The 72,089-nt window shown below is 37.6% G+C and overlaps 1 protein-coding gene and 1 pseudogene across 2 annotated transcripts; both read right to left on the bottom strand.

The window, feature by feature from the left end:
• LOC143645668 (E3 ubiquitin-protein ligase RNF130 pseudogene) overlaps positions 1–13,122 on the bottom strand; it is a 16,120-nt pseudogene extending 2,998 nt beyond the window's left edge.
• A 22,257-nt stretch (positions 13,123–35,379) lies between these two features.
• Positions 35,380–52,917, bottom strand: LOC143647069 (zinc finger protein 705D-like). 2 transcript variants are annotated; one of them, XM_077116699.1, is made up of 6 exons: positions 52,878–52,917; positions 49,011–49,094; positions 46,757–46,883; positions 45,923–46,021; positions 45,331–45,413; positions 35,380–44,897 (listed from the first exon to the last, which is right to left on the bottom strand). In XM_077116699.1, the coding sequence occupies exons 2-6, from the start codon at positions 49,020–49,022 to the stop codon at positions 44,316–44,318; spliced, it is 903 nt and encodes a 300-aa protein (XP_076972814.1). In that variant the 5' UTR covers positions 49,023–49,094; positions 52,878–52,917; the 3' UTR covers positions 35,380–44,315. The 2 variants fall into 2 exon arrangements, with proteins under 2 accessions (XP_076972814.1, XP_076972815.1); XM_077116700.1 differs by having other exon boundaries at positions 45,923–46,018.
• Between the last annotated feature and the right edge of the window lie 19,172 nt (positions 52,918–72,089).

The following is a 72,089-nucleotide window of genomic DNA, read 5'->3' as shown; positions in this document are numbered from 1 at the left end:
ATTAAAAAAAAATGGATTGAAATTTTATTTTTGAGTTTTAGGATGGAAGTCCTTATTGAATATATATTTTGCAAATATTTTCCCCCTCTAATGGCTTATTAACTTATTTTCGTAATAGGGTCTTTGATTGGAAATTTTTAATATTTTCAAGTCTTTATTCTATGGATATGCTTTCTGGGTCTTGTAAAAAAAAAATCTGCCTATCCCCAAAGGAATTCAAGTTTGTTTCCTTCTAAATACTTTGCATTTTAAAATTTTAAACTTGTCTTTGAGCTGAACTATTTTAAATAAATGTTAGCTTATTGAGTAAGATAGGATATGAAATTTCATTTCATTGTTATATATAGATGTCCTGCTGTTTAAATAGAAGTTTTGGAAAAGACTTTCATCAGTAAATTGATTTTGTGCATTTTTATAAAATTATTTTACTATATGAATATGTCTCTGTGTTCAAGTTCTCTAGAGAAACAGAAACGACTGGACATATTATAAGGACTTGGCTTATGTAACTGGGAGGCTGGCAAGTTCCAACTCCATAGGGTAGGTCACAAGTTGAAAAGTCCAGTAAAGATGATGTTGAAGTTTATAGAAGAATTTGTCTGGCTGGGAATTTTAGCACGAGCCAATGTAAAGTTGAGGTTGAAATTCAACTGCCCCTGAAATTCTCAGCTCTTTTAAGACTTTCAACTGATTGTGAGGTGATTATACTTTCCATATTGCTGGGACAGCAGACCCACCCATGTGCATGGAAAGTGTGAAAGGCCGGCTTTCTGCATCATTGTTCAAGAAGAATGCTGCCTCCTCAGACCAGAGGGTGGAGCATATGTCCCAGGAATTGCAGAGGATCTGGCTGCCACCCCAGTATTCGGAAAGGGTTGAACCTGTGCCACAGGAATTGGAGACAGTTTGGCTGTCACCCCAAATTTTTGACAAAGGTAGAGACTGTGTCCCAGGAATTGCATCCTAATGCTTGAGAGGGTGGAGCCTTCACCCCAGTGTTTAAAAAGAGCGTGGCCACTCAAGATGAAGCATAGTCATATTTTCAGGATACAGACAGGTGACAGAAACTCCTATTAAGATGGATGAGAGAAAATTCTATTAGGGTGGGAGAAAAGGCCTAGACTGCTATAAAGAAATTATTCTTTAAAATATGAACACTGAAGGTACTTCTTATGAAGCTGTAGAAGAGGATGACTGCATTATTGGAAACTGGATGAAAGGCGATCTTTGTTTTAAAGTGGCAAAGAACTTGGCAAAATTGAGTTCTGATGTCACATAGAAGGCAGTATTTGATAATGATCAACCTGGATATATGGCTGAGGAAATTTCCAACTAAATGTGGAAAATGCAGACTGGTTTCTTCCTGTGGCTTATAGCAAAATACCTGAGGAAAGGGTTAAGTTGAGAACTGAACTCTTGAACTCTAAGAAATAAAAAAATGGATGGCTTGGAAAATTCTAAGCTTCTGGAGAGCAAGTCCCTAGAAAATTGTGTTCCAGGTGTGGATTTAAGTGAACATGGATCTAATTAGCCATTCAATGCAAGTCAGGATTGGAGGTATGGTTATCCAGAAAAGATCTGTGGAAGGTTCAACTGTCAGATGGTTTGGACCTCTATATGCTACATGCAAAATCAAGTTTTCTGTGAATTCTGTTTAAACCAAAGTACTGCCATCCTGGACCAAAAGGGACAGAAAAGGGATGGATGGAAAATTCACTTCAAGGGCAGGAACATAGAAGCTGAGGGCTGAATTGAAAGTATCATCTCGGACCAAAAAAGCAGGGTAAGCTGTTTGTGTGGAAGAAGTAAGCCTGCCCTGGCAGTGGGAGTGGGCAGGCTTTTCACTCCATTATTCAAGAAGAGTTCTGCTACCCCGGTCTTCTTAGAGGATGGAGCATATGCCCTAGGATTTGTGGAGGATCTGGCTACCACTCAATTCTTGACAAGGGTAGAACCTATGTCCCAGGGACTTTGGAGAGCCTGGCTGCCACTGATGTTTGAGGAGGGTGGAGACTACAACCTAGTGTTTGTGGAGAGCATGGCCACTGCATAAGCATTTGGAAGGATTGAGTCTCCCACTCCATCAGGTGTGGAGGACAAAACATTGTTTTATAGATGTCTATCAGACCTTGAAAGTTAATGGAATATTCCCTGCAGGGTTGCAGAATTGTTTAAGATCTGTGATAGCACTTGTCTTTCCAATTTCTCCCTATGGAATGGAAATGTTTATCTATATCTGTCCCTTCTATGTATATTGAAGACAGACAACTTTAAGTTTCACAAGTCCACAGACAGAATTGCTCCTATGATTGATTTTGATGAGAGTTTGTACCAAGCATTGTTTCTTGTATGACTTCAGGCTTTGGGGATATTGTGATGGAATGAATGTCTTTTGCATATAGAAACAGCAATCCTCTGGGGGACCAAAGGGTGGAGTGTGGTGGTTTGAAACTGTCTGTACCCAGGAAAACATGTTCTTAAATGCAATTCATCCCTGTGGGCATAAGCCCATTCTAACTAGGACCTTTTCTTAAGGCTACTACAGTTAAGGTGGTGACCCACCTCATTCAGGATAGGTCTTAATCTTATTACTGGAGTCCTTTATAAGAGAGCAAAATTCAGACAGAGAGAGAAAGCCATGGAAGCAAAAAATTGAAAACAATGAAACCCATGAGAGACGAGGGGAACCAGCAGTGCTGCCATCTGCCTTGACATGAGACAGAAGATCCAAAGATCACCAGCAGCCAATCTTTTGGGAAAAAACATCACTTTGGTGATGCTTTAATTTGGACATTTTCCAAGTCTCAAAACTGTAAGCTAATAAATTCCCATTGTTTAAGCCAACTCAAGTCATGGTATTTGCTTCAGAAGCCTAGGAAACTAAAACAAGATGAGAGAACCAGAGCTATGAATAATCTCAGCAGTGAACTTTATATCTGTGTCATTTGGTATATGTGTGCAAATTTTTACCGAGGCCTAGGTTAATAGGTTCAGCTTTCTGCATAGATTCATCTGCAAACATGTTGTAATTTTCCATGGTTTCTGTCCTAGAGTTGGCATACATCATGTTAGGAAAAGCTTCTCCCTGACTCACTGCTTCGATTAGCCACAGCGTATACCCTGACATCTCCTTTTGCTCATTTTTTGTTAGAAGTTTTAATGAGGTGCTATCTACTATAAAATCATTAATCCTATATTTTAACTGTACATGTCCACAAAATTTACTAAACTTTCACTATAACCAAGCTCTAGAACACTTCATTACCCCCAGAATTCCCTCCTGTCAGCTGAAAGCAAAAATTAGTTTGATATCTGCCTCTAGAGTTTTCTAGAAATTTCTTGTCAATAAAATCATACAATATGTGGTCTGTTGTCCTTTCATGTAATGAGCTTTGTTTTTTTATATTCACACATATTTTTACATTTATCACTAGACCATTACTTTTTATTATAGGGTCATACACCGTAACATGGATATGTACAGTTGGGTTGTTTCCAGGTTTGTTTGAGGTTTTCTTTTTTAATACTATTCGTGTTTTAAATGTTGTAACATTTACAAAGTAGTAAAGAAATGCCAAACCTATATTTGTAGGCTGATATGACACTTCCTATCACCTCCCCAAATTATGTGGGTTTTGTAGTACTGTGATTTTTATATCTTCCAATCTTTTCCCAAGAATAATAAAAATTCTCAAGAGATTAAATAGTGAATTACTATACTCATTCAGTTTTGTGGCTGAAATTTCTTGAGTTGTAAACAGTATCCTTTCTTCTCAGATAGAAATTTTATAACATATTTCTATGTCTGTTTTAATATTTCATTATTTAATCCACTTGGAATTTGAGAGTAGAGGAAGTTTACTAAGTTCCTTTTTCTTTGACAGTTCTTACTTCAGTTTTCCTCCAAACTTTATGAACACAATTCTTTACATCTCATTTTTCTATAATGACATTAAGATTATACGTCACAGCCTGTTTTAAGTTTCTAGTAACAGTTAAGTAACATTACATTCAATTAATTAATTCCAATCACTGAGAAATTATGAATTGACAGGTCTAGCTTACACTACTGATCATTAACAAAGTAGTATCACATACCTTCTTTTCTACATCAGGTAATGGTGTGCTGACAAGATGTCCATCAAAGTGATATTGCTGCAACTCTAGAAAACCTCCTTATCTGATTTTGCACTTTGGAAGAACAACTCTGGAAAGCCTTTTATCTAATTTTCATATTCTTCAACCTTAAGAATGAAAACCATTAATAATTGTACAGCATTGCCTCAGATGGAGACCGCCATAAAGAACACATGTCAAACTGTCACTTGATGTGGAAACTCAAACCAAAAAAAAATCACACCATGCATGATTTAAGTGGCATAAAAATAGAAGAAAAAGTAGAGTCTGGATTTTTCATATAGAAATTGAAGGTCCATTTTTCCATATTTTGCAACTCTATCCATGCTTTGATTTAGAAATAATCTCAGTGATAACATATTTCAGTAACAATAAAACTTACAATCTATATCCATCTTTAATATCTCTGTCATTTATTGGGATATGAGAAGCTTTATACAACTATAACAATTCATTCCGTGCATCAGCTATGTGTCAGAATAAAAATATTGTACATTTTTATTTTTATTTTTATTTTTTATTAATTAACAGAAAAAAAGAAATTAACCCCACATTTAGAAATCATACCATTCTACATATGCAATCAGTAATTCTTAACATCATCACATAGATGCATGATCATCGTTTCTTAGTACATTTGCATCGGTTTAGAAGAACTAGCAACACAACCGAAAAAGATGTAGAATGTTAATATAGAGAAAAAAATAAAAGTAATAATAGTAAAAACAAAACAAAACAAAACAAAAACCTATAGCTCAGATGCAGCTTCATTCAGTGTTTTATCATGATTACTTTACAATTAGGTATTATTGTGCTGTCCATTTTTGAGTTTTTGTATCTAGTCCTGTTGCACAGTCTGTATCCCTTCAGCTCCAATTACCCATTATCTCACCCTGTTTCTAACTCCTGCTGAACTCTGTTATCAATGACATATTCCAAGTTTATTCTCAAATGTCGATTCACATCATTGGGACCGTACAGTATTTGTCTTTTAGTTTTTGGCCAGACTCACTCAGCATAATGTTCTCTAAGTACATCCATGTTATTACATGCTTCATAAGTTTTTCCTGTCTTAAAGCTGCATAATATTCCATCATATGTATATACCACAGTTTGTTTAGCCATTCGTCTGTTGATGGACATTTTGGCTGTTTCCATCTCTTTGCAATTGTAAATAACGCTGCTATAAACATTGGTGTGCAAATGTCCATTTGAGTTTTTGCCCTTAAATCCTTTGAGTAGATTCCCAGCAATGGTATTGCTGGGTCGTATGGCAATTCTATATTCAGCTTTTTGAGGAACCGCCAAACTGCCTTCCACAGTGGTTGCACCATTTGACATTCCCACCAACAGTGGATAAGTGTGCCTCTTTCTCCGCATCCTCTCCAGCACTTGTCATTTTCTGTTTTGTTGATAATGGCCATTCTGGTGGGTGTGAGATGATATCTCATTGTGGTTTTGATTTGCATTTCTCTAATGGCCAGGGACATTGAGCATCTCTTCATGTGCCTTTTGGCCATTTGTATTTCCTCTTCTGGTAGGTGTCTGTTCAAGTCTTTTTCCCATTTTGTAATTGGGTTGGCTGTCTTTTTGTTGTTGAGCTGAACAATCTCTTTATAAATTCTGGATACTAGACCTTTATCTGATATGTCATTTCCAAATATTGTCTCCCATTGTGTAGGCTGTCTTTCTACTTTCTTGATGAAGTTCTTTGATGAACAAAAGTGTTTAATTTTGAGGAGTTCCCATTTATTTATTTCCTTCTTCAGTGCTCTTGCTTTAGGTGTAAGGTCCATAAAACCGCCTCCAATTGTAAGATTCATAAGATATCTCCCTACATTTTCCTCTAACTGTTTTATGGTCTTAGACCTAATGTTTAGATCTTTGATCCATTTTGAGTTAACTTTTGTATAGGGTGTGAGAGATGGGTCTTCTTTCATTCTTTTGCATATGGATATCCAGTTCTCTAGGCACCATTTATTGAAGAGACTGTTCTGTCCCAGGGTGACTTGGCTTGACGGCCTTATCAAAGATCAGATGTCCATAGATGAGAGGGTCTATATCTGAGCACTCTATTTGATTCCATTGGTCGATATATCTATCTTTATGCCAATACCATGCTGTTTTAACCACTATGGTTTCATAATATGCCTTAAAGTCAGGCAGTGCAAGACCTCCAGCTTCGTTTTTTTCCCTCAAGATGTTTTTAGCAATTCGGGGCACCCTGCCCTTCCAGATAAATTTGCTTATTGGTTTTTCTATTTCTGAAAAATATGTTGTTGGGATTTTGATTGGTATTGCATTGAATCTGTAAATCAATTTAGGTAGGATTGACATCTTAACTATATTTAGTCTTCCAATCCATGAACACGGTATGTGTACATATTTTGCAAAGAAAACATATCTTGCCCTTATGACATATGCAAAATTTTCTCTAGTAGCAGGATACTATTAGAAAAAATGGGAAATTTTAGTAAGGCCCTTAATGTATATGCTTTATTTTTCTTCATCTGTCCATTGATGGTTATAGGGTTGACAATAATGTCTTCTTTTTCAGGTTCTTAAAAAATATGGTCAGTACAGTTTCTTACAAATTATATGTCTTTGTACAGTTTTATCTTAAAAAATTAAAACACTCTGTAATACAATATTTGCATTGCATGGCAGAATCATATTGAAACAAAGCAAAAATATAATTTCCTTTCAGTTACTTATAGAACCATACTACCTTCTCAAACTTTTTCCTTCTTTAAGTGTAATCCCAAACACTTCAGATCACATACACCATCCAGAGAATGTTGTTCCATTCTACCTATCTTTAACAGTTACTCTGCTGTGGCAAATACTTTTTAATGAATTTTCTATTTCAAGTATTTATTAGATCATTAAATAAAATTTAAAATTAAATGGAAACATATCAGTCATACCACTTAGATATAAGCAAGAATGGATAATGGTTTTAAAGTGTGGTTTGTTACTTTTCCTTACACTGGGAGATAACTGATGAGTTTTGGAATATAAGAGGAATACATATTCTGGCAACAGGTAGAATTTAATTTGTGAAAAAGTCCTTTCCACCATTTTACTTTACCCCATATAGGCAGCTATACAGATCACTATACCCATATTACCTCTTATTTTCCAATTAACTGTGGAAGATAATAAAGAATGGCTTAGTCATAGCTTTTCCAATAACCTTGCAGTTTTCCGCTCTACAGATTAGAAGCTAGAAAAGTAAAACCACCTTTCATATGTTCCCTTAAATCTCAAGTTCCCCATGTGATCTAGCTTCTACCCAAAATATGGTCAACTGAGATTGTGCACAGGTCAAAATCATTGAGAGTTGTCCCATGACCTGGTTCCTAAAACTTGCCCAGGACTGCACATATTCTTCCAACTTATATCTGTTGGCTCACATCTATTTTATAAAGCCTAATCTGAACTACCTGTATTGAGTTTAATTGACTGTTCCTAAGAGGGATAGCAAATATTTGAGAGCAATGATATAGTACTTAAGGAACGACAGCACAATCTTATTTATGTCAAGGAATGGGTTGTAAGAAGACAAGAATGGAAGAGCAAAGCTAGTTAGGGAAATTATTTCCTATGTCCACCCAAGATATGCTCATGGCTCCTACAGAGTATTTGGAAGTGGGGAGAATGTGTTATGTTTTAGTGGTAGAGTCAATATGGCCTGCTGGTGGGGATGTGTAGGATTAAGGAAAGGGATCATTCGAAGATGACTCCTAGATTATTAATTTTACTAATGATGATCAGCATGAACCCAGGAAAAGATAGAATCCATGAAAAGTGTTTCATCATGAAAAAGAATGAAATCATTCTTTCCACAACTATCACATCAAAGGTGCCAGGAGAAATGAATCTACATGTCTTTCCAAGCATCAATGAATATATAATACCTACATTGTGTAAATTGATGAGGGCCTCAAAATATAATTTGCAAGTATATTGTAACACTGATACTAAAACTTAATGGAGAAGGCATTAAAAAGGGGAAGTTTAGCCTATCTATAATTTCAATGTAGATTTTTGTGAAAAATCTAAATTCATGCTAAGCAAATTTAATTCCAAAGAACCTGAAAATAATAAAGCACAATGACCAAATAGTGTCTGACCCAAAAACACAAGTTTGGTGTAAAATTTCGGAAGTCACTAATATAATACTTGCAGAAATAGGTCAAAAGAGCACGTCAATCATCACATCTTACCCCTCTCTCTCTAATAAGAAATTACAAGATTTTGTACTTGGAATTTCTTTCCCAGAAGCTTTGTCCAAGAGGGTAGTTAGGATAGAACAATGGGATTCAATTGCTTTCCACTCAATTTTTCCCAGTCTCAGTCTTTAGTGAGTAATTTATAACTCACTGATCTCCAATCTAAGTGACTTTCAGTTAATGGGCCCCAAACTTTTCTATGCAGGATTAAATTGCCTTAGAGAACTTCCACAGTTGAGGCAATGAGTGTTTTTGGATTGTTTCATTTAATGTGTCTTGCTTCTTTATTCCCTAGCAATTATAAATGGGAAAGGTGGAGTAAACACATATTGTGAACATTGAAGACAAAAACAACTACTTACAACTAATTGGGTTTATTTACTTATTCCTTCATTTATTCACTCAGTCAATGCATATTTACAGTGCTTCTAACATGTTCCAAACACTGCACTAGCTAGAGAGAGAGTTCCTGATGAATCTTATTATTTTAAAAGTCTTTACATCTTAAATATAAGGAAGATTTATTTAAGAAAAAAGAAAAATAATAATAAGGCCCAAGTTAGCTGAAACAAAAATTCACGAGACAGCTTAGACTGACAGAAGTTTGGAATGTGATAAAATAGCCAAGTGTTTGGTCAATAATCTTGTATGCAGATCATATAAGTACAACATGGATAGCAAGTACGAAGAGTAGAAAATGGAGAACAGAGAACTTGTCCAATTTTTCAGTGTACAATTTGGGGTTTCAGCAGAAAACAGATGACTCATACTTAAATTATGATCATTCAGGGAGGATTTGATATAGCATCGAATTGCAAAGATGTAAATAAGGGGTGGAGAAAGCACAATATAAGCTACAGCACCTGCAGGGAGTAGGAACAATGTGGTTATCCCACTCCCAGGTAAGGGGCTCTTCCAATAATCCTAGAGAAAGGGCTATAGAGGTGGCAGCCAGCCTGAGACAACACAACAAAGTGGCACTCTGGGGAAAAAATATACAGACCTTCATCTTTTTTCTCAATCTCCTGTTTGGCACATGTTAATGAAGTTACTACAGATCGCTCTCCCAAGATAGAGAACTAGAACTATTCACTAGAGTAAACAGACCTGGAGGGGAAAAAAATGGAAGCCACCCACCCAAATCCTCTCAAAAACAAGTAATTTTAAAATTCAATTTATAACTAAGTATTAGGATTATGAAAACACATAGAGCATTTATATTAATAAAGCACTAACCAGAATTTATACGGCACTATAATGTAACTTGAGCATCCTATCCCCTCCAACACACATCCCCCTCTATAAATCCCCATATCTACAACAGCAAACAAAACCTTTTTAATGCTTGAATTCCAGAGAGACTACATTTTCATGATATTATCAGAAACCTTGTCAGACACGTCATTTCCAAATATTTTCACTCATGGTGTAGGTTGCTGTTATACTTTCATGATATAATTCATTACTTACAAAAGTTTTTAATTTCAATGTAATCCCACTTTTTCTGTTGCTTGTGTTATGGATGTAAAGTCCAAGAAACCATTGCCTAGCATAAGACCAGGAAGTCTCCTCCTTACATTTCTTCTAGGAGTTTTCAATTCTGTCTCATAGTTAGTTCTATGATCAATTTTAAGTGGGTTTTGGTATAAAATGAGAGAGAGAGGTCCTGTTTTCTTTGTTTGTTTTTGCAAATTGTTAACAGTTTCCCTAGGACCATTTGTTGTGGAGACCATTCTTTCCCAATTGAGTGGTCTTAGACCCATGGTCAAGAATCAGATGGCTAAGGAACTATGGTGTATACATACAATGGACTACTGGGTGGCCACAAGAAATAATGACATTGTGAGGAATGCAATTAGGTATAAGAAACTTAATGTCTCTTATGTTGAATTAAATGTCAGGATCAAAAACCAAATATTATCATGCCTCAATCATATGGATGAAGTATAATATAAAATCTAAGTGAACTGGGGGTGTAAGGGTAATTCAGGGTAGAATTCTCACCTGCCATGTGAAAGACCCAGATTAAATTCCCAGCCCATGCGCTTCACACCCCCCACCAAAATTTTTTAAACAAATGGTGCTGCAATAACAGGATAGTCACATGGAAAAAGAATGAAGTGTGACCCCCACCATACGGCATGCCAAAAAAAGAAAAAAAAGAAAAGAAAACTCAGTGCACTGAGGTCAAAAGCTTGGGTTATCAGATTGGGGCCTATTGTAAAGGGTCCTAGAATGTAAGCTCTTACAGCAGTCACATATATTCAGGAGTTGTAACTGTTATTTATAAATTCTGAAATACTGAGCTGAATGTATATAACCTGGTTGTTCCCAGACACTTTGGGAATGTATGTGACAACTGAGACTCAGAGTTAGAGCTCTGAAGCTATGAAAATCAGCAGTACCCTATAAAGGAACTGTTTAAAAAGTTGAAAAAGTGATCAGACTTTAAGTAGAGATATGAATGAAGCTGATCTGTACAGGACTAAGGTAAATCAGAATACAGGGTAAGGAATGATATCATTCATTTTTTAAAACTTCAACATTTTTTACAGTTAAAAAAAAACTTCATCTTTTGTCTGAAACCAAAGGGAAAAATGTTCAGTTGATGCAAAATTTATATCTTGGATAGTGCGTTACCTAATTTAATGTGTATGGTTAGTTTAGTTGAACACCATAAGTACATGGAATCTTGAATAGTGGATGAGATTTTGTTGGTTTCTCCAGATTAGTGTGATGCCCTGATTTTTCCCAGAGTCATCTGGGCAGTGAATAAAGAAATATTTGCAAAGTCCCCTTGAGGGGTCAGGGAAAAAGGAGGAAATATTCAGCTTCCCCATCTGGGGAATTCCTGGTATTCTTGCAAGTAGTGGGGACAACCAAATCAGTAAGCTGAGCCCTCAGTCTTGGAGTACACCCCTATGAAACTCATTCCTGCAAAGGAAAGTGTAAGCCTACTTAAAATTTGGCTTGAGAGTCAGACCCAGAGAACTGCTTTCATTACTCATATGTGGCCTCTCTCTCTAAACCAACTTCAGTAGGTGAACTCACTGCCCTCCCCCCTGCATGGAACATGACCCCCAAGGGTATAAATCTCCCTTGCAATTTGGAGCAGAAATCCTGGGATGAACTGGGGCCCAGTGTCAAGGGATTGAGAAAGTCTTCTTGACCAGAAGGGAGAAGAGAGATGTGCTTGTTTGAAAGGATGTATGTACCCTAGAAAAGCCATGTTTTAATCCTAATCCCATTTTGTAAAGGCAACCATTTCTTCTAATCCCTATTCAGTATTGTATATTTGAAACTGTAATTAGATCATCTCCTTGGAGATGTGATTTAGTCAAGAGTGGTTGTTAAATTGGATTAGCTGGAGGCATTTCCCTACCCATTTGAGTGAGTCTTGATTAGTTTCTGAAGTCCTTTAAATGAGAAGACATTTCTGAAATTCTATAAAAAAAGAAAAGAGAATGAGAGAGATTTATGAGAGAGCAGAAAATGACAAGGCCATGAGGAGCAGAGAGTTTACCAGCCAGTGACCTTTGGAGATGAAGGAAGAAAATGCCTCCCAGGAAGCTTCATGAAACAGGAAGCCAGGAGAGGAAGTTAGCAGATGATGCCATGTTTGCCATGTGCCATTCCAGATGAGAGAGAAGCCCTGACTGTATTCACCATGGGCCTCCTCATGTGAGAGAGAAACCCTGAACTTCATTGGCCTTCTTGAACCAAGGTGTCTTTCACTGGATGCCTTTGATTGGACATTTCTATAAACTTGTTTTAATTTGGAATTTTCTCAGCCTTAGAACTGTAAACTGACACTCACTAAATTACCCTTTTAAAAGCCATTCCATTTCTGGTATATTGCATTCCAGCAGCTAGCAAACTAGAAGAAGAGAAATGAAACAAAATAAAGTTTCAGTGCCTGAGAGATTTCAAAGAGTCAAGAGGTTATCCTGGAGATATGGAATGTATGTGTGCAAAGATTTATCAATATTTTATAAATATTTATATTTATAAAGATTTATCAAATATTTTATAATATAAAAATATTATATTAATCAGGTGGCCAAAGATAGGAATGTTGGGTTATAAGCTCTCAATTCATTTCCATTGGCCTATATGAGAGTCCTTGTGCCAGTGCCATACTGGTTTGATTACTGTGGATTTGTAATATGTTTTAGGATCAAGAACTTTGAGTCCTCCAATTGTATTCTTTTTCAAAATGGTTTTAGTTATTTGGTGCCCCTTTAACCTTTCAAATAACATTAATGATTGGCTTTTCTGATTCTGCAAAGAAGACTGCTGATATTTCAATTGAGATTGAATCTTTAAATTGCTTCAGATCATGCTTGCCCTGCCCTCTATGCCCCATGCACACATGCCCTGTCCCACTCCCACATGTCACTGTGCTGCACCCTTGACCAATGCTCCTGTGTCATGCCCCATACCTCTGTACCACAACTCTGTGCCCTGCACCCCATCCTAAACCTGACTGATGTCCTCATGCCTTCCCTGCACTGTGATTGCACTATGCTGCATGGACAAAACGTTCCCATGGTTTGACCTGTTCCCCATGCTCTACACATGTGCTCCCACAAAGCACATCCTGCCCACAATCTCCTAAACTACACCCTGCACACTTCACCTACACAACATGCCACACATTACCTCATCTCATACTTCCATGACAAGCCCTTGCCCCACATACCTTTGCCACAACACATGCCCCTGCACCATGTCCCACAACCTGTGCCATGCCCCATGCCCCTGTGCCAAAACCACATCCCCCTGCACCTTACCACATGTCCACATGACCCCCTGCCCTTTTCACTCCAACACTGTGCCTCTGTCCCACACCCCAGCATCAAGCCCCATGCCATTGCATGGCACCCTATACCCCACACCCTGCCCAACAGAGGACTCTGCATCATTGTGCTATGCCTTGTGTCCCTGCCCCATGTGCTGTGCAGCCATGTTTCTGTGCCCCATCCCATACCCAATGTCCTGGCCCACCCCACGATGCCATGTGCCCCATATCATAGCCAACAGGCATTTCTGGGTTGGCTGTGGACAGGGGCAGCTGAAATACCAAGTCCTACAGCCCAAGCTCATGCAAAGCAGGAGGCTGTGGGCCACTAGACACATTGAAGGTGCAAGCAGAATCTCCACTGTGATGCATACTGCCTAATTCAGAGTCCTAGAGTTAGCAAATTTCAGCACATAGTGGGACATGTCCCCAGATTTAGCAAATCTCAGCACATAGTGGACATGGCTGGAATTGCACCTGGGCTCCATTCAGCTTACCTGGCTGCCACAATGTGGGAGAAGTAATTGTGAGATTGTGAGGGGAAGAGGAAGTTCAGGCTTGCTGTCTGCTGGGAAGAAACAATGTGTTTTCTTGCAAACTGCCTATCAGTCTAGCTTCAAAAATTCCTCAAGTAGACTTTCATTCCCTACATGAGGTCTGGACTTTGTTTGACAGGGAATTACTGACAAACCAAGTGCAAAAGGAGAACTTCAAAACAAACACAAGCAAATACAAACACAAGCAAATACAAAACATTACATGACTGAGGGAAATCAACTTTCAAAATAGCCCTATGAAGAAAATCAAATGTCTCAAAGCCAACAAAAATGACAAAGCATATGAAAATGCAGATAGATATGGCACAGCCAAAGGAACAAACTAAACCACTAAAGGAGACAAAGACTTAGGAATAAAAAATCAAAAATGTTTAAGAAATATGGTCTATCTATATGCTGCTTTCAAAAGACTCATGCTAGGCCAGAAGATACAAGTAGATTGAAAGTTAAAGGATGGAAAAATATGTTCCATGTAAACACTAACAAAAAGAAAGTAGGCATAGCTATACAAATATCAGACCAAATAGACTTCAGGAGATAAGGGAGAACACTACCTATTAATAAAATGAGTAATTCACTAAGAGGGAAGAATAATCACAAATGATTATGCTCCCAATCAAGCGGTTCCAAAGTACATGAGGTAGATATTGGCAAAACTAAAGGGAGCAATAGATGTTTCAACAATAATAGTGGGAGATTTCAACACACTGCTATCCTTTGTGGACAGAACAGCCAGACTGAGAATCAACAAGAATATAGAGAACTTAATAATTTGGTAAGTGAAAAAAAAATCTAACAGACATATATAGATCATTACAACTCTAAAACACTTAGATGTGTATTCTCTAATTCTCAGGACAGATCATATACTGGGGCACAAAAAGTGTCTTTATAAATTTTAAAATACTGAAATTATTCAAAGCACTTTCTCTGATTACAGTACAATGGAGCTGGAGATCAATAATCAACACAGAACCAGAACTTTCACAACTATATGGAGATTAAATAACACTCTTTAAACTGTCAATGGGTCAAATAAGAAATTTCTAGAGAAATAGGTAAATATCTGGAGACAAGTGAAAATGAGAATACACCATATTAGAACTTATGGAGTGTAGCAAAGGCAGTGCTGAGAGAGAAATTTATTGCTCTAAATGTGTGTACATTAAAAAAAAAGATAAAAAATTAAGGGCATAACTTCTCACCTGGAGGAACTAAAGAAATTAGAGCAAACAAACCTCAAAGCCAATAAAAGAAGAGAAAAAAACAAAGATTAAAGCAAAAATAAAGGAATTGGAGAACAGAAAAACAATAGAAAGAATCAATAAAACCAAAAGTTGTTTTTCTGAAAAAATCAATAAAATCGATGGACCCCCTAGCTAGGCTGAAAAGGAACAGGAGAGAGAGTATGCAAAAATATAAAATCAGAAATGAGAGGAGTGTCATTATCACGGACCTTGATGAAACTAAAAAATTATAAAAGGATGTTATGAACAACTGTAGGTCAACAAACTAGACAACTAAGATGAAATGGAAAAATTCCTAGATATACGTGAACAAGTTACTCTGACTAAGATGAAATGGAAAAATTCCTAAAAACACATGAAAATGTTACACTAATTGGAGAAGAAATAGAAGATCTGAAAAAGCCTGTCAGAAGTAAAGATATCAATCGGTCATCAAACATCTTCCTACAAAGAAAAGCCCATGGTGAGATGGTTTCACTGAGGATTTTCCCCAACATTTCAAAAAGAAGTAATAGGGGTGCGAGGGTAGTTCAGTGGTAGAATTCTCACCTGCCATGCAAGAGACCCAGGTTTTATTTCCAGCCCATGCACTTCCATAAAACAAACAAACAAAAGAAACCAACTAAAACAAAACAAAACAAAATTCAACAAATGGTGCTGCAATAATGCGATACTCACATGGAAAAAGAATGAAATGTGACCCCGCCACACAGCATACAAAAAAAAAGTAATACCATTTCTACTCCATTTATTTCAAAATATTGAAGAAAAAGAATACTACCTAACTCATTTTATAAATCTAACATCACTCAAATACCAAAACCATATAATGACGGACAAGAAAAGAAATCTGCAGGGCAATCTGCTTAATGAACATAGATGCAAAAATTCTCAAGAAAATACTAGTAAGGTGGGCCACAGTGGTTCAGCAGGCAGAGATACTGCTTGCCATGCCAGAGACCTAGGTTCAATTCCCAGTGCCTTCCCATGCAAAAAATAAATAAATAAATAAAAATGAATGAAAATACTAGTAAATAAAATCCATCAACACATTAAAAGAATTATACACCATGGCCAAGTGGGGTTTATGCCAGGAATGCAAGGGTGGTCAACACAAAGAAATCAATCAATGTAATAAAGCACATTAATGAATCAAAGTGAAAAGACCACATGTTCTGGTTTGCTAGCTGCCAGAATGCAACACACCAGAGATGGATTGGCTTTTAATAAAAGGGGATTTATTTTGTTGGTTCTTCAGAGGAAAGGCAGCTAATTTTCCACTGAGGTTCTTTCTTATGTGGAAGGCACAGGATGGTCTCTGCTGGTCTTCTCTCCAGGCCCCTGGGTTCCAACAACTTTCCCCAGGGTGACTTCTTTCTGCATCTCCAAGGGCCTGGGCTGAGCTGTGAGTGCTGAGATGAGAAATGCCGAGCTGCTTAGGCTGTGCTATGTTGTGTTCTCCCATTTAAGCACAAGTCAATTAAGGCAAACGTCACTCATTGCAGCAGACACGCCTCCTAGCCGACTGCAGATGTAATTAGCAACAGATGAGCTTCGCCTACCATTGGCTCATGTCCACAGCAACAGAACTAGGTACCTTCACCTGGCCAAGTTGACAACTGAATCTAACTACCACACTACATGATCATTTTGATAGATGCTGGAAAACATTCAAGAAAATTCAGCATCTTTTTCTGATAAAAACACTTCAATATGTAGGAATCAAAGGAAAATTCCTTAATGTGATAAAGGGCATATATGAAAAATCCACAGCCAGAATCTGTATAAGATCAGAAATGAGACAAGGATGCCATCTGTCACCACTATTATTCAATAGTGTACTCGAGTTCTAGCTAGAGCAATCAGGCAGGAAAATGAAATAAAAGGCATCCAAATCAGAAAGAAGTAAATCTTTCATTATTTGCAGATGTCATGACACAATACTTGGAAAATCCTGAGAAATCTGTGACAAAACTTGAGTTAAAGGAATTGAGCTAAGTGGTGGTGGGGGGTGGATACAAAATTAATTTGCAAGTCAGAAATGTTTGTATCATAACAAGTTCCCTAAATAAGGAGACAATTAATGAAAAAATTCAATTCACAATAGCAAATACAATCATTGTTCTAGTTTGCTAGCTGCCAGAATGCAATATACCAGAAATGGAATGGCTTTTTAAAGGGGGAATTTAATAAGTTGCTAGTTTACAGTTCTAAGGCCAAGAAAATGTCCCAATTAAAACAGGTCTATAAAAATGTCCAACCAAAGGCATCTAGAGAAAGATGCCTTGGTTTGAGAAGGCTGATGAAGTTCATGGGTTCTCTCTCAAGTAGAAGAGCATATAGTAAACATGGACAGAGTTTCTCTTTCATCTGGAAAGGCAGATGGTGAACACTGTCAGGGTTCCTCTCTCATCTGGAAGGGCACATTGTGAACACAGCATCTTCTGCTAGCTGCTTCTTCTGGCTTCCTATTTCATGAAGCTCCCCAGGAAGCATGTTCCTTCTTCATCTCCAAAGGTCGCTGACTGGTGGACTCTGCTTCTCATGACTATGTTGTTCTGCTCTGCTCTCTCTGAATCTCTTTCTTTCTCCAAAATGTTTCTTGTTTTATAGGACTCCAGAAACTTATCAAGACCCAATCAAAAAGTGTGGAGACATGTCACCACCTAATCCAGCTTAACAACCACTCATGATTAAATCACATCTCCAGGTAGATGATCTGATTACAGTTTCAAACATACAGTATTGAATAGGGATTGTTTTGCCTTTATGAAATGAGATGTAGATTGAAACATGACTTTTCTAGGGGACATACATCCTTTCAAATCAGCACAATCATATTACTTGAGGCTGAAAAAGCATTCAGCAAAGTCCAGTATCCTTTCCTGATAAAAGGAAGCTTTCTCAATATCATAAAGGGCATATATGAAAAAACCCATGGTCAGCATCATACTTAATTAATGGTGAGAAACAGTTTTTCTGAAATCATTTTCCTCTAATATTGGGAATGAGACAAGAATGGTCATGTCACCACAACTATTCAACATTGTATTAGAAGTCCTAGCTGGAGTGAATAGAGAGGAGAAAGAAGTAAAATGTATCCAAATAGGAAAGGCAGAAGTAAAACTTTCATTATCTGCAGATGACATGATCATATACTTAGAAAATCCTGAGAAATCTACGGCAAAGCTACTTGAGCTAATAAATTCCACAAAGTAGTGGGATATAAGATTAAAATACAAAAATCAGTAATGTTTCTATAGAAAAGCAATGACCTATCTGAGGTGACAATTGAGGGAAAAAATTGCATTCAAAATAGTGACCAGAAGAATCTGACATCCAGGAATAAGCCTAACTAGGCATATCAAGTACTTATACACAGAAAATTACAAAAAATTATGGAAAGAAACTTAAAATGACCTAAGTAGATGGAAAGACATTTCATGCTCATGGAAAGGAAGGTTGAATGTTGTTAAGATATCAATTCTACCCAAACTGATCTACAATTTCCATAAAAATCCAAAAAATCTACTTTGAAGACATGGAAAAGCTGGTTATCAAATTTATGTGCAAGTGAAAGAGACCCTGAATAGCTAAAGATACCCTAAAAAAGGAGAGCACGGAGGGAGGACTATCACTTTCTGACTTTAAAGTTTACTATAAAGCCACTGTAGTCAAAACAGCATGCTGTTAGCACAAAAATAGAAGTATCAACAAATGGAATAGAATTGAACATGCAGAAATAGACCACCAAATTTATGTACATTTGATCTTCTATAAGACCCCCAAATCCACTAAACTGTGGCAGAATAGTCATTTCAATAAATGGACATTGGAGAATTGGATATCAATAGCCAAAGGAATGAAAGAGGACCCCTAACTTGCAAACTATACAAAAACTAATTCAAAATAGATTAAAGACTCAAGTATAAGAACCAGTACCATAACACTTCTAGAAGAAAATGCAGGGAAATACCTTCAAGATCTGGTAGTAGGAGGTAGATTCTTAAACTTTACACCAAATGCACAAGCAGTGAAAGAAAAAATAGACAAATAGGAACTCATTAAGATCAAGAGCTTCTGTGCACAAGCAGTGGAAGAAAAAATACACAAATGGGAACTCAAAGGACTTTATTAAAAAGATGAAGAGCCAGCCAACTCAATGGGATAAAATGTTTGCAAACCACATATCAGATAAAGGCTTGATGTCCTGTGCACATAAAGAAATTGTATGCTCAACAACAAAAGCACAAATGATCCAATTATAAAATGAGCAGAGGATATGAATAGACACCTTTCTGAAGGGCAAATGCAAATGGCTGAAAAACACATGAAGAGATGTTCATTTTCATTAGCTACAAGGGAAATTCAAATTAAGATGACAATGAGATATCACCTCACAACTTTCAGAACGGGTGCTATAAACAGACAGCTACAAAAGTTGAAGATGGTATGGAGAAATAGGAACACTTAGACAGTGTTGGTGGTAATATATAATGGTGCAGCCACTGTGGAAGACATTTTGGCAATTCCTCAGAAAACTAAATATTGAGTTGCCCTATGATCTGGCAATATGAATACTCATTACAGACCCAGAAGATCTGAGGGCAGTGATGTGAACAGACATTGGCACACTGATGTTCATCGCAGTACTATTCACAATTGCCAAAACATGGAAACAATCCAAGTGCTCATCAACAGATGAATGGATAAACAAAATATAGTATATACATATAATGAAACATTATGCAGCAGTAAGATGAAATGATGTCCCAAATCATGTGACAATGCGGATGAATATTAAGGGCATAAAGCTGAACAAAATGTCAGTCACAAAAGGAGAGATACTGTATTATCATTAATATTATGACTATGGTAAAGGTAATCTCAGAGGTTACATTATAGAATATAGCAGACTGAGAGGTACACAAAAGCTAGAGACAGAGGAAAGGTTACCCAAAGAATTTGAATATAAATGCAAGGGAATGGATAGAGGTGATCATAACTAATTAGGGGATTTATATGTAACATTGCCATACTGAATGTAAAACATATGGATTAAAAACAAATAAACACATGGATTAAAACAAAAAAAGTGAAAGTAAGTTTGATTTTGACAGGTGATGTATAGTGCCATGTTTCCTTTCATATCAGCATAAATGATTAAATTTATGATTATAAATAAGTTGACACATGAACTATTTCAATGGTTCAATAGTGGACAAAGAGTCAATAATAGAGGGACATAGGGGGCCAACTAAAGAATGCTTGCTGTGGCCAATAGAGAACAGGAAAGCACCAACAGTACCACAGCACTACCAGGGGCAACTAACTGGTGGGGGGGGGGTCAGGGAAAAGTGATAAGGAATAGTTATCATTCGATAATTGATGCTGCTATGTTTTCCAGTTCTTTGTCATTATGCACCAAAGAAAATTGTCTAAAATTGAGAGAGCTGCTGATTGTACAACCAAAGGGAGATGCTGTAAGACATGGTTTGTTTAACTTGGGCATTATTCATGATGCCCAATAGATGAAAGGAGATGAAGGATTCTATGACTGAGAAGTACAATGGTGAACAGTGATACATTTACATGATGGAATTTGGTGCCTCTACAAAAGGGAGGGACATGGAGGGGAGCAAAACAAACTGAATAAGAATTGAGGACTATGAGCTGTGCACAACATGCCAGAAACAACTGAACAGATATGCTAAGGTCTCTCTTATAAAATACTTATTAAAATGAGAGTCTAGATTGTGGGCCCTTATAGTAGCCACATTTGGTCTGAAGTTGTGGATATATTTCTGGATTCTGACACACTGAACTATATGTTTATTAGCTGATATATCCCTGAAACTTTGAGCAGCTCTGTAACACCTGGTTCCCAAAAATGTAGTGCTGCAGACTTGAAAGGTAACATACCTATATGTAATAACAGTTGAAGTAACTTAGAGAAAGAGAGAGAGATCAGGCCTCAGCCACTCTGGCTGGGTCTAAGGTAAATTAGAATGCAGGTAAAAGATGATAGTTTATGTGCTCTAGACCTTCAACTGATGTATTAGATCAAAGACAGAGAGGTTTGTTATGTCTAGAACCTAAATTTTCTGTAACTCATAGTTACAGAGTCTCTGGATATCTCATTTAGACAACTTGGACTCCTGGAGCTGAGAATGTGAAAAATGGCTTTGTAATTTACTATGGCTTTGTGTAGTACCAGGATAACGCTCAGACTATGGTGGGCTGATCATTAAAAGCATTGGTAGAAAGAAAGTATTCACAAAGTTCCCTTGGTGGAATGGTGATAAAAGAGGGAAAATTCAACTTAACCCAAGTGGGGAATTCTTGATATTCTCACAAGCAGTGGGAACAACCAAAGCAATAAGCTGAGCCCCCAATCTTGGGGTTTGTTCATATGAAACTTAACCCCACAAAGGGTAGGCTAAGCCTACTTAAAATTAGGCTTAAGTGTCACCCCCAAGAGAATCTCTTTGACTGCTCAGGTGTGCCTCTCTCTCTCAGTCAACATGACAAGCAAACTCACTGCCCTCCCACTCTCTACATGGCACATGACTCCCAGAGTTGTGGACCTTCCTGGCAACATGGGACAGAAATCCTAGAACGAGCTGGGACTCAGCATCAAGGGATTGAGAAATCCTTCTTGACCAAAATGGGGAAGAGAGAAATGAGACAAAATAAAGTGCCAATGGTTGAGAGATTCCAAAGAGAGTTGAGAGGTTATGCCGGGGGTATAACTTTTTTCGTTAAGGTGTAATGGACGGTCTGGAGGGAACTGCCTGAAAATGTAAATCTGTGTTCCAGTAGCCATGTTTCTTGAAGATCATCATATAATGATATAGCTTTAGCAATGTGATTGTGTGATTGTGAAAACCTCGTGTCTGATAATCCTTTTATCTACCTTATCAACAGATGAGTAAAACATATGGATTAAAAACAAATAAATAATATGGGGAGCAAATGTTAAAATAAATTTAGTAGATTGAAATGCTAGTGATCAATGAAAGGGAGGGGTAAGGGGTATGGCATGCATACATTTTTTTTCTGTTTTCTTTTTATTTCTCTTTCTGAATTGATGCAAATGTTCTAAGAGATGATCATGATGATGACTATATAACTATGTGATGATATTGTGAGTTATTGATTATATAACAAGAATGGAATGATCATATTGTAAGAATGTTTGTGCTTGTATGTGGATATGTTTCATGAATAAAAAAACAGAAAAAAAGTATTGGTAGGGTCTCTTGAGGATCTGAACTAGGAAAATAGATATATATTTTTATGGAACCATTAAACTCCCCCACCTGGGAAAACACGAGTACCCTCGTAACCACTGGGGACTCCCAGGAAAATACGCCAAGCCCTGAAGGTATTTTATTGTGAAAAATAACGTACATACAAGAAAAAGATAAATTTCAAAGCACACCACAATAATTACTTGTGGAATAAATTTAAGAATTTGGTATGGGTTACAATTCCACAATTTTAGGTTTCTATTTCTTGCTGCTCCAAGACACTGGGCACTAAAAGAAATATCAATATAATGATTCAAATAAGCAAATATCAAAATAAGCAATCATACTGATTTGCTAAACACTAACTTCTCTGCATAACCCCACATTCTCCTTTGATCATTTTCCCAATCTTTATTATTGGGCTATGCCTGTTCTAACTTTTTCATATTGGAAGGAGCTGTGGATAATAAAGGATAGGGGGATGAAACTGGAAAGGCTGGCCCCTCTGGGTTTCAGGATTTATCTGGTCTATGAACCCATCTGGAGGTTGTAGGTTTCATAGTGCGTGGAAGCATTGTGGAATCTCAGATAAAGCCCCAGCTGTTCTTTAAGGTTGGCAGAAATGGTTTTAGTTGGGGTTTGACAAACCATGATAGGTAGCAATATCTAGCTGAAGCTTGCATAGGAGTAGACCCAAGAGTAGCTTCTTGACTCTATTTGAACTCTCTCAGCACTGATACCTTATTTATTACAGTTCTTCTCTCACTTTTGGTCAGGATGGCATTGTCAATCCCATGGTGCCAGGGCCACGCTCATCCCTGGAAGATATATCCTACATTGCCATGGAGACTTTCACCCCTGGATGTCACGTTCCATGTAGTGGGAAGGGGAATTATTTTACCTGCAGAGTTGAGTTTAGAGAGAGAGAAGCCACATCTGAGCAACAATAGATGTCCCCTGAAAATAACTTGAGGCATAACAATAGGTAGGATAAGCTTCTCTACTACAGAAATAAGCTTTACAAGAGCAAGCCTCAAGATCAAGGGCTTGACCTAGTGACTTGGGAGTCCCTAATGTTGAGATAGTGTCAGGGGTTTCCCCCGTGGTAAAATTTAATAGTTCAACATTTTTTCTCCCATCCCTGAAGGTACATTGCCAACAGTTTTTTTATTATCTATTTAACATGCTCTGGAATATATCTGGGCATTACATTAAGCTTTGCAAAATTACAAGCTCTCATTCCTATTCTGGGCATCCTATGCTTGGGTGGCTTAAATTATCTATTCAGACAAATTGAGTTAGATTATGTACAACAGGAAATTTAGGTTCTGGATAAAATAAATCTTTCTTCCTTTCATCTCAAAGAGTAGATGAGTTCTAAAATATAAACATTCCTTACCACTATATTCTGAATTATCTTATTCCTGACCTGATCAGTTTTGTTCTTGTCTGTAATTGAAGCTTGATCTCTTTTTCAATTTCTTTAACAATTACTGTATATTGCAATGCTGACCTTTAGAACTACAGAACTCCTACTCTGAGTCTTAGGTGTCACACAGGTTCTGAAAGTTCCAGGGACATATCAGTTGTACAAACATAGCACTGCCTCTCAAAATCTAGAAATAACAATTACTGCTCCAGACTAAATGTGATTGCTATAAGATCTTACAATCTAGTCCCCAATTAGATTATAAGCATTTTCTAAATGAGACCATACAATGCTTGCTCTTTTGTTTCTGGCTGATTTGCATCACATATAGTCCCACAGGTTCATTCAACACATTGTATGCCTCACAACTTTATTCCTTTCTGTAGAAGCATGATATTAGATCACATGTATATACCACTGTTTGCATTCTACTTCTCAGTTGTTGCATCCTTCATTCATCCTCATCCATTGGGCATCATGTATGATGTCCAAAGTCAGTAGTCTATCAACACTCTCAATTTTAGATGATTTTCATTGCTCCCAAGAGAAAAATAACTGATAAACTCACCATCAAAACCTCTCCTTAATTCTTGTTACACTCCCCTGTTATTTACCCCTGGTATTGCTGTGGTACTGGTGTTGTGTTCCTGTAAAAGATAGCCCAGAGTATGCAATAGCAGTTCCCCCATACCCTGATACTGAGCCCTGTATTTTGAGGCTTACTCTTACGAAAATTATTTCTGTAGGGAGAAGCTAAGACTACCCATAACAAGTGCTGCTTCCAGGAAGACTCTTTGTTCTTCAGATGTGGCCTCTTTCTCTCTAAGCCCAACCTTGCATGAAAAATCATTGCGATTCTCTCTATGTCATCAAGACATCCAGGGATGAAAATCTCACTGACAATGTGGGGCATGACTCCCAGGGATAAGTCTGGGCCTGGCACCATAGGTTGACAATGACTTCAGGACCACAAGTGAGAAAAGAATTGTAATAAAATAAGGCATCAGTTGCCATAGGAGATCAAATGGTGTCAAACAAGTGTTCTGCAGGCTACTCTTTTGCAAGGTTCAGTTATATAGTGTAAACTGCCATGGTTTACTAAATCCCAATCAACATCATGCTTCCTGACTCTTAGGAACACCTAGGGATTGAACTGAGAGTCTATAAAGATTTCATGCACTGGGTTTGCCTTCCTGGAACTTATTATTCCCTGAGGGTTCCTAGGTCAGATAAATACTCAAACCCAGAGGTACCAGCCTTTCCAGGATTATCAATTAACTACATCCACCTCTCCTTGAGTGTGGACAGCACTTCTCAACATGTAAAAGTCAGTATAGGCACTCCCCAAAGATCACTATGGATTGAGAAAAGGATTAAAGAAGAAGGAGGAGGCATGACAGAGATAAATGGGGTTTAACAAATGAGTATGGCTGCTGAATTACTATATTAATATTCCTTCTAACCTCTAGTGTTTTGGAACAGCTAGAAGGCAAAACCTGAGATTATGCGATGGTAACACATGACAAATTCTCAGATTTATTCTGTAACTACTTGTTGAAGCGTGCTTTTAAGATTATTACTTTTCTCTTTCTTTCCTTTGTACATATGTTATATTATACAATTTTAAAACATTAAAAAAATCAATTTAGGGGTTGCAAGCGTAGTTCAGTGATAGACTCCTTGCCTGCCATGCAGGAGAACCAGGTTTGATTCCCGGTCCATTCACTTCTCCTCCAACAAACAAACAAGCAATACAAACAAAAATTCAACAAATGGTGCTGCAATAACAGGATACTCCATGGAAAAATATTGAAATTTGACCCTGCCATACAGCACACAAAATAATCAATTGACCAAATGAAAAAACAACAACTAAAAGAATAAAGTATCTAGGAATAAACTGAGCCAGAGATGTAAAGGTCCTGTACACAGAAAACTATAAAACATTGTTAAAAGAAATCAAGGAAGACCTAAATAAGTGGAAAGATATTACCTGCTCCTAGATAAGAAGGTTAAATATGGTTAAGATGTCAGTTCTACTCAGATCATCTACAGATTCAATGGAAAACCAGTCATAATTCCAAAAACCTACTTTGAAGACTTGGAAAAGCTAGTTACCAAATATATTTGGAAAGGAAAGAGATCTCAAATAGCTAAAAATAGCCTTAAAAGGGAATGAAGTGGAGGAGAAACACTTTCTGATTTTAAAACTTATTATAAAATCACAGTGGTCAAAAGAGCATAGTACTGGCATAAAGATAAGTACTGATCAACAGAATATAATCAAGTCTGCAGAGATACACCACCAAATCTATAGTCAATTGATCCTTGACAAGGTCCCCAAATCCACTAAACTGGGTAAGAGTAGCCCTTCAATAAATGAGTATGAGAGATCTAGACATCAGTAGCCAAACAATTAAAGAGGACCCTTACCTTACACCCAATACAAAAATTAACTGAAAGTGGATCAAAGAACTAAGTATAGGACTTGATGGTTAGGCTCTGGTGTCAACTTGGCCAAATGATTATGCCCAACTTTCTGGTCAGATAAGCACTGGCCTGACTGTTGCTGCAAAGATATTTTATGGTTTATTGATAAACTGGAAGTCTGGTGTATTAAATCATCAGTCAGTTGAATGCATCTGTGACTGATTTCATCTGTGATCAACAAAGGTGTGTCTTCCACATTGAGATAGTGCAATCAGCTGAAGGGTCTTAAGGAAAAAGAGAGAACTTTTCATTGTTTCTTCAGTCAATGAGCCTCTCCTGTGGAGTTCACCCAGACCCTTCATTGGAGATGCCAGCTTCACAGCCTGCCCTGCAGATTTTGGACTCTTCCATTCCCACAGTTGCATAAGACAATCTTACAATTCTAATATTTACAGATATGTCCAATTAGTTTTGCTTCTGTAGAGAACCCTGGCTAACACAAAAGGCTAGTACCATAAAGCTAGAAGAAAATATAAGTGAACATCTGCAAGACCTAGTAATAGGAGGTAGTGTCTTTGCTTTTACACCCCAAGCACAACAATGAAAGAAAAAAAATGTATAAAGATGAACTCATCAAAATCAAATGCCAGGTGGTGCAATGGTGGCTCAGAGGCAGTATTCTTGCCTGCCATGCTGGAAACCTGGCTTCAATCTCCAGAGCCTGACAATGCCAAAAAACAAAACAAAACAAATGCTTCCAGGTCTGAAAGGGCTTCCTTAAAAAGATGAAGAGACAGCCAACTCAATGGGAAAAATATTTTTAAACATCATATCGCCTTTCATGCAGGAGACCCATGTTTGATTCCCAGACCATGCACCCCCCCCAAAAATCATATCAGATAAAGATTTTATATCTTGTGTACATAAAGAAATCAACAACAAAAGAACAAACAACCCAATTTCAAAATGGGTAAAGACATGAATAGAACTTTTTCCAAAGAGCAAATAGATAGATATAAAGCACTTGAAGAGATGTTCATCTTCACTAAATATAAGGGAAATTCAAATAAAGACTCTAATGACATTTTACCTCACTCCATTTAGAATGGCTATTATTAAACAGAGGAAACTACAGATTTTGGGGAGGTTGTGGAGAAGTTGGAACTCTTATTCACTGCTGGTGGGAATGTATAATGGTGCAGCCACTGCAGAAAACAGTTTGGCAATTCTTCAGAAAACTAAATATTGAGTTACTCTATGACCCAGCAATACCAATACTTGGTATATACCCATAGTAGTACTATTCACAATTGCCAAATGATGGAAACAATCCAAGAGCTCATTAACAGAGGAGTGGATAAACAAAATGTGGTATATTCATATGATGAAATTTGACCCTGCCATACAGCATACAAAAAAAATGTGCAGCTGTAAGATGAAATGAGATCGTGAAGCATATAACTGCATGGATGAACCTTGAGGACATAATATAAGGTGAAGATATTGGGTAAAAATGATATTGTTTGAATTTTAGAACTTCACCTTCTGTATGAGACCAATGGAGAGAGGTTTATTTTGTCCAAAACCTCAATTTTCGGTAGCAAATAATGTAACTCAGCCTGTATGTATGGCTCACTTAAACAGTCTAAACATATGGTCCCCACAATGGGAATAAGGATTTGTAGCTCTGCATAACTCTAGGTAATGCCTGGATACATCCAAGAGAGTGCTGGGCAGAAAATTAAAAAGTACTGACAAAGTCCCTTGAGAGATGGGACAAAAAATATGGACTTATTAAACTTTCACACCAAGGAAAACCTTGATACTATTTCAAACATGAGCCCTTGATATTTTTTATTGTAAACAAAAAGCACACCAACATTCTTGACATACAAGTATTCTTGACATCATTACAATCAATGACTCACAATATCATCACATAGTTGTGTATTCATTACCAAGATCACTTTTTGAACATTTGCTTCTCCCCAGCAAAGGAAAGAAAAAAGGGAAAAACTCATACATGCCATACACTTTACCCCTCCCTCTCATTGACTACTAGTATTTCAATGTACTTAATTCATTTTGACCTGTGCTCCCCCTTGTTCTAGTTTGCTAACTGCCAGAATCCAATATACAAAAACTGGATTGACTTTCTAAAAGGGGAATTTAATAAGTTGTAAGGTTTGCAATTCTAAAACTGAGAAAACATCCTAATTAAAGCAAGTCTACAGAAATGTCCAATCTAAGGCATCCAGGGAAAAATACTTTAATTTAAGAAGGCTGATGAAGTTCAGAGTTTCTCTCTCAAGTGGAAAGGCACATGGCAAACATGACATCATCTGCTAGCTTCTCCTCTAGCTCTCCAGGAGGCATTTCCCTTCTTCATCTATAAAAGTCATGGCTGTTGGATTCTCTACTTCATGGTTCTGTGGCATTCTGTTGTCCTTCCCTGCTCTCTCCAAATCTCCAAAGGCTGCTGGCTGACAGACTCTGTGGTTCTCTTGGCCTCATGGCTCTGCTCAGCTCTATTGTGGCTTTCTTGTCATTTTCAAAAGGGACCCTCTCCAAAATGTTTCATCTTTTAAAGGATTAATGGGTGGAGTCACAACTCCATGGAAGCTATCTGATCAAAATTACCACCTACAATTGGGTGGGTCACATCTCCAGGGGATTGAAATGCTCCCAGACAACAATATTGAATGAGGATTAAAGGACATGGCTTTTCTGGGGTCCACTACAGATTCAAACCAGCATATTGCACCCTTTGGACCCCAAAAAGACATGCTCTATCCAGATGCAAAATACATTCATTCAATAACAATATCAGACTGACTTAAACCATTTCAGTAGCAATACAATCAGAAACAGTATAAAATCTCATCAAAGTTCAGTTACAGGCATTGTCTATCCTAAGACAAATTCTCCTCTGGCTCTGGACCTTTAAAATTCAGAACAAGTTATTTGCTGCCAGCATACAAAAAAGGAACAGTCATAGAATACATATTTTCATTTGTGTAAGGAGGAAGGAATACAGGGATCACTGGACCCAAGCAGATTAAAAAACCTGCAGGGCAATGTCCTTTAGATTTAAAAGTCTGAGAGTCATATATCTATCTTCAGAGTTTAGAAAGAGGCCATCCCACCCTTTCCAAGGGTTAGGCAGTGGCTTGCCTTTCTATGAATGCAAACTTAGGGGGACATTGGGGAGACCACCTTTTTCTCAGCTACATCCTCTTCAAGCGTTGGGCTGCCCCTGGGCTATCTGCCATTTCTGGGGCACATTCTCAACCCCTCTATGTGGTGGTAGCCAGGCTCTCCAGAAACCCCAAGGAATGTGCTTCACCTACTCCAAGATCTGAGATGGCATGACTTTTCCACAGCAATGAGGTGGAAGGCCTATCCTCTGCCTTTGGGGCAAATTCACCCTCTCCACATGCTTGGAGAACTCTCCTGGCCCAAGGTTTCTTGACTTCAGACCTCAACCTCCATGGCTTTGCCTCTGAAGTTATTTTTCCTCCAATGTGTCCCTATTTTGTCCCTCTCACACCCAACGGGTAGTAATTCTCTTTATACAGATCATGCAACACTCTCATTGACTTTTTATGCAGTAGCCTTGGATCATGCCCATGAGGCATAAGGAGTTTGCGCAAATCCTTCATGAAACTCCCCGGGACGCATTTTCCTTCTTCATCTCCAAAGGTTGCTGGCTCATGGAAAAATGCTTTGTGGTGCTGCAGCATTCTCTACTGTCTCTGAATCTCCTACGTTCTCCCAAATGTTTCCTTTTTTATAGGACTCCAGAAACTTATCAAGAACCACCCAATTGGGTGGAGACATGTCATCACCTAATCCAGTGTAACAACCATTCTTGATTAAATCACATCTCCAGAGAGATGATCTGATTACAGTTTCAAACATACAGTATTGAATAAGAATTATTCTGCCATTTTAATGGGATTAGGATTAAAACACGGCTTTTCTAGGGTCCATACATCCTTTCAAACCAGCACACCATAATTAGCCAAATCCCAACCAAAACCACCATATTAAGCCTAAAGAACATTTAAGACTTTATCTGAGATTCTACAAGTTTTATGCATTAAGATTACATTCCAGAAACCTACAATCTCAAGATGGTTCTTAGGCCAAAGAAGTCCTTAAAGCCAAAAAGGCCAGTCTCTCCGAGAACATCAACTAGATCCATCCTCCCATCCCATATTGTTGACACCCCTTTCCAACATGAAAAATTTAGAATGGGCATAGCACAAATACCCCTAAAGATCTGGAGAAGTATCAAAGGCAAAGGAGGAGTTAGAACACGGAAGATAGGGTTTTAAAAATGAGGATGACTTCTGAATAATTAGATTGATATTTCTTTTAGGCTCCACTGTCTGGGAGCAGCTCGAAGGAAAAACCTGAAATTGTGAAACTGTAACCCATAAGAAACTTTGAAATCTGTTCTATAACCACTTTGTAATTTATTTCTTCTTTTGTATATATGTTGTACTTCACAATAAAAATGTTTAAAAATTGCTTCAAGTAGAATCACATCTTTAATTATTGGTTTTGTTTGCAAAACCTGTTAAAATGCAACATATCATAAACGTATTGACTTTTTTTTTTCTTGGGTAGGCATCATGTAGCGGATCCACTGGTCTCCAGCATAGAAGGCCAGAACTCTGCCTGCTGAGCCACATTGGCCCACCCTGGATTGACCTTTACAATGGAGATTTTTTAACTTACATGCTTACAGTACTAAGTCTGAGAAAAATGTCCAAATCAAGACATCGTTATGTCAATACGTTCTCTTTGAAAAAGGCTGCCAATGATCTTGAACATGATGGCATCTGTTTGTTTCTTCCTTCTTTTCCAGGTTTAATTGCTTACAGTGGCTTCCTGAGTTACTTTCTATCTAAGCTGTTTCTTTTTACTCTGTGTTTCATCTTCTTATAAAGGAATCCAGTAAGAGTATTAAGACCCACTTGGGTGAAGCGTCAACTAAAATAGTCTAATCAAAAAGGCCCACCCAAATAGGTTTCCATCCACAGGAATAGATTAGCTTTAAGAACATGATCTTCTGGGCCTTTCAACTTCAAACTACCACAATGATACTTAATCTTCCAATGCATGAACGTGTAATGTCCTTCATTTATTTAGAGCTCTTTTTATTTCTCTTATTAATATGTTGTAGTTGCCTGTGTACAAGTCCTTTACACCTATGGTTAGATTTATTTCTAGATATTTATTTTCATTGCTATTGTGAATGGAATTTTTCTTGATTTACTCTTCTGATTGTTCTTTGTTTTTTTTCTATAAACACTACATAATTTTGGGTGCAGATCGTGTGCCCTGCCACTTTGCTGAATTCATTTATTAGCTCTAGAAATTGTATTGTGGATTTCCCAGGATTTTCTGTACATAGGATCATGTCATCTACAATTAGATAGATTTACTTCTTTTTCAATTGAATGCCTTTTATTTATTTTTCTTGCCTAGTTTCTCAGGCAAAATTTCCAGAGAAATTATTAGTAATAGTAATGACAGTAGACATTCTTGTTTGTTTCTGATGTTAGAGGGAAAGCTTTCACTCTTTTAACAGTAAGTAGTATATAAACTTGTAACTTATTAAATTCCCCTTTTAAAAGCCATTCCATTTCTGGTATATTGCATTTTGGTGGCCTAACAAACTATAACATATGGTTTCAATGCTTTTAATTATTTTGAGACTTGTTTTGTGACCTAATAAAGTCTATTCAGGAGAATGATCCATGCATATTTGAAAAGAATGACTATTATGTTTTAGCTGTTTTGTTGGGCAAAATGTTCTATGTATGTAATTTATTTCCAGTTGGTTTAGAGTATCATTCAAATTTTGTGTCTCCTTAATTGATCTTCTGACTAGTCTACATATTATTGACCGTGGTGTATTAAAGTCTATTAAAATTAATGTAGAACTATCAATTCTCCCTTCAAACCTGTTAATATTTGCTTGATATCTTTTAGGGTTCTGCTATTTGGTGCCAATATATATATATAATAATATAATAGTTCCATCTTCTTGTGGGACTGACCCCTTTATAATAACTATATTTAATACTCATTGCTCTTTTTGCCTTAATGTATATTTTACCTATTTCTGCTGCTATAGCCCTCTTATGGTTATTTCTTGCAAGTTGCATATTTTTCCATCCATTCACTTCCAATCTACACATGTCTTTGAATGTAAGATAAGTTTCTTGCATCCAGTATTTAATTGGGTCCTGCTTTATATCCATTCTGAGAATCTCTACCTTTTGATTGGATAGTTTAATCCATGTCCATTTAAAGTCACTACTGACAATACAGGACTATCTTCTGCCACTTTACTGTTTTGTGTACCTTATACCTTTTGTGTTCCCTAAATCTTCCATTAATAACTACATTTGTATTTATTTTATTTTCTGTGATATACCATATTGAGTAATTTCTCTTATCTGTCTGGATAAATTTTGCGTCTCTTTTCCTTGTAGTTACTAAGTGGTTAAAATTTAACATCCTAAATATATAACAATCCTATTTCTTTTGATACCAACTTAACATCAATAGCATGCACATTTACTTCTCATATACTCCTCTTTATCCCCACTTTTTTTTTGTACATTACCACTTATACCTTCGTACTTTTAATGTCCTGAACTACAGATTTATCATTATTTTCATGCATATGTATGTAACACAGGTAGGTAGAAGTGGAGTTACTTTCAAAACAATACACTGATGCAATAATACTGGCATTATACTTATCCAAATGATTAATTTATTACAGGTATTTACGTATTAATTCATGCCAGTTTGTACCACTGTTTACTATCCTGTAATTCAGTCTGAAGAATTCCTTTTAGCATTTCTTGTAGGGCATCTCTATTGGTGAGGAACCCCTTCAGGTGTTGTTTATCTGGAAATGTCTTAATCTTTTCCAGCTTTTTGAAAGAAAGTTTCAACTGATATATAATTCTTGGTTTGCAACTGTTTTCTTTCACCACATTAAGTGTTTCAACCCACTGTCCTCATTTCTTCACAGCTTCCGATGAGAAATCAGTACTCAATCTTATTAAGACTCTCTTGTACAGAACTCATTGCTTTTTTTCACTGCTTTCAGATGCCTCACCTTGTACTTTGTATTCAATAATGCATTGAACAAATGACAGGATGCATTTTTCTTCATTTTCCTCATGTTTAGTGTTCTATGGACTTCTTGGATGTGTACATTCATTTTTTACTCACCTTGGGAAGTTCTTGCCACTATTTCTTTGACTATTCTGCCCCTTTCCTTCTTTTTTCTCCTTTTGGAGTTCCTATAATGCATATTGGTACACTTGAAGGTTTCTCAGAGATCTTTTAGGTTATTTTCACTTTTTTATAATTCTTTTCTTATATGCTCCTCAGCCTGATTCATTTCAAATATCTTGTCTTTATGTTCATTGATTCATTCTTCTGCCAGTGCCATCCTGCCCTTCAAACCCTTCAGAACATTTTTTTTTTAATTTCAGTTATTGTGGTCTTCAAGTCCAGGATTTCTGTTTGGTTCCTTTAAAAATTTCTGTTTCTTTACTAAGATTCTCATATTGCTCATTCATCATTTTCTTAATATCCTTTAGCTATTTCTCTGTATTTTCCTTCATGTTATTAAGCATTTTAAGATCATTTCTAAAAGATTTGTTTGGTTTGTCCACATTCTGGCATTCATTGTTGGTTTGTGGATATTTATCCTTTTCCTTTGGATGGGCCATCATTTATTGTTTCTTTGTCTTATACTCTTGGTGCACACTGAGCATTTTAATATGTTAAATCTGGTATTTATTATCTAAGATGTCTGTTTCTTGATTTTGTAGCCAGCTGGTGATAAAAAAAAAAAGATTTTCTTGAGCATCAGTGCTCCTATCAGTAATGCCTGACTAAGGTGAATGCAGTGTGCATAGTTTTCCTTGTCTTTTTATGTGTGTGCCTTGTCCCATGCTTTGGATTGTTAGTTGTTTTGGAGCTCCCATGTTTTCAGGCATTTGTTTTTCCTCTTTGTTCCCCAGGGGACAGACATCGTGCTCCTGGGTGTTTGAATCCCCAAGCCATTGCTCCTAGTTGTCTGCCTCTATGTTTACTTACATGCCTTTTATTGCTTCAAACTGTTATTGCCTGTAGGGCACACTGTGAGTTGAAGAACATGATGTAGGGGACTTTTCCTGAGTCAGCTTCTTCTGCTCAAAAGGGCCAATGACCCACATAAGGTCTGAAGACTGACTCTAAAATGCCCTGAGTAGATCAGGAAAGATACCAAGAGCTTCCTTCACAGCTCCTCAAAGCTGAGCTCTCTTAGCCTGCCCAGTAATTGTAGCCCTTCATCTAATGGTCTTCTGCAACCCTGAGAAAGGATAGTTTCTTCAATTTGTCTCCACCATACAGGGTAAGTTGAAGTAATGGCTGACACTATGACCACTGTAGGGGTGAGTTTAATCAATGGCCACCCTTATAGCTGAGCCACAGTAAGCCAAAGTCATTAATCAAAACCTGTGGCCAGTGCTTGACAATGCCCTCCCTTATTCTTGGGAAGAGATTATTGTTCCTTTCTGTCACCAGTAAGCTAGCCAAGAGTTGGACGCATGGTGGCCTTAGCAAGAGTAATGTATGAGTGTCAGTAGCAACTTAAGGGGAGAGCAGTTTTCTTTATCATTATTTGTCAGTATCTTCCCCCTGCTCTTCTCTGGATGATGTACAGTGTTCTTCTGACATCTGGAGATTCAAGACAGAATGTAATAAGTTGAGGATGGGTGTTGACATCTCTAGGGCAATATCTAAAATAAGAAATGATTTATAACTGAAAAATCTGCTTGATGATAAAAAAGGAAAAATATAATTTATCAACCGAATAGAAGAAAAATTGGACAAGGAAAAAGTGGGACAAATAGCAAACAAAAAGCATGATAGTAGAACAAAATTCAAGATGTACTACTAACGATATTAGATTTAAGGAAACTAAAAGACAAAATTCTGACTCAAAATTTGTTGAGTGTACTGAAAAAAAAGAATTCACTACCTAAATATAAACTCTTGATAAAAATAATATTTAAAATAAACAGAAAAATATAATATCTTATATTTTTCTTTTTATAATTTTTTCTTTTATAATTTATAATTTTTATTTTTATCAAAAATAAAATTTTAAACAAAGGAAAATATATAATACAACACAAGGCAAAAATGTCTTTGTAGTTACACTGCTGAATTCTAGTAAAACAATGAAGACCAGAGGCAAGAATTATGACTCAATATAAAAGGGGATTTTTCATCATGATAAGGAAGTTCATTTAATAGGAAATTATAACAGTTCCAAATTTGTATGCACTCATGACATAAACTCAGATCATATGACATAATGGGAAAGAGAATATATAAAATTCTAAAATCATTGCTGGAAATGCAAATACCCTCTAGTTAGTACGCACACTTCAATAGCACAGCACAACTAATTATGACATATAGATTATCACTTCCAGAGTACAAAATTCTTTGTAAATGCCTTTTCAGCATATATAAAAACAGTCCATATCCTGGGCCAAATATAAACATACCCAACTGTTAAAATCATAATGCCTGTGTTGTCTGAGTACAGTTGAATAAAACTGGAAATCAATGACAGAAATATAAATAGTGCTTCTATGAACCATGGAAGAGCTTCTGCTTTTCTAGAGCCATCTGGAAACAATTATCTACTTGAAATTATACTTGGGCAATATTTACTTTTTATGCCAAGTGCTACACACACAGGAATTTTCTCTAGTGCCATTCTTCTCTGTATTTTAAACTAAAACTTAACACAGATGCCCTTATTATAAAACAAAATATTTCCTACCATCGTCTTAATCATCTCAGGTGTCCACTCATCCTTGCCTGCACTTGAAATATGATTGTACCCTTACCAGAAATCTTGCTTTGCCTCTCCAGAATAAGAAAAGATAGTATTAATTAACCTGTGTTTGATGTTCTCATTTTCAACTTCTCCTCCTCTTCACTCCTCTATGTGAGTCACCCTCATTTCTCTCCCACTCTGGTATTTTTAATAAAATTGGAATACAAAATATCAATAGGGATGATACTCACACAATAAGACCAATGTATTTTTTATTATTCATGGAATTAAAAAATTCAGCCCCAGCAGTTGTAAGCAGAATTGATCATTGTTAGTGAAAGTGCAAAGTGATTGGATAATAGCATCTAGTGTCAATGATGCCAGCAAAACAGGAAGGGATAGGAGGGCTCTGCTCCCTATAGTTTCAGTATGCAGAATACTAATTTCAATCATTTAAATAAATTTAATTATGGTGCATTCAGTTTATCTTAAAATTGGATATATTATTATATTAATGCTATTTAATTAATTATTACAACAAATGCTGCCTATTATCTTCTCTTTGCTAACCTCTGTGTTACATTGTTCTTGTTTGAGAGGATGTATGAATCCTAGAAAAGCTACATTTTAATCCTAATCCCATTTTGTAAAAACAGCCATTTCTTCTAATCCCTATTCAGTACTGCGTGTTTGAGGCTATAATCAGATCATTTCCCTGGAGATGTGATTTAACCAAGAGTGGGTGTTAAACTGGATTAGGTGGAGACACATCTCCACCTATTTAGGTGGGTCTTGATTAGTTTCTGGAGTCCTATAAAAGAGGTAACATTTTGGAGAATGAAGGAGATTCAGAGGGAGCAGAGAATGCTGCAGCATCATGAAGCAGAGAGTCCATCAGCCAGTGCTTTGGAGAACCTCCCAGGGAGCTTCATGATACAGGAAGCCAGGAGAAATAACTAGCAGATGAGGCCATGTTCACCATGTGCCTTTCCAGATGAGAGAGAAACCCTAACCTTGTTTGCCATGTGCCTTTCCACTTCAGAGAGAAACTCTGAAGTTCATCGGGCTTCTTGAATCAAAGTATCTTTCCCTGGATGCCTAAGATTGGACATTTCTATAGACTTGTTTAAATTGGGATATTTTCTCAGCCTTAGAACTGTAAACTAGCAACTTATTAAATTCCCCTTTTAAAAGCCATTCTGTTTCTGGTATATTGCATTCCAGCAGCTAGCAAACTAGAACATATATATTCAGGTGGTACAAAGTAAGTGAACTCTTGTCATAAAAATAAAATACATACATGATTCCTTATATTTCAGGTGTAATTCTAAGGATTTCTCATAGCATATTATGAAAAAGCATATAAGCATTTGTTCATGATTTATCTACACAGTTTCCAGATCACTATATGCATAATTCACTGGTAAATGTACAAAAACATTGAAATAACTTTAAGTATATTCAATTTTGTATGGCTGTGTGGATGAAAAATACAAATTAAAAATTTTATTGATTCTTCAAATTGAAAAAGGCATCCTTCAGGTTATGTGTTAAAGTCAATGAAATTTTATTTTATATTTTAAGGAATGAGAGCACCTATACAATATTTTAGTTATCCCAGCAAAACTTTGCTGTGCAGAGATCCTCCTGCCCTTTCTCAAGCTTCAAGTAAGGAAATGTCTAAGTTTTACAATCTCTATACAAATCATTTCAGTATATTTTCTAATGTCATATTCTTTTTAAAAAAATTTCAGACATATAAAAATGTGTTTCCATTTATTGAGCATGTACTCTGTGCTGGGCTGTAACAGGATCCTTTTTAATGTAATTTTATTGAGATATATTGACATACTATATAATGACCCAGAGTATAAAATCAGTGGTTCACAGTTTCATCATATAGATGTGTATTCACCATCACAATAGTTTTTTTTCATCATCACAATAACCTTTAAAACATTTTCATGGGTCCAAAAATTATGAAAATAAGAATAAAAATAGAAGTAAAAGAGAATTTCCAAAGTATCTCATAACCCTTGTTCCCCCTTTCATTTTATTTATATTTTTTTCTTTATTTCTTCCTCATCTATCCATGTTCTTAACAGAAAATCTTTTTAGAAAATGCAAATCCATGGATTTTCCTATTACATGTTTGCTTGCTTGTTTAAAAACAATAGTACTATAGGTTTAGGATGGGAGAAATGTCAGTGCTGAAGGGATCACATAATTAATGATTTTGTCAGTGATTTGTAATTCTTATTGATTTATGTTTCTTCAACATAGCCACTATTTTGAGAATCAGCTATTTGAAATATTTTATGAATATTAAATTCATGGGTGGGCATTATTACAAATTCCATATATATGGAAATGGTGTTTCAAAGATGTTCAAAACATTTCCAGAGCTACAAAGCAAGTAAATCACAAGGCCAAGGAATAAAACATATCTTTCCATGAAGGTGTGATGTTTTAGCCCTGCTGTACTGTTCTATGTAAATTAAAGCAAGAAACCTAACAATGATTCATGAGTGTAAAATAGCAAAAGTTTTTAATTTTGTGTTCAAACCATGAAATCCTGTTGCATTTCTATAATATGGCAGTACTAGTCTAATAACTGATTTGAGAGTATAGTCTGATATATAGAAAATTTTAAGAAAATCTTCCTAAGATCTCAATATTCAGCATGAAACCAGTTTCACTAGGTTATTATCTACCTATAAATATTGAAGTAACCATTTTTAAGCAACCTAGTCATACAATGCTATCACTAAACTTTCAGTAAAGAGATTGACATTAAAAAGCCACAAGAGAAAGCAAACTTCTTAATGAACTCTTTCAAATAATTCTGAACTAAAGACTATCAGAGAGGAACAAATGAGAGAATTTATAGTCTTACAAGCAGGAGCTCAGTAGGAAAGTCACACCTGCCCTGCCTTCTGGCAGATTTCCGAGGTTCTCTGTGTCATAAATGGTCATACTGATCACAAGAAAATGGGAACAAGAAAACCAGAATGTGAAGTATGGGCGCATAGTTAATGTCCTGTTAGAGAAGTTGACAGTGGAAGGACAAGCAGGTCTGGAAATGGATATTCAACAGTTTCAAAGCATCAAGAAAAATAGATTAAGCAAGTCTAGTAGAATATGTGCTATTCACCAAGGTTTATTTAGAATTTAGCTTAAGGGTCCATAAGCATAGAGGCCTCAAAAACAGGTTAAAATTTCACTACATGATAATGAAAGTTATGATGAAGAATGTTAACAGTGAATTGGCTATGAAAAACATCCATTACTTTTTCATAAATTGCCAACAATGATTTGCATATATGAATAAAACAATCTTTTTTACATCTCAGCTTACTCACATCTGAAATATGTTCAACTTGTAGGTTAAAACATAATATTTTACACAACACAGAAGGCTCAACATATTTCATCTTATTCAAAATCATGACGTTATTAAATAATACTGATTACCACAATATCTACCTTCAGAAGTTGACAGGAAAGATACTGTCAGAGGTTCTTGCTATTCTGTAGATCTATGAAGATTCATTGTTGTGAAATTAATGAATGCCTGTGTCAATGAATCAATATTAACAGTCCATCACTTTTGGAGGTAAGGTACTTATCTCATAGATACTTTTTATGTCCAAATGTTATAATGCATAATGATGATAATATAATGATTATAGTTAAGAAAAAATTCAAATAGTAAAAATAAAAGAATGATGTAAAGGAAAAATACAGCCAGTAAGTTTCCCCAAAGAATTGAATTTTAAGGATTTTTATAATACATCCAGAGAACTTAATTTTGAAATATTTTTATATTATTAAATTATTGTGTTATTGGAGATATTTCTTGGAGTCTTATTCTACGAATTTCAATTATTCCACATATGCATCTATGCTGGTCTTAGTTCAAATAACACATTGAATGAACTTAAAGTTTTTTTAATGGTGGAAATATAAAAGATACTTAAGTTTAATCAATTTTAAGTAGTATGGAGTCTTTCATTAAAAAACAAAAAAAAATTTTGTTATGAGGGTGCAGGGGTAGTTTAGTAGTAGAAATCTCACCTGGAGACCCAGGTTTGATTCCTGGTCTATGCACTTCCCCCAAACAAAAAATAAGCAAAACAAACTAACAATAAGCATACAAAAATTCAAGAAATAGTGCTGTGATAACAGGATACTCACATGCAAAAAGAATGAAATGTGACCCCGCATACAGCATACAAAAAAAAAGCATTGCTATTGAAGTTTTAACAAAAGCCTAAAAGATATAATATATGTCTGAGATCAACAAAGGCAATTTTATATTTAAAATATAATGTGACATAAGAGCACATCTGTTGTTGCTCAAATGTGGCTTCAGTCTCTCTAAGCCCAACTCTGCAAATGAAATCATTGCCCTCCCCGCTCCGTGGGACATGACATCCAGGGGTGAAAGTCTCCCTGCCAACATGGAAGAGGACTCCCAGGGATGAATCCAGACTTGGCACCATGGGATCCACAATTCCAAACTGACCAAATAGGGGGAAAGAAGTGTAATTAATAAAACATCAGCGGCAGAGAGAGTTCATATAGAGTCAAGAGGCTACTGTGGAGGTTGTTGTCATGCAAGCTTCAGGTAGACTTGCTACCTATCATAACCTGCCAAAATCCAACCAAGACCATTCCAGCCACTCCTAAAGAACACCTAGAGCAATATATAAGATTTCACATGAGTTACAGGCACTAGAGTAACTTGCCAGAAACTTACAACCTCCAGATGGGTTCCTGATCCAGATAAGACCTGAAGCCTAGCCCAGCCTCTCCAGAACATCAGATAGTTCCATCTCCCTACCTTATGTTAGTGACACACCCTTCCAATATAAAAAATTAAGAATTGCCATAGCCCAAACAACCCCAAAGAGAGGTATGGAAAGACCAAAGGTGATGGTGGAATTATACATAGAAGATAGGACTTAACAAATGAATGTGAATGCTGAATCATTAAATTGTTATCTTTTAGCCTCCAGTATTTTAGAGCAGCTAGACCTAAAGACCTAAAATTGTGAAATTGTAACCCATGTCAAAGTCTGAAATATGTTCTACAAGTATTTGTGGTACTGTGCTTGGAAATTTATAGCTTTTTTGTATGTGTGTTATTGTTCACAAAAAAGGACAAAAAGGTTGATTGTGATGATGAAAAAGTATTTAAGCCCACTAGCTTCCTATATTCTGGAGGAGCTAGAAGGAAAAATATAAGAGGATTTTATGGTAGCCCATGACAAACTCTGGGATCTATCCTGCAACCACTTTTTGAAGAGTGCTTTGAAATCTATTGCTTTTTCATTTTTTTTTGCTTTGTATATTTGTTATACTATACAGTAAAAAAAGTAAAAAAAATATTATGTGAGGGGGTGCAAGGGTGTCTCAGTGGTAAAATTCTCACCTGCCACGCAGGAAACCTGGGTTCTTTTTGATTCTTTACTTTTGTTTACTACTCTTTTTAGTTTCTTTGCACTTCCCAAACAAAATACAGCAAAAACAAAAAAACATACAGCAAAATGGTGCTGCAAGAAGGTGATACTCACATGGTGAAAGAATGAAATGTGACCCCTGCCAAACAGTATACAAAAATAACTAAATAAAGAAATGAATACAATATAATGTGAGATACATCTTACTTGTCAGAATTATGGCAGCTACCATCATACTTTTTACGCGCAGGGAAAATTTTAACCCCCTTTCCCTTGGCTGTCCTAATTCCACAGCCTCCTCCAGGAAAGAGAGAAATAAGCACAAACCCATAGACATATGCCAGCATAACGGAAAGCCAAAAAAAAAAAAAAAAAACAACACTAACTGCAGCAGTAACTGGTGATGACATGCTTGACAAAGTAGCTGACTGTGATAGATAAATTTCTCCTGTGTTTGCATGTTTTCCTTCCCTCACACCTGCTAAGATCTTCCTGGCAATATAGACAGGAAAATCAGTAACCCTGTCAGGAAAGATGATGACAGCCATAAGAAAACCCACTGGAGCACCAATCAGTATGTCCAGTGGCCAAAGAATCTTCTTCTTCTGGCTCCCTGACTTCTTGTCCCAGAAGGTGCAGACAGTGATGCTGAGGTAATGCAAGTTTGAGATCTCTTTCAAAGCCAACAAAACCCACATCCACATTCTGTACATGTCATGTGATTACAGATTCTGTCATTGATCTTGGTGATGCCAGTTTTGCAAAAAGAGTAGGCCAGATGCCACCTGGTCCATATTCATAACCCTATCTGAGACCTGAAGGGTTTGTAGTCCTTACATGAAAACTCTGTGCCCCCTGCTGACAATACCGCACTTGGATCTTTCAGATTCAAGTCTGCTTGCAGTGGTCACAGAACTTAGTCTGGCAGCTTTCCTTCTCAGAGATCAGCCTTGGTCAGCTGGCACAGAACAGGCAATGATGGTGTAGTCACAGGCAGAGACTAGCCTGGTGGCATTGGTTTCAGAGGCCAGATAGTGGCACATTAGGAATGATTCATAGGAGTTAACTGGTGTCAGATCAGCAAGCAGTGGATGGGTGGAACACATGGTTGCTCTCAGAGGAGGTGATGGGCATTGGCTTATGCTGTTCTCATTGCAGGTAGATCAAGTGCTCCTGGCAGGAGCAGAATGGCAAGCTGAGTAGGTCATGGTGCCTACCCTGGTAGCAGATGCCCTATTTGCCATGGGTGCTCTACCTCCTCAGAGGGCACCACACTGCTGCCTCCTTCTCTAACCCCAACAGGTTGCCTCCAAGGGTGAAGCTCTTGGTGTTGGGCATGGCATTGTGTAGGGATGTGAAAGAGAGAGACTCAAAGTCCTTCTCAGAGCCCATGGCTGGAAGTGGTCTTGAGATCAGTAGTCTCCAGAATTGCCCCAGCTTCTTCCACCTCAGCATTCTTATCAGACGCCCCACCACTGCCTGAGCAACTCTTCTAGAGGTAGATAGTGGCAAATATTTTTGATGCAGGGAATGACACATGCCTCATCAGGATTGTGGGAATTTATCATCCCCAGGTCTTCCAAAACTCCAGTACTTACAACCTTATTATTCATTTAAGACTAAAGTTAATTTTAATTCCATTTTAAATTACAAGACCAATAATGACATTTTCAAGGGGGAATGTCTGCATCATGAGAAATGACTTCCAAGTTATCGGTTTATTTACCTGTGTTCCATTCATCACTGATGTGTACTTCATTCTCAACAGTATATAAGAATTATGACACATCATCTTGAATTGTACATTTTTCAGTTAACATTCAAGATTATTTTCTGATTTAACCTAGTCATCATAATTATGTTTAGAGTTATAGGGAAAAAATAGAAAACTGACCAACATTATAGAATTTTTAGCTACATGTTTTACTTCATAAGTATTTGCAAATACTAAATCCACTGAAAAGACCTTTGATTTTCTTGCCCATATCTCATTACAAAAATCTGTATTCAGCCATCACAGATCATTTAAGAATCCTACATTTTTATTTTTCATTAACAGGTTATTCAGCAAAATTTTGAATTCCTTGTTGAATCGTGTGGTAAAGCATTCTTGTTAGATGTTTTTCCAAGTCTGATATTCTTGATGAGAACTGCAGAAAAATACCTTTTACTTTGAGTTTAGGGTTGACATTTCATCCACATGAAAAATTTAACATTGATGAATAACTTCAAACCACCAAATACTTTTCTTCATTCTATATACAGAGAATGTTTCATACAATGTGAAACCTCACATTTATTATGCACATTGCTCTGTCAGTAAAGGACTTCTCATGTTTTTTAACTGAGTAACTACTCCTTCAAAAACTATCTCTTGCTCTCTAGTTTCCTTTTCCTGGTAAAGACATTTCCATCTTTTCTAAGTCAGGACTTATTTCTACTCTGAGCTATGCTTGCACACACCAAGGCTGGAGCTCAGCTGAAACCTATTACAGGTAATTCCAGACATATTGTTTCTCCCAGGAATCATGTTGTTTAATGATATATAGTAAATAAAAGCATTTACACACTGATTATATTAACAGGGAAATACACACTGTGGTTTTTTTTGTTTGTTTGCTTTGTTTTGTTTTTTGCATGAGCAGGCACTGGGAATCAAACCCAGGTCTCTAGCATGGCAGGTGAGAATTCTACCTGCTGAGCCACATGGCCCACCCTATACTCCTATTTTGATTTCTTTTCATTTTTGTTAAAGTTAGAGTTGTACCTGAAGACTCTTCCGTTTGTACAATATATTTAATTAGCTTTCTCAGACTTTCTGATGTCAGAATAATGTCTAAAACTTTTCCCACAAAGAATTCAGGCATATGGATTCTCTTCAGTGAGTTCTCTCATGTCGCCTACGACTACTATATTGACTGAAGGATTTCCCACATAGATGGCAGGCATATGGTCTCTCTCCTGTATGAACTCTCTCATGTTGTCTTTGGGTAGATCTATCAATGAAGCCTTTCCCACATACATAGCAGACAAATGGTTTCTCCCCGGTATGAGTTCTCTCATGTTGTTTAAGGTATCTACGCTGACGGAAGGGTTTCCCACATTGATTGCAGACATATGGTTTCTCTCCAGTGTGAATTTTCTCATGTTGTCTGAGTTGAGAAGGATAAATGAAAGATTTCCCACATAGATAGCAGCCATATGGCTTCTCTCCAGTGTGTATTTTCACATGTTTTCTAAGGACAGAGCCATTTCTGAAGACTTTTCCACATAGATGACAGTCATATGATTTATATCCAGTATAAATTTGGTTATGTTGACTAAAGAATGACTGGTCATTGAGAGCTTTTTTAAATTGTTTGCTCATATAGGCTTTCTTTCCCATATCATTCAATGCAGAGTGAGTGTAGTCTTCCAAATCATTATTTTCCAAGGGATCTCCAGTGTAAGAAATATGCTGCTACAAATGAGAAAAAAGACTGTTAAAGATGTGCCCATATATATTCATTAATTCAATTCTTTAGTCTAATGATTCAGTTACTCTCAAGTGAAGATTTATCACTTTACTTACATGCATATGGTGTGCTACTTTCTTGTATGGAGAGATTTTCTCTTTTGTATCATCTCAACTACAAACCTCACTAATTTGGAAAGCTTCATTATGTTTTAAAGAACAGGTATATGAACGTTTATGAAATTGTCCTTTTATAAGACTTCAGCTTATGGTTTTCATCTCAGGCTAATTTTCCACCACAATTTAAACTATCAAAACATTTTGTAGGGCACAGTGTAATCCCATCTTTAATTACAGCAATATGTTTGTGCTGAACCCCCAAATTTCTCAATCCCAGTTTTTTATTCAGAAGACCAGTGTTCAACTCCACGAAGCTTACCTTTGGCTGGATGGCATTTGTGCTCTTCTTGCCAACATGTTGCATCATTTTCATTTCTTGTTTTTTATGGTCATTTTCCCTGCCTGAAATAATTTTTAAAAGATTATAGAGTGGCATTAGCAGAATGAAATGTTTGGAAACCCCAATGCTCATATGATAATGTTCTTGTCATTTAGATGGGGAAAAATGGAAAATTAAGGTGTACTCTAGTACATAGCAAAACTAATCCAGAAATTGACATCGTTAAAATATTTTTGTCATTATAATGATGGGACATTTGTTGGGAAATAGAGGGGAAATCCTCAAAGAGGATGATCAGTACAATGGACAACATGTGAAAATTTAACTCCTATAAGTACATAAATATCCCTTTACCTAATCCAAATACAATCACAGATGGATTCCTGACTAGAGATTCATACATGTAGGGAATAAACACAAGTTTGAGAGTTTCCCCCCAAAGTCATAGCCTACATTTCCATTTCATGGAACTCCACTTAATTAAGGAAATCTTCAGTTGATATTTCTAAAATCCTGTTCAGTCATTGACCAGGCCCCTCATCATACTGAATCACAGGGTTCCAGAACTCACCTGGACTCTTCCCTTGTGGAAATCCTAATCCTTCTCTCCACAGTTCTTCTCCTTGTTCTAACTGGGAAATCACTTCTGATTTGCAGAGTTGGTATCCTACTTAAGAGAAAAAGAAGCATAGATTTTTAATTCTATGCTCACACAAGCTCATGAACTCAAGTCCAGGGCAGAGTATGAGGAACAATAAGGTAAAATACAAGGAAGTGTATTTTAAACACAGGATATTGATAAACATTTTCCAGCAAAGGATGAATCTTGACCTTCAGCCAAAGACATTAAGGTCATGTAGATGCCTTTACATAGATTCACAGGCTACAGCTTCCTGAGTCTTTTCATATAAAGAGAGATTATGACTCCATGATGGTTGAAGAGTATTTGGTAAATGAATCCAATGAACATAAGCTCTACCAGGACAATCTACATTCTATGAGGGAAAGGGCATACCTGTTATTTTTCTACTGTGTGCTGTAACTTCACCACAGTCCTTAGAGAATAATAATTATTTAGAGATATTTATTCCCTTTATTTTATTCTTAGAAATAATAGTCATTGAGTTCATAGGATTTTCTGAATGTGGGAGATTGAGCAGCAATAAAGACATGAAATTTTTGTCAGGAAGATCATATGCCCTTAGTGTGACAAATGAGATGAAAGCAAAAAGTTAGGAGACAAAGTTTCCTTTAAGTAGTCACAACAGTTATGATAGAATCAGGGCAAGGATCAGGGTAACATATGGGAAATTTGTCTAGATCCTTGAATAACTTGAGGATGGATTAGATAAATGATAGGCAATAGATAGATGGATAGGTCATTGAAAAAAATTAATAAACTCACCAATGGACACCAGATGATTGATACTCTCCAGCATAACATCTCTGAACAGCTTTTTCTGGGTTATGTCCAGCATAGCCCACTCTTCCTGGGTGAAGTCTATAGCTACATCCCTGAAGGTCACTGATTCCTAAATTAACAAAGGCATTTGGGTTCAGAACAGACATCACTACTAATATCCAGCGTTAGTTGGTTGAAATGACAGCAGTGAGGGAGGGAAAGTCTTGTGTGTATAAAAATCTCAAGCTGTGTTTGGGATTCCAGGCAGATCATTCTCACTGCTAGTGTGGCATCTGTCTTTCAGATACACTCATACACTCACAGAGACAGGCACTCTGAATATATAAAACCTCAACATGGCATAATATATCTTAACATATGGTGTGATAAATCCTGAAAATTTGCCCACAAACTGATAATAACTTCCAAATGGAGACCATAAAATTTGCTCTTCAGAATTGATAGCTTAATAATTCTTCTTCATCAGTTTCATGTAAATCCACAGACTTATCACAAAACAAGCATTATTCATGATCTGCCACTTTTTTTTGATCTGCCACTTTTTAACACAGCTATGGTTCAATTGTTCCCTTCTGCCCTATCAAAATATTTTTGCTTCCTGTCTTACATTCCACCTTATTTTGGCCAAGTTACTTGCCTCAACACTGGCCTTTGTCCTATTAAAAGAGTTTTCCATCAATGCAGACTAAATTCTGCAGAATCCTAACATACATCTGTGGTCACCACCCAAATCACTGACATGCATCCCCCAGAATCCACAGATGGTTGGAAATGGTTATCTTACCTACAACTCTGGAAACCTAAGTACCCATTCACTTCCACAGGTATTTGCTTTAAAGTAACCAATCCCTGACTCTTGTGAAAAATCTACTAACCTTCACCCCTTCCCCACATTAAAATCAGAATCTCATGTGTCCCTTTTGCTCTGTTTATTGCTGCTCACACAAAGCCAGAACTGTTCATGCTTCCCACACATTCTACTTGGCTGCCTTCTTTCCCTAGAGTCTCAGAGTAATAAACTACTTTACACATGCAATATTGACTTCCTCCCCCATTGTGTGATACCTAACCTCCACCTGAACCCAAATTTAAAAGCTACCTTAACCAATCTGAGGCATCGTCAATGACCTCAGTTTCCTCATTATGAAATGGTTTTACAAACTGTTACAAGGTTTGAAAAATCCAATGATTCCTATCTAACCAACACTTGTCAAGTACAGGTGATAAATCTGTTGTTTATTCAAATGACAGAAAGACTTGAAGCAGTATGCATATTTCTGCAGAACTGTACAGGCTTTGTACATACAGCACTTGGAAATAGAAGGCTCTTCCTCCTTCAACTCTGCAGAATGCAGGTGTTTATTGTGAGATATGAAGGTAGGCTGCTTAGTAGTAAAAAACAGGGGCTCTGGAAACTGCTACAAATTATAGTGTCCTCCTACTCTTGTGGTAAAAGGCCTCTCATACTCAATATTCTCCTGGACCTTCAAACTGCAATTTTCATTGTGTCTCATGTCTATTCATCATAACTCTCTGTTAAAGGATAAAAGAGACTATTTATTCTGGTCTCTCTCTCTCTCTCTCTCTAGTTCTTCAAATATCTCACAGATTCTAAAATATTACTATACTTACAATGCTTCTGTATATACAGCTGAAAGTAAGGAAACCATATTCCCTCTTTATTGCTTTCACTTACAAAGTTGCAGAAGTGTTTTTGATGTTGTTGTTTTGTATGCTGTATGGCAGGGTCACATTTCACAATTTTTCCATGTGAGTATTCTATTATTGCAGTACCACATGTTGAATTTTTGTTTGTTTGTTTGTTTTGTTCGTTTTTCTTTGGGAAGTGCATGGACTGGGAATCAAACTGTGGTCTCCCACATGGTAAGCAAGAATCCTACCACAGAACTACCTTACACCCCCATAGAAGTGAATAAGTGAATTACGTCAACATTGAGACCATGGGCTTCATGAGGAAAATAAATACTCTCATATCTCTTCTGTGAATGCACAGCCTTAATAGAAGCTGGAACTAATTGGTATAAATGTTGGAAGGTTGGAGATTATGTCCTGCTCAGTTCCAGGACCATAATAATTGTACCAGTCTTTGGTATACTTAAATGGTTCTCAAATATGTAAATATCTCATGAGCATACCTAGAATGGGTCAAGGCAATAGTATAAATCTTCATATTCCTGAACATGTATTTAAGTAGAGATACCAATTCCCTACTCACCAGCGGTTGCATTGTCAATAGTTCCACTAACTGTCTTCCTCCGGATTTTCACTCTCTGATGGTCCAAGCACGAAATGGTCAATACTGAGAATCATGAAAGAAGTAAAGATTCAAAGGTTTGCCCACAATTTCCAGACCCAACTGTCATTTATACCCAAAACTTCACCTGGAAGTAACCCTACCAGCCCAACTTACAGAAACATGTAGTGTGCTATAAGAGAAACAGGGGAAGACTCTCATCTCCTAAACTCAAATAAAAGAATGTTAAGGATGCTTTTGCTAATAATGAAGTGAGTACAGATATCTTACAGGTAGAAACATGAAACTCATGGAGCGTCATGTGTTAATTATACCATTGTGTTCAGAATTTTTCAATCACCTCCATGATTCTAAGATAGGTATCCTTAACTCATGCTACATGTGGATTTGGTCTTCACCTCAGGTAAATACTGTGGAAATTCTCAGATTTAAGTATTCTTGTTTTATGCTCTAACATTGGTTCTCCCCCTTCTATCCTCACCCTCCAGACCCTCACTCCTTTCTTGCTGTATCCTGCTACTGCCTTTTGTGTATGCAGTTGCCCTAAATCATTTTCATTTAACCCATTGGGGTTCCTGGAAAGATCACTCCCTAAATCCCCTAAAACCTGGCTTTTAGATCTTTCCATAAAGGATTTTTATATCAGTCATACAACTTAAAAATTATTTCATGATACAGTTAATCAATTTCATGATAAGGATCTGTGATGTCCATCCTCCAAATGATGACCCCAAATATCCTGTATAAGAAAGAATCAGGAGTATATGTGTCATAAGATTTCTGTCATGTCTCATGATCTTCAGAAAGCATAGAGGCTCAGAAAATAAAGAATTAAGGGGTTTGTGATGATATCTAGTTGCTCTTTCTAATAATTTAGTAATGTGGCTGCTGAAATCTTGTTCCATATTAATCATCATTTGTGGGAACATCTTTGCATCTCTCTTTTCTTCTCTGTATATCTCATGTGTGTGTCACAGTGTGTGAGTGTGTGTGAGAGGGGAAGAGAGAGAGAGCAAAAGCACTAATAGTTCATTACCAGCAAATTACCTTTAAAACATTGTTAATAGCTAAATGCATTTAATGTACAAATGATAATAATTTCACATAAACAATAATAGTATTAACTCACTAATTTGTATCTGAGTTCCAGAAAAAAAGTAAAAAATTATGTGTTACTCTGCTTGATGATTAATTGTATTTATTTAAATCTCTCAATGATCCTGCTATTTATGGTTTATTTACAAATTTAACAAATGACATGATCAGAGGTTCAGAAAATTTTAGTATTATGAAACAATTACATGGCTAGAAAATGACATGGCTAGAATTTGAATTTTGCTCTGCCTGTCTGCCAAGCTTAAATTCTTGGAGTTTTTGCACACCACCCAAAGGTCTTACATATAATGTCCCTCTCACATAAACATCAGAGTTTCCGCCCTGTGACCACAATCTCCTCTCCTAGTTTTCCACAAAAATACTTCCCACACCCATATTCTCCTTCTACATAGGGTGCTAAATTACATTAACTCTTCTCAACAAGCATCATCCCCCATTACTCCTCATTTGTACTGCCCAGTTAAGTCTGCAGTTTGTAATTTCAACAGATATTTACCAAGACCATCATTATAACCCTCTGACTATTTACAACATCTAATAATCAAATCTCCCTCCAAATACCTGCAATTTTCCATGACTGCATCTGACACAGTTCTTGAGTAAGATATTGCCACTGGTCTAAACACCTGACCTTCATGAGCTCCCATTCTGACTTGTGGACCAGAGTGATGTTTTGGTTCCCCTGGAATTAATGTCAGTTCTGAACCAGTGCCTAATAATCCCCAAAATATCTGATAATTTCCTTTTTACTGATGCACAGTTGCCATGGTAAAAGGTTGTAGATCTCCTTGGGGAAGGCTTGGAGGAAGATTAACAGTATTAATTTGCGGAAGTGTAACAGGGTACTCCCCCAAAGGGATCTGCCCTTCCCCTCATTCAAGGGGCTCTGGATCTGGAAACTGTCTCAAGTCTGGAAATTGATTAAGGGACCAGGACTCTCAGTTTTTGTAATTCAATTTAGACTTCTGTTCACTTGAACTAGAACTCTTTGGTTTATATGGCTCAAACAAGAATTCAGTAGACTGCCCACCTATTGTACTTCTAGGTACCCCATGATTTACTAGCCAATGCCACAAGTCTTTGTGAAGTCAGATTCTTTTGACTCCTGCTTTGAGTCTGCTGTCTATTATGGTAGCCACATAAACCTTGTCTTTGGCAATTAAGTGCTGCCACCTGACTTCTGCCATCTTGGGATCCAGTCATCCCCATTGTGTTTAAGGATTCCAGCTCAGTGACAGCAGTTCCTACTGTAATATCTGACCTACAGAGAAGTGCAAGTACAGAGCTCTTTAGGGATGATGGCGCTAGCCTCACAAATTTATTTTGTACAGTTCTGGTAAGAGGTGCATCCTCCAGATATTCCTGGAGTGTAAAAGCATGCTTTGCATGATAAATCTACTCTAACACTACAATCTCCATAAGCCTCTGAATCCCCTCATCTACATTATACCAGTGCAGTTCTGGCATTTTAACCTTAGGTAATGGCCACCTTTTGATCCAAGTTTCAGTCAATCATACAAACAAACTTTTCTAACCCCTTAAGCTATAACACTGAATGTAGAATCTCTGCTTAGTGAGCCCATATCAATAAATTCAGACTGATCCAGCTTTATATTCCTTCCACCATTATCCCACACCCTTAAAATCCATTGTCACACACATTTCTTTATATAAATTGGAAAACTCACACAGTTCTTTTGGAGTATAATGTACCTTCTCATGTGTGATATTTTGTACCTCATCTTTGGGGGCCTGTTGGGACTTTAGTTATAGTTCTGGAAGAAATGAGGGGCGTTGGGGGTGGGGTGGATCATGGAAATAATTAGAAGTATCTTCCAAGACATTTGCTTCCAGGCATTCATTTGTAGTTTCATCTGGTGAAACAGGATTAATCATTGTAAGGCTAATCCCTTCAGGTGGAGGTTGGGTGGCCAACTCCTCAAGGCAGCTGGAGGTGGGGCAGGTATGTCCTCAGGGAAGACTATTATGGGGTTATCTAGAGAAGACTCATCATGAGTTAGGCTTTCAACCTCCCCACCAAAATCATTATCAATCCATATGTTACCATACCATTTTTCAGGGTCCCACTCCTTTCCAATCAATGCCCTCACTTTAATGGCAGACACCATGCAAGATTGAGATTTCAGTCTACCTTGTAAAGTTACTACTCTAGCAATAAGATTATGAGTCTAATTTTCAGATATCTCAAGTCTATGGCTACAGGAAATAAGATTTTCGTTCAAGACACTCATAGAAGTATTTACATCTGTCAGACGGCATATAAGCTTCTCATTTGAAGCCTTAAGCCCATCCCTTCCACTCATTGTTGCATACAGTGTGCCTAACAACAATAAGCCAACATCTCTATACCTCCTATTTCCACAAAACTATAAATGTGTCAAAAACATTATTCCCCAGAGCCTGGTTTCATACAATCAAAGCATTAGAAGAATCGAATGGTCACCATTTGGACTATCTCATTTGCCAACTCACTCCGTGGATTGGCAGTGTCATTCTGATTATGGGAATCAGAGTCCTTAGTGCCTTTGAGTTCAGTCAGAGTAGAAAATCAATCATAAAAACCCATTTTTAAGATTCTGTTTCTTAAGAACCACCCCACTCTCAATACCAAGCTACATAAGCTAGGGTTCTCTAGAGAAACAGAATCAGCAGGATATATCCATAGATACAAAATTTATAGAAGTGACTCACATAACTGTGGGAGTATAGAGTCCAAAATCTGTAGGGCAGGCTGTGACACTGACGACTCTGATGAAGGGTCTGGACGAACTCCACAGGAGAGGCTCACCAGCCGACTGTCTCTTCTGAATCCTCCTTAAAACCTTTCCAGAGATTAGATTAAATATCACTTGTTGCAGAAGACACTCCCCTTGGCTGATTACAAATGCAATCAGCTGTGGATACATCTGATGTGATCATGATTTAATTCTATGAAATGTCCTTATAGCAACAGACACGCAAGCACTTGCCCAACCAGACAGACCACGTTGTCAAGTCAACACATTAACCTAACTATGACACCTCCTGTAAAGCAGATGGCTTGCATAATTTGCCAAATTACACTATAATACCATAATATCTTCAAATATCCCTTCATGCATACACACTACTTATTTCTTCTGTTCTATTAAATAGAAAAGTCATGTTACTTCTGGCTAAGGTGAATGTCTCCAATTTATCTGAATAAAACTATAAAATAAATTAAATCTTTATCAGAAACCTCTCCCTTCCTTCAAATCCATCTCATCAGTTAGGTTCATTTTTGCCTCTTCCATATTGGAAAAAATTCCTCTGAATGAATTTTCTTTCATGTTATTTCCCTCCAGATCTACCCTTGGTGAACAAGAAGCACACCTACCATATTCTCACATGCACCTCACCCTTTGACTCACAAAAATCAACACTGATGTCCTCATTTACAAAACTTGGATCTCTTGTCTTTTATTTTATCACTAATCTCCTGATACATTAAATCCTTACATGAAACCAAAGAATTGGACTATGATCTCTTTTTGGAATTTTCTTTTTTCTTGACTTCTCTGATATTACAGTCTCTCAATTGCATTCAAACAACTCTAGACACTCCTTTTCCATGTCTGCTCAAAAGCACTCCTCAAACAACACTATTGAACTATCATGAAACTAAACCTTAATGCCTCTTATCTCCTCATTTCTGTAGAGGGCCAGGAGCAATAAATCAGGCCCAAGCAGGAAAAGTCCCCAAAGATCTGGGGCAGAATGTCCCCAAAGATCTGGGGCAGAATGTCCCCCAAGAGTTAAACAATGAACAATGTTAGGAAACTGAGGGAACGAGATGTGTTTTGGCAACAGCTAACAGCACTTTTCTGCTTCTGTGATTAAGCTTGCTTGCTAGCAACTGCAAACCAGGATGTGATTTTAGCCTTTATAAGCTCCCTTTGAAAACCTCTGGGTGCTGCTCACTGAATCTTTCTTCTTGGGGCTTTCTGAGGCAATCACCAGCTGGCTAATAAAGACTCCAAATTGGCTTGCAGTTTTGAATTGTGTGGTCTCTCTTTTGGTGTGGCCTACAACATTTGGAAGCCCCAGTGGGATTATCACTAATGGGACATCTGGTGACCACCAGTCCTGGGATCATCCCCAGAACCAAAGTCCAACCAAGGGGAAGGCCTTGGAGAAATGTTCCTCCACCCCAGGCAAGGACCAGGGACTGGGCCGGTCCTACAGGACCCTTTGAAATTATACAAAATCTGGTGGAGTCATCTGTTTATGGAAACCTCACTGGTGAGTACAGATCTGTTACTGGATCCAGCGAGGACCTCTGGAAGGCTGGACACAGCATTATTTCCAAGGTCCAGTCCCAGAGCAAGACACTGCCCAGGACCAGGGGTTAGGAGTTAGTTAGGGATTACACTTTGTTTGTTTTGTCCCTCCTCTCAATTGTTGGTCTCGCCATATTCTGTGCCATTCTTGTCATAATTGACATGGGTCAGTCAAGTTCATCTGTCTGTACTCCCCTTCAATGTTTTTTTTAACATTTTCCAGGAATTTCAGTGGAAGGCCAGATACTATGGAGCCCCTGTCAACACCTTTGACTTGGAAAAATTCTGCTCATGGGAGTGGCCAACTTTTGGTTCTGGGTGGCCTTCTGAGGGAATCACAGACCTATCTACAGCTTGTAGAGTCCAATGGATGATTTTTGGTAATCCAGGTCACCCTGACCAAATCCCCTATATACTAATTTGGATTGAAATTTTAACAGAAAAACCCAAGTGGTTATGGCCTTGCCTGGAGTCCCAAAAAAGTAGACTCCCCCAGAACCAAAATGGCCCTCTTAATAAAAACCTCTCAAAAGAAAGGACTAATGGGATCCCAGTATTGACAGGATCATTGGAGGATTCACTCTTGATGGAACCTCCCCCATATCCAACAGCCCCTCAGCCCCCTCTAAGACCAGAGGAGAGAAATGGCCAAGAGGCAGCAACCAGCCCCTCTGATAGCTAGGAGGTGACCTTCAGTCACCCTTCTTCTGGTTCACAATCACAAGATTCTTCCAGAGCTCCAATTTTACCCTTGAGGCAGGTTGGCCCTGCCCTCGGGGTTGACTGTCCACCTTTCATGGTCTATGCCCCCTTTTCCTCAAGCGATCTGCATAATTGGAAAAAACAGAATCCCTCTTTCTCTGAAAAGCCCCTAGGGCTCATCTCCCTCTTGGAGACTGTCTTCTTTACCCACCAGCCCACGTGGGATGACTGCCAACTGCTCCTCCAGGCCCTCATCACCTCCGAGGAACAAGACAGAGTCAGGAGAGAGGTGAGGAAGTTAATTCTTGGACCTGATGGACAACCTACTACTGAATCAACCTGATTAGAGACTGTGTTCCCCTCCACCCATCCCAGATGGGGCCCCAACACTGATGGAGGTAAGGAGGCCCTCCATCTGTATTGCCAGACTCTGCTCCGGGGAATACAAGCAGTGGACATGAAGCTGACCAACTTATCAGTTTCACAATTCAAAGGTTCCTTCCTCACATACCAGAAAACCACATAGGACCTAATTGGGCTCTCAACCCTGGCATAAAACCAGTACAGCACCCCAGACCCAGGGCTCCACCTCTGGCAGGCCCAAGCACAAAGGTAACCCCAACCCCCCAAATGAACTCCCCTCCCTCCCCTAGAAAACCCCTGCTCAACATGTTAAACTCAGTTTTCCAATTCATAAATGAAACCAATCCACTTATTACTGAAGACTGTTGACTTTGCTTAAATCTTGAACCCCATTATTACATTGGAATAGGAGCTAATATTTCCCTAGGCCTCATAGAAACTCGTATTAGAAACCTCTCAGTATAAGAAGCACAAAGACAACACTTATGCAAATGGGGACAGGAACTGAAACTCACCCTGGGAGATCTCCAAGGTCAAGGAATTTGTTTCTACTTCAAGGATTTTAATCTAGCTAACTCCCCCTATAATAACTCTTGTGAACTCCTCATATCACTAGAGGACATTTTAACTTCAACCCCGAATGGATGGGACTGCCTCCTTGTAGTCCCTGACAGTACTTGGTTTGCTAGCACCTCTGGTATCACCCCTTGTATAACTCCACCAATTATGGCTGTTGAGAGGGAGTTTGGCATTTTAGTTCATATTATCCCCCAAGTATATTATTATTCTGGGGAAGGAGGTAGGGAACATTTGAAAATCACTCACCGAACCAAGTAAGCCCCAAAGCCAACCTTGGTGCCCCTCCTTATTGGACTAGGCATCACAAGATCTACTGCAGTAGCAACTTCAGCCCTTATCACTGGGGACCAAAATTTTAAAACCCTGAGCCAGCAAGTTGATTTTAGTGAATTAGAAAGCTCCATCAATCATGTAGAAAATTCCCTGGATTCACTAGTCAATGCTGTCCTCCAAAATCGCAGGGGCTTGGACCTCCTATTTCTAAAACAAGGAGGATTATGCATGGCTCTCAGGGAAGCCTGCTGCTTCTATGTCAACCACTCAGGGATAATTAAAAATAGTCTATCCCTCATCCATAGCAGGTTATGAGAGCAGAAGGAATGCAAAAAAACTGAAACCAACTGGTACGAAAACTTATTTTCCAGGTCCCCATGGCTAACCATGCTCTTGTCCACCATAGCAGCACCCTTAATTCTCATATTATTAGGCTTAATGTTTGGGCCCTGTGTAGTCAACTGTATAACCTCATACGTGCTCTCATAAAACCAGTGGGGAATGTGGAAGGCCAGGGGCAATAAATCAGGCCTGAGCAGGGAAAGTCCCCAAAGATCTGGGGCAGAATGTTCCCAAGAATTAAACAATGACCAATGTTAGCAAATGAAGGAACGGGATTTGTTTTGGCAACAGCTAACAGCAATTTTCTGCTTCTGTGATTAAGCTTGCTTGCTAGCAACTGCAAACCAGGATGTGGTTTTAGCCTTTATAAGTTCACCTCGAAACCCTTTTGGGGCTGCTCTCTGATTCTTCCTTCCTGGAGGTTTCTGAGGTAGGCGCTGGCCGGCTAATAAAGACTCCAAATTGGCTTGCAGTCTTGAATGGAGTGGTTCTCTCTTTCAGTGCAGTGCACAACAATTTCCTACACTGTGCCAATTTGTTCATATATTTAGTCCATTTTATTAATTTCTCCAATTGCTGTCTCTAAGTTGAAAGACAAAAAACACTTTCCCATCTGTGTTAGTTTGCAAGCTGTTGGAATGCAAGAGACCAGAGCTCGAACAGCTAATAAAAAAGGAAATATAATACATTGCAAATTTACACTTCTAAGGAAGTGAAAGTGTCCAAATTAAGGCACCAACAAGAGGTTACATTCACTCAGGAAAAGCTGATGGGTCAGGAACACCTCTGTCAGCTGGGAAGTAATGTGGGTGGCATCTTCTCATCTCTTGCTCCTGGGCTCTGTTGCTTTCAACCTCTGTTTCTGTGGGGCTTCCTCACTTTGCTTCTCTGGGGCTGGTTTTTGCCTCTTGGCTTCCCTTGGCTCTCTCCAGGTTCTGGCTTGCTTAACATCTCATAGCAATGTCTGCTGGGAGATGCTGGGCTCCAGGCATCTCCAAATATCATCGTCTCTATTCTCCACATGTCTGTATCTGTGCCAGCTCTGCTGTGAAGTTTCTTTCAGCTCTCAGGTTTCTGTCATTTCTGACCCACTCCAAAATGTATCCTCCTTCAAAGGATTCCAGTAATCTAATCAAAATCCACCTGGAATGGATGGAGTCACATCTCAACTAATCAAAAGATTATACCCATAATTGGGCATGTCACGTCTCCTTGGGGATATTCTAATAAAATTTTCCACCCTGCAATACTGACTCAGGATTAGGAGAAACAGCTGCTCCACACAAGATTGGATTAGAATTAGCATGGCTTTTCTAGGTACATATCCTTTCAAATTGGCACACCACCCCATTCTAATTTTCTTTCAATATCAGTTTAAATGTTAAGCCCTCAGAGATATTTTCATTGAATTCCAATAGAAGTTAGCCTTTCTTTTCCATTCCTACTTAATTGTTATCTTATCACTCCCTCAAGCAATCCATCCAATTTGCCATTATAAATCTATCTGTCTATCTACCTATCTTTCCCCCTATCCAAGTATCCATCATACTTTCTATTTATTTCCTCTCTCACCTACTTGTCTAAATGCAGAAAAATCAACCTCTGAATGCTCAGCATCAGAGAAGTTTCTCTTTGATCACTACTTATACATTTAAATACAGAGATATCATGTTATAACTTCTTAACATCCCCTAATCATGCATTCTCCCAATGCCTAAATCAGATTAAACAATTATCTTCCGGTTAAATGTTAACTTATGAAAAAGAGAGGTCTGTCATTCATAGTAAAAATTCTCCACAATACTCAACAGAACTCAAATAATTTGGGCAATTCAATGAAACTGAGTCTTTTTTGAGTATGCTGGTTCTACACATTGTGCTCAGAGCTTCTTTCTTTCCCTATCTTGTAAAAATACTGTTTTGAAAGCAAACTCTCTTTTTATGCCATTGAAAACTCAATGAAACATATAATCTGAATAACCCACCTTGATTAAGTGGAATGCAAATTATGATAAGTCCAAAGAACTTATGTCTAATTTATAAAATATTTACCTTCTAATCAGGTAAATTGCATAGCTGCAATAGAGGAAAACAGATTAAGTCTTTTAAATTATGCCATTCCTCTAACATCCCAAAGGCAATCTATGTGTGTTTTCATAGAAACCTCAATTTTTGTCAATTTTTGTGGTTTTGTGCAATAATGTACACAATCTGCAGAAAGAGAATTCTTCTTGTTTTTTACTTCTTAGAGGACTTACACTCTACCAAACTTTCCTCAGGCTGTGAGCATCCGGAGTGACATTAAATAAAGAGAAATATTTCTGCTGATATTTTATACTAAAAGAAAAAGTATATTGTACCATTCTAGAATATAAATATATTATTACCAAGAAAAAAAAAAGAGCATTCATTGTAGGTCTCTTCAAGCCAGATTTAGCTGATATCCCAGGACTGGAGAGCTGACAAAAGCTTAAAAATATTAGAGATTATTGGAGTAAATGAGCATTTTATTACAGATTTTGATATAAATAAGATGTGTTTTTACAAATCAAAAATTTCAAAATTGAAAAAATTATGGCATCTCTTTAGATATAAAGACTTATTAAGATAAATCAAACAGGTATATTTTCATTTTAGCCTCTGGTCTTTGATACTGAAAGGAAAATTTTAACACTTTATTTTTTAAAATGCACTCTTCAGAAATTTTTAAAAGGCAATATGTTTATTTTAATAACAAGGATTTTGAGTCATCAAATTTAAAGTTCCATTGTTCTCTTGTGTATTCCTATGTTTATTAAGCTAGTTACACAGCAAAATTCTTGAGGCAAATGATGACCCCCTTTGATCATAAATGAATATATGGTAATGCATAGACGAACATAAATTTGAGGTAAACTCTGTGGAGAGAGATGAAGTAAATAGAGAAAAGTAGACAGTCGAGTTCCAGGAATATGGCAGAATATGATAGGTTGAGTTCTCCTCTGCTTCAAAGAAAAGCTACAGAAGGGAGAGGAAGGTGACTGAGATGGCAATTCCAGGGTGTAAGTGAACTGGAAGAGTCTTCTACATCACATAGGGAGGTCCTGGTTGCAAAAGCTGGAGAATTGAGACAGAGAGAACCAGAAACCATCCAGCTGGTGCAAACAGCCTAATGCAACCCCTTCCAAATGGAAGATGCATCAGGAGTGCATAGATGGAGAAACAAGGACTAGAAAGTAAGCCAAGCTGCATTCCTTGAATGTGCTACTTTCACTGAATGTGCTACCTTCACCAGAGCAGCCCCACAACACATGACTGACTCCACACACCAGAGTGCCATCACCTGCACCTCATCCCCACACTCCAAGTACCCCTGCAGCTCCACCAACACTGCCCCCCACATGTACCCACTCCATACCCACACCCCAAGCACACCCATGTTTGCCCCAGCCCAACCCACCTCTCCTGTGCAAGCAGTCTTGCCTGCCGCTCCTGATACCCACCTTCCCTCCCTGCCCCTTTCAGGCAGTCACCAGTGCATAAAGGCTGTGGGCACTTACCTTCATACCTAGGCTACAATCGCCCCCAGCCCATTCAGTCACACAACCTTACCCTACCCCCTCTGAGCCCTATGCACAAGTATATCAGTTTATGGCCCTTCCAGATCTTCACATGCATAGTATCACCAATCATGTTTCCTGGCACTGGGCAAGCACAGACTTGCTTATCTGGGCCAAACCCTCAGGTACAACCCAAACTTGCTGGCACTGAGCTCTGTTCATGTGCACATAAGGGCCCTGTGCCTTAGACCAGCACACATCAAGGACCCACCCACCAGGACCCACACACCCACACAATCACATTTTCCCTATCGCTCTGTGCCCATGCATTTGTGCAATGATTTCTTGACCCCTGCACCCCAGCCCCTTGCCCCACTAATGTGTAGACTTGTCCCAAACCCCCCAAAACAAGTGCTCTGCTCCTACACCAGGCTGGTACTCACGTGTGCATCTTGCTACATAGACCCACTCTGCACACATGTGCACACATGTTCAAATCCCCTTCACACTTGTGCAATCATATCAGGTCAGCACCCACAAGATATTACCACCCCCCACACCCACCCACATCCCTCAACCACTGTGAACCCTGACCATGCATACATGCTCCAACAACTGCATCAAGGACCTTCTGGATCCTTCCATGTGCAAGGACACACCCATGCCTTGTCCCACTATGCCCTGACCTCTGAGACACCTACCCAACACCCTGATGCCCACAACTTCCTGTTGTGGGGCACACTGAAAGAGAGAACACACAATTCAAAACTGCAAGCCAATTTGGAGTCTTTATTAGCCAGTCAGTGACTGCCTCAGAAACCTCCAAGAAGGAAGATTCAGAGAGCAGCAGCCAGAGGTTTTCAAGGTGTGCTTATAAAGACTAAAATGATGTTGTGGTTTTGCAGTTGCTAGCAAGCAAGCATGATCATAGAAGCAAAAAAATGCCGTTAGCTGTTGCCAAAACACCTCCCATTCCCTCAGTTCCCTAACATTGGTTATTGTTTAATTTTGGGGGACATTCCACCCCAATGTTGTGGGGACTTTCCCTGTTTGGGCCTGATTGATTGTTCCTGCTTAGGCCTGATTGATTACCCCTGGCCCTCCACACTCCCCTGATCCACGTGCCCACTTATATCCTACCAGCACACCAGCCTCTGTGCACCCACACAGCCTCCCCATACACCTCCCACAGTGTTCTACTTCCATGTCCCCCATGCTGCACACCACTCCTGCACTCCAAGGTCAGCCTGAGCTGCACCACATACTCACAGTTCCTGAATTGCACCTCCACAACCCTCTGACCCACAGCCCATTTTCATAACAGCATAGTGTCCCCAATCTCTGCCTATACCTGCTCTGCAATGCATCACCTCACTGCTATGCCCCACCAGCATGCTTTATCCTGCTCCACTTCGATGCCACAAATACAAAGCTTTAGACTACTGAAGGAAATCAACTTCCAAAATAAACCTATCAAGATATTTACATGCTGTGAAGCCAATAGAAGATCACTAAGAATATTGAGATGCAGACAGATATAACCCAGCTTAATGACCAAATTAAAACACCAGAGGAGACTCAGACATTGGAGCAACTAATCATAGATGTTCATATAAATCTACAAAATAAAAAATGGGCTTGCTAATGACATAAAGGAGATCAAGAAGACATTAGAAGACCATAAAGAGAAACTGGAAAGAATAAATAGAAAAATAGCAGATATCACAGAGATTAAAAATGCTGTAGGCCAACTAAAGTATATATTAGAGACTTACAACAGCAGATTTTAAGAGACAGAAGAAAGAATAAGCAAACTAGAGGATAGGACAACTGATTTCAAACATTCAAAACAGCAAATGGCAAAAAAGATGGAAAACTTTGAATTGGATATCATGGAAATGATGGGCAAAACAAAGCATATAAATATAAAATTCATTGATGTCCAAAGGAGAAGAGAAGAGTAAAGGATGAGGAAGATTAGTTGAGGATATAATGGGAAAAAACTTCCCAAGCCTTATAAAGGGCATAAATATATGTGTCAAAGAAATTTGATGAACTCCAAATAGAATAAGCCTAAATAGGCCCTCCCCAAAACACTACTAATCACTCTGTGAAATGTTGAAGAGAAGCAGAAAATCCTGAAAGCAGCAAGAGAAAAATAATCTACTGCTTACAAGGGGAGACACATAAGACTGAATTCAGACTACTCAAATGGCACCATGGAGGTGGGAGGAGAGTGGTATGATATATTTATGATCCTGAAAGAGAAAGAATTCCAACAAAAAATCCGTATGCAGCCAAACTGACCTTCAAAACTGAGGGAGAAATTGAAAGAAACACAGGGGTCACTGGACCCATACAGTTTTCAAAACCCGCAGAGCAAAGTCCATTAGATTTCAAAGTTGGAGAGTCATTTGTCTTCAAAGCTTTACAAAGCAGCAGTCCCACACTTTGCAAGGGCCTACACAGTGGCCTGACTCCTTCTGAATCAACCTCGGGGGACAATTGAGGAGACCGCCTTTTTCTCAACTCCACCATTTCCAAACATCAGGGCCACAATGGGTTCTCTGTCATTTCTGGGGCACACGCTCAACCCCTCCATGTGGTGGCTGCCAGGCTCTCCACAGTTCCCAAGGAGTGTGCTATACCTTCTCCAAGGCCTGAGGTGGCACAACCCTTGCAACACAATGAGGTGGGGGCTCATCCTCTGATTTCAGGGCAAACTCACCCTCTCCATATATATGGATGGTCCACTCTGCTGGCCCAAGGTTTCTTGTCTTCAGAACACAAGCTTCCATGGTTCTCACTTTGCAAACTCCAATTTGTCCCTTTTGTGTCCCCCTTTGTCCAGATTGGCAGTTATTCTGCTTACACCAAGAGTCTCTTCAAGCACTCCAGGACTTCTCCATCATTCTGTTCATAGTTCCTCCAAAATCTTCCCCTTATCTATCAAAAAAACTGTTCCAATCTGTCTGGTATTTGTACACTGCAGCAGCAGCCCACTTCCTGGTGCCAAAATAGGTGGATTCAAGAAATGCCTTTTCAGTCATAACTTTGAATGTTCATGGACAAAATTTATCAATTAAAAGATACAGATTAGCAGAATGGATTAAGAAATATAATCCAGCTGTATGCTGTGTATAACAGACACATCTTAGAGACAAGGATACAAATATATTGGAAGCGAAAGGATGGAAAAAGATCTTCCATGCAAGTTATAACCAGAAGAAAGCAGAAGTAGCTATTCTGATATCAGCCAATATAGACTTTAAAAGAAAAGACATCATAGAGACAAGGAAGGACACTATATAATGATTAAAGGGACTATCCACCAAGAAGAAATAAGAATCATAAATGTTTATGCTTCTAATCAAGGAGTTCCAAAATACAATAGACAGACATTGGTAAAACTGAAGTGACTGATAGATGTTTCAATAATAATAATAGAAGACTTCAAAACACCATTCTCTTCTATAGATAGAACAAACAGGCAGAGGATCAACAAGGAAAAAGAAAATGAATTAGACCTAACAAACATACAGGTTATCACATTCCAAAACAGCAGGATATAGATTCTTCTCTCATGCTCACGGAATTGCTCCAGAATAGATCATATGTTGGGGCACAAAACAGGTCTTTATAAGTTGAAAAAAATAATTGAAATTATTGAAAGCACTTTCTCAGACCACAATGGAATGAAGTTGGATATCATTAACCACCAAAAAATTAGAACTTTCACAAATATATGGGATTAAATAACACACTCTTACACAACCAGTGGGTCAAAGAAAAAAATGTTAGAGAAATCAGTAACTATCTGGAGGCGAATGAAAACAAGAATATAACATATTTGAACTTATAAAATGTGGCAAAGGCTATGCTGAGAGGGAAATTTACTGTCCTAAATGCCTATTTTTGAAAACAAGAAAGAGCAAAATTTGAGGACTTAAGTGTTCACCTGGAGGAACTTGAGAAAGAATAACAAACTAATCTCAAAGCAAGAAGAGAAATAACAAAAATTACAGCAGAGTTAAATGAATGGAGAACAAAAGAACAATCGAAAAAATAAATAAAACCAAAAGTTGGTTCTTTGAGAAAATTAATAAAGTTAGTGGGCCACTAGCAAAGCTGACAAGGAAAAAAAAGACAGAGGATGCAAATAAACAAAATCAGAAATGAGAGGGGCGTCATTACCACAGACCCTGAAGAAATCATAAAAGGATACTACGAATAACAGTATGCCAACAAACTAGACAACTTAGATGAAATGGACATGTTCCTGGAAATGCACAAACAAGCTATGCTGACTCAGGAAGAAATAGAAGATATCAACATACCAATCACAAGTAAAGAAATTCAAGCAGTCATAAAAAATCTTCCTACAAAGAAAAACCTAGGGCCAGATGGCTTCACAGGGGAATTTTATCAAACATTCCAAAAAGAACTAACACCAATCCTTCTCAAATTTTTCCAAAAAATTGAGGAAAAAGGAACACTACCTAACTCGTTTTATGAAGCCAACATCACCCTAATATCAAAACCAGGTAAACATGCTACAGCAAAGGAAAGCTACAGGCCAATCTCCCTAATGAACATGGATGCCAAAATTCTCAACAAAATATTAGCAAATCAAATCCAACAATGCATTAAAAGAATTATACACCATGATCAGGTGGGGTTTATACCAGAAATGCAAGGATGGTTCAACACAAGACCTTCAAATAATGTAATAGAGCATATTCACAAATTGAAAGGGAAAATTACATGATTAACTCTTTTGATTCTGAAAAAGTATTTGACAAAACTCAACATCCTTTTCTGATAATAAACATTTCAAAAGATAGGAATCAAAGATAACTTCCTCAATATGATAAAGGACACATATGAAAAACCAATAGCCAGCATCATACTAAATGGAGAATGACTGAAAGTTTTCCCCGTAACATCAGGAATGAGACAAGGATGCCCTCTGTCACCACTATTATTCATACTCTACTAGAAATTCTAGCTAGAGCAATCAGGCAAGAAACATTTTTTAAAAAGGCATCCAAATTGAAAAAGGAGAAGTAAAACTTTCATTATTTGAAGATGACATGATACTATACTTGGAAAATCCTGAGAACTCTTCAACAAAGTTACTTGAACTAATAAACAAATTGAAAATCAAGGTGAATTGGATCAAGATGGCAGGATACAAAATTAATGTGCAAAAATCAGTAACATTTCTATACGTAAGCAATGCCTCAACTGTGGAGTCAATTAAGGAAAAAATTCCATTTAAAATAGCAAGTAAAAAAAATAAAGTACCTAGGAATGAACTTAAAGAATGTAAAGGATTGTATGCCAGTTTGAAAGGATTTATGTACCTTAGAAAAGCCGTGTTTTATTCCTAATCAATCTGTGGGAACAACCATTTCTTTTGATCCCTATTCACTAATGCAGGTTGGAAACTTAGTTAGGTTATCTCAATAGAAAAGTGAATCACCCAATTATGGATATTACACTTGATTAGATGGAAACATGACTCCACCCTTTCCAGGTGCATCTTGATTACTTTACTGGAATCTTTAAAAGAGGAAGCATTTTAGGAAAGTCTAGAGATTCTGAGAGAACAGAGTATAATGACAGAACGACGCGAGAACAAAAGAACAGTGTCATAACAATGATGAGATGGTCACAAAAACTACTGAAGTCCACCAGCCAGTAACCTTTGGACAGGAAGAAGGAATATATCCCCATGGCAGCTTCATGACATAACAAGGCTGGACACAAGGCCTGTTGTTGCTGCAATGTTCACTGCATCCCTTTCCATTTGAGAGAGAAACCCTGAACCTCACTGACCTTTCTTGAGTGAAGTGAACCACTTGTCAGTGCCTTAATTTGGACATTTTTACAAGATGGCTTTCATTAGGACATTTTCATGGCCTTAGAACTGTAAACATGCAATTTCATACGTTTCTCTTTTTAAAAGCCATTCCCATTTCTGGTGTATTATATTCCAACAGCTAGTAACCTAGAACAGATTCATATGGAGAAAACTACATATCATAGCTAAAATAAATAAAAGAAAATCTAAAAATGTGGAAAGGCATTCCCTTCCTTGGGATAGGAAGGTTAAATATAGGTAAGATGCCAACTCTACCCAAATTGATCTAAAGATTCAATGTGGTACAAATCAAAATTCTAGCAACCTACTTTGAAGACTTGGAAAAGCTACTTGCCAAATTTATCTAGAAGGGAAAGAGATGCTGAATAGCTAAAAGCATCTTAAAAATGAAGAATGAAGTGGAAGATTAACACTTCCTCATTTTTAAACTTATCATAAGGCCACAGTGGTCAAAATAGGATGTTACTGGCACAAAGAAGGAAGTATTGACCAATGGGATTGAATTAAGAGTGCAGAAACAGACCATAAAATCTATGGTCAGTTAATTTTTTGCAAGGCCCCCAAATCCCCCAAATTGGGATAAGTCTTTCAATAAATGGGCATGGGAGAACTGGATATCAATAATCAAAAGAATGAAAGAGGACCCTTACTTCACACCCTATACAAAAATTAACTCAAAGTGGATAAAACACCTAAATATATGAACTAGTACCATAAAGCTTCTAGAAGAAAATAAAGGGGAAGATCTTTAAGACCTACTAATAGGAGATAGCTTCTTAAATTTTATATCCAAAGCTGAAGAAACAAAAGCAAAGATAGATAGTGGGAACTTCTCAAAATCAGAAGCTTTTGTGCCTCAAAAGACTTTTCAAAAAGGCAAAGAGGCAGCCAACTCAACAGGAGAAAATATTTGGAAACCACATGTTGGACAAAGATTTGATATCCTGTATACATAAAGAAATAATACAACTAAACAACAAAGGAACAAACTACCCAATTATAAAATGGGCTAAAGATATGAATAATCATTTTTCAGAACAGCAAATGCAGATGGTTCAAAAGCATGGGAAGAGATGCTCATTTTCAATTAGCTATAAAGGGAATGCAGATCAAGACTACAAAGAGATACCACCTCACACTTACAAAATTGGCTCCCATTAAGCAAATAGGAAATTACAAATACTGGAGAGGATGTGGAGAAATTGGGGCACTTATGCAATGCTGGTGGAAATGTATAATTGTACAGCCACTATGGAAGACTGTTTGGTGGTTCCTTAGGAAGCTAAATATCAAATTCTCCTAAGACATGGCAATAGTGCCACTCAGTATATACCAAGAAGAGCTGAAAGCAGCAACACAAACAAACATTTACACATCAATGTTCAAAGTAGCATTATTCACAATTGCCAAAAGACAGAAACAATACAAGTGCCCATTAACAGACGTGTGGATTAACAAAATGTGGTATATGAATATGATGGAATATTATGCAGCAGTAAGACAAAATGACATACTGAAGCACATGACAAGATGGATGAATCTTGAGAACATAAGGCTGAGTGAATTAAGTCAGACACAATAGAATAGTGTATGACTCTACTTTTATGACAATGACAAAGGTAAAATTGGAAGCTTATAATACAGAATATAGGGGATTTAGAGAAAAATAGAAGCTAGAGATGGAAGAATGGTTAGCTAGTGAGGTTGAACTCAAACATAAGGGAATAGATAGAAGTGAAGGCAGTTCACTAGTAGTTAATAGACATAATAGTGATATTACCATATTGAAGGAAAACATATTGAAATGAGGTGTACCGATCTTAGGTCCCATTGATTAACACTACAAATATAAATAAGTTCTTGCATGAACCACTTCAAAGATATGATTCTTGTACAAAGAGTGTTTAAGTTCAGGGTATAGGTGGGAACTGCTATTGCATGCTGTGGGCTATGTTTAACAGGAAAACATCAGCAGTACCACAGCAACATTAGGGGTAAATAATGGGGGGAGGGACAAGAATTAAGGGGAGATTTTAAGTTCATATTTTGTGGAGGTGTGTTTATTGTTTATCTTTTCCTTAGTAACAATGAAATTATCTAAAATTGAGAGTGTTGATGGACTGTGGACTTTGGACATTATACATGATACCTAATGAATGCAGGTGGCTGAAGGATACACTGACTGAGAAGTAGATTGGTAAACAATGGTGTATACATATGATTGGATATAGTGCTGCTACAAAAAGAAATGAAGTTGTGAGGCACACAACACTGTCAATGAAACTGTGGGATATTTGGTGAGGCAAGATATGCCATAAAGAAAAAAGCAATTATTGTATGGTCTCATTTAGAAAATGTTTATAAGAATACAGAGGCCTAGACTGTATATTCTTGTAGCAGACACATTTTGTCCTGGGTGGTAATTGTTATTTCTAGATTTTGAAAGGCTGTTTTCTATGTATAATCTGATATTCAGAGATAAGAAGGAAGGTAATCAAATCAGGTCAGGATTAAGGTAATACAGAAAGCAGAGGTAAAGAAGACATTGTCTATATTTTAGAACCTCATATACCCTTTGAGACCAAAGTAAGAAGGTTTATTTTGTCCATAATCTAAATTTTCTGTTGCATATAATCTAACTCAACCTGCTCATATAATTCATTTAAACAATGAAAACATAGGGAGCCCAGAGTAAGAATGAGGAGCTTTAATCCCATAATAACTTAATGTAATGCTGGGATACATCACAGAATATATTAAGCAGATAATCAAAAAGTATTGGCAACACAAGGGTTATGCCCCCCAGACTGGTGCATTCACATGGCTACATTCTCTCTGGCTGCTGGATACCCACATTCACAAGCATCAGTGTAACATCCCCAACCTGCACCTATACCTGCCCTGAAACAAATCACTGCACTGAGTGCCCTACCCCATACCCTGCTCCCTGCTGTACAACCATCCCACAAACACAAGGTCTTAGACTACTGAAAGAAATCAACTCTTAAAGTAAATCAATCAAGATATTTCCATGCCATGAAGATCACTAAGCATATCACAATGCAGACAGATAAAACCAAATAAGACTGAATTCAGACTACTCAACTAGCACCCTAGAGGTGAGAAGGCAGTGGTATGATATATTCAAGATCCTGAAAGAGAAAGACTTCCTGTCAAGAATTCTGTACCCAGCCAAATTGTCCTTCAAAATTGAGGGAGAGATTAAAATTTTCACAGACAAAGAAGTTCTGACAGAATTTGTCAACAAAAGACCAGCCCTATAAGAAATATTAAAAGGAGTTCTGCCAGCTGAAAAAAACTGACAGGAGAAGGAGATCTGGAGGAGGGCACAGAATTGAAAAGAGTACCACTAAGGGTAATTTGAAGAATGCAAACAGAAAGACAGAAAAGAATATATACATCTGAAAAATAAAATTAAAAAGATAAGTTGGTGGATTCAAGAAATGTCTTTTCAGTAATAACTTTGAATGTTAACAGGCTAAATTTACCAATTAAATGATGCAAATTGGCAGAATGGGTTAAGAAACATAATCCAGCTATATGCTGCTTACAAGACACTCATCTTAAAGTATACAAATGGATTGAAAGTGGAAAGATGGAAAAAGATTTTCCATGCAAGTTGTAACTAAAAGAAAGCAGGAGTAGCTATACTAATATCAGACAAAATAGATTTTAAATGTAAAGACATCATAAGAGACAAAGAAGGACATTATATACTAATTAAAGGGTCAATTCACCAAGAAGAAATCATAAATGTTTATGCTCCCAATCAAGGAGCTCCAAAGTGATAGGGAGTGATAGATGATTCAACAATAATAGTAGGAGACTTCAATGCACCACTCTCCTCTACAGATAGAACAACCAGAAAGATCAACTAGGAAATAGAGAAGTTAAATAACTTGATAAATGAATTAGACCTAACAGACATATATAGGTCACTGCACCCCAAAGCACAAGGATATACATTCTTCTCTAGAGTTCATGAAACATTCTCCAGGATAGATCATATGTTGGGGCACAAAGCAGGTCTTTATAAATTTGAAAACATTGAAATTACTCATAGCACTTTCTCTGATCACAATGGAATGAAGCTGGATCTCAATAAGCATGAAAGAATGAGAACTTTCACAAATAAATGGAGATTAAATAACACACTCGTCAACAACCAGTGAGTCAAAGAAGAAATTGCTAGAGAAAGCAGTAGCTATTTGGAGATGAATGAAAATGAGAATACAACTTATCAGAACCTATGGGACATGGCAAAGGCTGCTGCTGAGATGGAAATTTATTGCCCTAAATGCCTATATTAAAAAAACAAGAGCAAAAATCGAGGCCTTAACAGCAAACCTGGAGGAACTTGAGAAAGACAGCAAACTAACCCCAAAGTAAACAGAAGAGAAATAACAAAGATTAAAGCAGAGATAAGTGAATGGGGAACAAAATAAATATAAAGAGAATCAATAAAACCAAAAGTTGGTTTTTTGAGAAAATCAATAAATTGATCAGTCACTAGCAAGACTGAAAAAGAAAAAAAGAGAGAGGATACAAATAAACAAAATCAAAAATGAGAAAGAGTGTGTTACCACAGACCCTGAAGAAATAAAAGAAATCATAAAAGGATACTCTAAACAACTATATGCCAAAAAAAACCTAGACAACTTAGATGAAGTGGACATATTCCTGGAGACACACAAACAAGCTATGCTGACTCAGAAAGAAATAGAAAATCTCAACAAACCAATCACAAGTAAAGAGATTCAATCAGCCATCATAAATCTCCCTATGAAGAAAAGCCCAGGGCCAGATGTCTTTACAGAGGAATTTTATCAAACATTCCAAAAAGAACTAAGACCAATCCTGCTCAAACTTTTCCCAAAAAATTGAGGAAAAAGCAACTCTATCTGCCTCAGTTTATGAAACTAATATCACTTTAATACCAAAACCAGGTAAAGATGCTGTAAGAAAGGAAATCTACAGGCCAATCTTCCTAATGAACATTCATGCAAAGACTCTCAATAAAATATTAGCAAATTGAATTCCCCCCCCCAAAAAAAAACAGCATTGGCAAAGTCCCTTGAGGGATGGGAGAAAAAATATGGAAAAATTAACTTTACCACCAGGGAAACCCCTGATATTGTGTCAAACCTTAGGATACCCAGATCAGCAGGTCAACCCCTTAATCTAGAGGCTTGCTCTTGTTAAGCTTATATATGTATTGAAAAAGCTAGTCTATCTAAAGGTGTGCCTAAGAGTCACCTCCAGAGGACTTCTTTTGTTGCTCAGATGTGGCCTCCCTCACTCTAGACTCAAATCTGCAAGTGAACTCATTGCCCTTCCCCTATGTGGGACATGACATTGAGGGGTTAAAGTTTCCCTAGCAGTGTTGGAGATGACTCCAAGGGATGAGTCTGGCACCATGGGATCAACAATGCCATTGTGACCAAAAGGGGGAAAAGAAGTGCAACTATTAAGGCATCAGTGGCTGAGAGAGTTCAAATACAGTTGAGAGGCTACTCTGGAGATCACTCTTATGCAAACTTCACTTAGACATTGCTACCTATCATAACTTGCCAAACCCCAGCCTGAACCACTCCAACCAATCCTAAAGAACAACTAGGGTAATATATAAGACACTACAAAGAGAGCATTAGGGTAACTTTCCAGAAACCTACAATCTCCAGATGGGTCACTGGACCAGATAAATCCTGAAACCTAGAAGGGCCAGCCTCTCCAGAACATCAACTAGTTTCATCTCCTTACCCCTTATTATTGACAGCCTATCCAACATGAAAAAATTAGAATGAGCATCACTCAAATATCCCTAAAGAATGGGAGAAAGATCAAAGGTGATGGTGGAGTTATACAGAGAAGGTAGTGTTCAACAAATGAGTATGAT

This window comes from Tamandua tetradactyla, chromosome 9, assembly GCF_023851605.1.
Source record: "Tamandua tetradactyla isolate mTamTet1 chromosome 9, mTamTet1.pri, whole genome shotgun sequence".
NCBI classification, from domain to species: Eukaryota; Metazoa; Chordata; class Mammalia; order Pilosa; family Myrmecophagidae; genus Tamandua; species Tamandua tetradactyla.
The sequence above is the reverse complement of the archived record's forward strand: the minus strand, read 5'-3'. Positions and strand labels throughout refer to the sequence as shown.

Coding starts and splice junctions, on each gene's coding strand:
- LOC143647069 (XM_077116699.1), bottom strand. Junction 46,022..46,756: donor CAATCATCTGGTGTCCATTG/GTGAGTTTATTA, acceptor TTTTCTCTTAAG/TAGGATACCAACTCTGCAAA. Junction 44,898..45,330: donor CAAATGCCATCCAGCCAAAG/GTAAGCTTCGTG, acceptor TCTCATTTGTAG/CAGCATATTTCTTACACTGG.